General features: G+C 34.9%; 1 protein-coding gene across 5 annotated transcripts; it reads right to left on the reverse strand.

Annotated features, from left to right (window-relative positions):
• Positions 1-13,391: 13,391 nt before the first annotated feature.
• On the reverse strand, positions 13,392-53,864 carry CAV1 (caveolin 1). 5 transcript variants are annotated; one of them, XM_052000149.1, is made up of 4 exons: positions 53,696-53,864; positions 53,319-53,408; positions 51,422-51,586; positions 13,392-15,721 (listed from the first exon to the last, which is right to left on the reverse strand). In XM_052000149.1, the coding sequence occupies exons 2-4, from the start codon at positions 53,346-53,348 to the stop codon at positions 15,380-15,382; spliced, it is 537 nt and encodes a 178-aa protein (XP_051856109.1). In that variant the 5' UTR covers positions 53,349-53,408; positions 53,696-53,864; the 3' UTR covers positions 13,392-15,379. The 5 variants fall into 5 exon arrangements, with proteins under 5 accessions (XP_051856109.1, XP_051856107.1, XP_051856112.1 ...); XM_052000147.1 differs by having other exon boundaries at positions 53,319-53,424; XM_052000152.1 differs by lacking the exon at positions 53,319-53,408 and having other exon boundaries at positions 53,696-53,861.
• Positions 53,865-72,089: the final 18,225 nt, after the last annotated feature.

A 72,089-nucleotide genomic window follows, 5' to 3' on the forward strand; every position in this document is an offset into this window, starting at 1 on the left:
CATCTTGTTTCCTCCATTAGATTGTGAGCTTCTTGAGAACTGGGACTGTCTTTTCCCTCTTTTTGTATTGATGCATATCAACTATATGGACACATAGTTGATGTTTAATTCATGTTTATTGAATGACTGACTGATGCTCAAAATCTAGAAGAAGTTATATTCTGCAAACTATCCATTGGTGAACTTGATTTCAAACTTTGGCAAACCTCTAGAATAAATTATTAAATTAATAGTTTTTGAATACTTATGAAAGGAAGTAATAATAATTTAGATTAAAGAATTTAAGAGCATGAGAATATGATGGAGGATATGGATAGGTAGCAGTCAATATGAAGGACTTTGGGGTTTCCGTTAACTGCAAGCACAATATGCAGATTTATATGACTGTCAATAAGGGTGAGTCCTAATCTGATGTCTTTTTTTTTTTTTTAGCAGGAACATAACCCTGGCTTCTTAAAGGTTATATTAGCAGAGTGTAAACAATGATAAGTCCTATCAAATGAGAAAAGCTTTGAGGAGAGGCTCATGAATAGATTACATGTATATTATCTGAAAACCAACCAGCCTGAACATAGATGGAATCATCACCAAGCAATATCTTCATTTATTTTTTGTTAGCCATAGCAAAGTCATCTCAAGCTACATCAGAAAGGTAGGTGGTACTGTGGATATAGTGCTGGAGTTAGATATAAAGCTGGGAAAACCTGAGTTCAAATTTGTCCTCAGACACTTATTATATGTAGCTCAATACTAGACAAATGACTCAACCACTGTCTGAGTCCGTTTCCTCATTTGTAAAATAGGGAAAATAATAGCACCTACATCTTAGGGTTTTTGTGAAGAAAAAATGAGATATTTACAAAGCACTTTGCAAATCCTAAAACATTATAGAAATGCTAATTATGATGATGATGATGATGATGATGGCAGATATCAGAATGGATAGAGCCTTGGGCTTGGACAAATCTGGGCTCAGACACTTAATAGCTGTGTGATCTTGGGCAAGTCACTTAACTCTCTTTACCTCAGTTTGTCATCTGTTAAGATGAGCTGGAAAAGGAAATAGCTAACTATTGTTGTATCTTTGCCAAGAAAACCCCAAAATGGGGGGGGGTCACAAAGAGTAAGACATGACAGAAACAATTCAACAACCACAATAAGAGCAGCAGTAACAGCATGTATATCTGTGTGCAAGGTACCATGCTTCATGCTGGGAAGAAAAGAACAAGCACTTGACCTCTTGGAGTTTACATCCTATTGGGAAGAAAGAATATGCATATAAAAAATGAAAGTAATTTTTGAAATAATTTTCAGTTATCACACTAACAGAAATGAGGTGAAAATCAAGATAGATTTCTGGTAAGAGTGGAAGCTGGCATGGGTCTCAAATGAGAAAAGGGTCTTTTTTTCTTTTCTTTAGCCTTTTTGCTTTCTGTATTTCAAAATCAAATTTTCTGTTCACCTCTGACCTTTTCATCATAAATAAATGAAATTAACCTGTTTCATTGAATATCTTTTTCCTTGAAAGATAATGCTTAATTTTGCTGGACAGTTGATTCTTGGCTGCAACCCAAGTTCCTTTGTCCCGCAGAAAATTGTATTCCAGACCCTTGAATCCTTTAAAGTGGAAGCTGCTAGGTTCTGGGTAGTCCTGATTGAAAATATTTAGCTCCTCAATATTTGAATTGTCTCTTTCTAATTGCCTGAAATATTTTCTCCTTGATCTGATAATTCTGAAATTTAGCTATGATATTCCTTAGAGTTTTCATTTTGGGGTTTCTTTCAGCAGGTAATCAATGAATTCTTTCAATGGCTATTTTACCCTCTTCTTCTAGGACATTAGGGCAGTTTTCTTTGATGATTTTCTGAAAGATATTGTCTAGGCTCTTTTTTCATCATGGTTTTCAGGTAGTCTAATAATTCTTAGATTGCCTCTCCAGGATCTATTTTCTAGATCACTTGTTTTTCCAATGAGATATTTTACATTTTTCTTTATTTTTTTTTCATTTTGGGGTTTCATTTGATTCTTGATATTTCATTGAGTTACTCACTTCCATTTGTTTAATTCTAATTTTTAATGAATTATTTTCTTCAGTTAGTTTTTTTAATCTCCTTTTGCATTTGGCCAATTGAACTTTTAAATGGGTTGTTTTATTCATTGTTTTTTTTTTCCATTTCACAAATTCTGTTTTTCAACAAGTTGGTTCCTTTTCCCATTTCATCAAATCTATTTTGTAAAAAGTTATATGCTTTTCCCATTTTGCTAATTCTATTTTTTAAAGAGTTTTCTTCAGATAATTTTTGTTTCCTTTTCAAACTTTCCTGAAAAGTTCTCATTTCCTTTCCCCATTTGTCTTCTAACTCTTCTTTAAGATCTTTTTTGAATTATTCCCAGAGAGCCTTGTAAGATGGAGACCAACTCATATCACTCTTTGGAATTTCATTTGGAGAAGTTTTGCCTTTAGTGTCCTCAGGATTTGAGGTCTATTTTCTGTCTTCATAAAAGCTATCTCTGGTCAGAGCTCTTTTTGCCTTTTTTTTTTTTTTTTTTTTTTTTTTTTTTTTTTTTTGCTTATTTTAAAGGTTGAGGTCTGCTCTTAGGGTAAAAGGGAGATTTTTCCCAAGTTGTCTCTACAGGTGATAACAACTTTCCACTACCTTGAGCAGTGCTGCTGACTTCCTTCCCAAGCAGGGTGGGCATGGCCAAGTCCCTCATTACTCTGGGGTTCAGGGACTCACTATTTTCCTTTTGTAGTTGCATTGGATGTCTCACAGCTAGTCTGCTGATCCATTGGCTTCTGAACTAAGAGTAGCCAATGCTGCTGTACTTTGGTTAAGAGCCTCCCAGTAGATTTCTCAACATGCAGACAGCACATCACCCTGGCTTCCTGCACTGCCCCTGTACTTGGTCATCTGCCCCTGTGCCTGATTGACCTTTTCAGCAGTTCTTCCAAAATATCTTCTGCTGGAAATTTGTTACACTTTGAATATTTGTGAATTCTGCCACTCAAAACCAGTTCAGAGGCTTGATCTGGTGTTGATCTGAGGGAAGTCAGGGAGAGCTCAGAGAAAGACCTCTCTACTCTCCACCATCTTGGCTTTGCCTCCCAGAAAATGTTCTTAATTTCTGAGCTTTAAAAATTTATATTTTGATAACTGACTTAATTTGTAACCCTATATATTTTATTTTATACATTTAAAAACATTATTCTGAGAAGAGTCCATAAGACTTTATCAGACTGCCAGAAGGGCCCATGACCTAGAAAAAAATTAAGAGAAAAGTTGCCAGGATAACAAGAGGATTCAAAATGTCATTCTATGGAGAAGAATTTAAGCAATTAGAGGATTTGAAGGGGATATAACAAAGCTTTCCAAATATCTGAAGAGTTTTCTCTTTAATACAAATTTAGAAATTAGAAAAAACTGATACAGTCTGAATATAGACTAAAACATACTATTTTCACTTTCTTTTATTCTTTTTTGTTTTATAATTTGAATCCTCTTGAACAAAATGACTAATATGAAAATGTTTCACATGATGGCATATGTATAACATGTATCTCATTGTTCATGATTTTAGGGAAGGGAGAGGGGAGGGAGGAAAATAAGGATAGAATTTGGATCTCAGAACTTCAAAAAAATTTGAAATTTTGTTTTACCATATAATTTGGGAACATAAAATTGTGTGTGTGTGTGTGTGTGTGTGTGTGTGTGAGAGAGAGAGAGAGAGAGAGAGAGAGAGAGAGAGAGAGAGAGAGAGAGAAAGAGAGAGAGAAATAAAAGAAAATAGGGATAGAATTTGGATCTCAGAACTTCAAAAAAATTTGAAATTTTGTTTTACCATATAATTGGGGAACATAAAATTGTGTGTGTGTGTGTGTGTGTGTGTGTGTGTGTGTGTGTGTGAAAGAGAGAGAGAGAGAGAGAGAGAGAGAGAGAGAGAGAGAGAGAAGTATTAGCCTTACAGATTCTAAGAGAAAAGCTAGGATCAATAGATTTAAATTATAGAAAGATTCTGTGTTACCATAAATAAGATCTTTCTAGCCATTAGACTTATCTAAAAATAAAACAAGTTGTCCCAAGAGTACAAAGTTCCCTATCGCAAAAAGTATTCAAACAGTGAGGATTATTTGTCAGGGTGATTCATGCATTGGTCAGGGGGTCAGACAATGACCTCTAAGGTCCTTTATAAAGCCAAGATTCTTTCCTCCTATGTTAATAAAACTTCTGCCTGGCATTCCAGTTATTGTAGTTGCAATTTGAAATGTTGAGTGAACTGAGTGAACAGTTCAGTGAACTATCCAATAAAGAGTTCAGGGGTGGGAGCTTAAATCAAGAGAAGTACGATATCTCTAAAATATGTTTGTTCTTTTGTGACCCAGAAAGCTTAGGCACAAAACTCACATATATAGCTACTGGGGACTTGATGTAATCAATAAAACCCAAGATCTCCCATTGCTCAGGACCATCTCCAGCCATTCTATCTTGCCATTGGACCTAGATAGCTCTGGAGGGGAAAGTGAGGCAGATGAGTTTGTATAGCCCTTTTTCACTTAAATCCAATTCACTTGTATGTCATGGTATCCCTTCCCTGAAATCATGGTTCTCTTCAATAAAGAAGGACAAACAACAAGAACCCTAACAAGGCGTGGAGATCTTTAAAAAATCAACTGTAAGAATGGGAGGGGAAAGGAAGATCTTGGTTAGGGTGGCATTGGGTTCATAGTGTGTTTCCAAAAAAAATTTTCTTTGAAATGTGAAATCACAGAATATAAACCACTTTTAATTTCAAATATATTTCACTCTCTTGCCTCTGAGTCTTTGTCCATAGTGCCTAGAATGTTTTCTCTCCTCATTGAAATCATTTGCTTCCTTCAAGGCTCAGTTCAGTGACTACTTCTTAGAGGAAGACTTTTTTTTAATACCTAAGATATTTATTTATTGATATTATTATTTTTTAAAATAACTTTTTATTGACAGAACCCATGCCAAGGTAATTTTTTTTACAACATTATCCCTTTCACTCACTTCTGTTCTGATTTTTCCCCTCCCTCCCTCCACCCCCTCTCCCAGATGGCAAGCAGTTCTATACATCTTAAATATAGCACAATATATCCTAGATACAATATATGTGTGCAGAACTGAATAATTTTCTTGTTGCACAGGGAGAATTGGATTCAGAAGGTAGAAATAACCCAGGAAGAAAAACAAAAATGCAAACAGTTTACATTCATTTCCCAGTGTTCTTTCTTTGGATGTAACTGCTTCTGTCCATCATTGATCAATTGAAACTGAGTTAGATCTCTTTGTCAAAGAAATCCACTTCCATCAGAGTACCTCCTCATACAGTATCATTGTTGAAGTATATAATGATCTCCTGGTTCTGCTCATTTCACTTAGCATCAGTTCATGTAAGTCTCTCCAAGCCTCTCTGTATTCATTCTGCTGCACATTTCTTGCAGAACAATAATATTCCATAACATTCATATACCACAATTTACTCAACCATTCTCCAATTGATGGGCATCCATTCATTTTCCAGCTTCTAGCCACTACAAACAGAGCTGCCACAAACATTTTGGCACATATAGGTCCCTTTCCCTTCTTTAGTATCTCTTTGGGATATAAGCCCAGTAGAAACACTGCTGGATCAAGGGTATGCACAGTTTGATAACTTTTTGAGCATAGTTCCAAATTGCTCTCCAGAATAGCTGGACGTGTTCACAATTCCACCAACAATGTAGTGTCCCTGTTTTCCCACATCCCCTCCAACATTCTGCATTGTCTTTCCCTGTCATTCTAGTCAATCTGAAAGGTATGTAGTGGTATCTCAGAGTTTTCTTAATTTGCATTTCTCTGATCGATAGTGATTTGGAACACTCTTTCATATGAGTGGAAATAGTTTCAATTTCATCAACTGAAAATTGTCTGTTCATATCCTTTGACCATTTATCAATTAGAGAATGGCTTGATTTCTTATAAATTAGAGTAAATTCTCTATATATTTTGGAGATGAGGCCTTTATCAGAACCTTTAACTGTGAAGATGTTTTCCCAGTTTGTTGGAGGAAGACTTTATTGACCATGTAATTGTTAAACATTTCTGCTCACATATTTTTGGTATTTGTTTGATATATATTTTGTATTTGCTTATTTGTCTAAATGTTGTATCTGCAGGATGATGCCAACTTCTTGAGTGAAAGAACTATTTAGTTAATAACAATAGCTAGAATTTAAAAGTGCATTAAGCTTTAGAGAATACTTTACATGTGTTATCTAGTTTGATACTCAATAATATTGTGATGTAGGTGCTATTATTATCCATATTTTACAGATAAATGATTTGTGCAGAATAGAGCAGCTAGTGTTCAAGGCAAGATGTGAACTCGAGTCTTCCTGTCTCTAAGTTTTGTACTTTATGTTTTTCCCGAAAATCTGAAAAACATTTATGAAGTGCTTATTTATGTATCTTTCTTATTCTAGGTTTTGATGATGCAAAGGCAAAATTGAAACTGCCCTTGTCCTCAAGGTGCACATATTATTGCCATAAAAAAATAGAAGTTATTTTGAAACAAAGAGAGCACTGTCAACTATGAGGATCAAGGAAGGTTTCCTGTAGGCAATGACATTTGAATTGTGCTTTGAAGGAAACTAGTGATTCTTGGAGCTGGAAGAGGTAAAGAAAGAGTGTTTTAGAGACTTGTTTATGAGATGAAATGGTCATGTATGGAGAACAACTAGCAAATCACTTTGTGTGGTACAGAGAATGCATGAAATGGAGTAATAGGAAATGTAGAAATATATGTTGAAGTCCTTTCTGGACAGTTTTGCATGCTCAGTCAAGGATTATTCTCTATTTTGTCACAGAAATACATGGAAGTTTTTTAGTAGGAAAGTGCTATGACACAAGATCTGTGTTTTAGAAGTTTCAACTTGACCAATTTTTGGAAGATAGATTGGGAAGGGAGTAGAATTTAGAAAGAATCTATAATTCAAGTGAGAGACTCAGATTTCCTTAATGAGGGTAGAGATGATACAGTTCAGTGAATAGAAAGAATGGGACAAAAGTGAGAGGCAGAATGAGACAAAGAATGGGATAAAGTTGTGGAAGTGGAATTGAACATAGGGATCCCTATTTGAATATAGGGATGAGGGACAGAGAAGAGTTGGAGTTGGCCCTGAGGTTCTGAAGCTCACAGACTGGATAATACTCATTTACATGTGTTATCTAGTTTGATACTCACAATAATATTGTGATGTAGGTGCTAGTATTATCTCATTTGATGATACTCAGTTATAAAGATTTTTTAATAGTATTTTATTTTCCAAATACATGCAAAGATAGTTTTCAATGTTCAGTTTTGCAAAACATTGAGAAAGAAAAGAAAATGAGCAAGCAAACAACAATAAAGGTGAAAACACTATGTTATGCTTTGATCCAATTCAGTCTCCATAGTTCTCTCTCTGGATGGAGATGGCACTTTCCTTCACAAGTCTATTGGATTACTACATTGTTGAAAAGAGCCAAGCCCATCACAGTTGATCTCCATGATAGTACACTGGGCAAGAAGAATGGTGGAAGGGTGAGGTTTTAGGGAGGAGGAATAGAAAGTGTTTTGTTTTGGGCATGTTGAATTTCAAATCCTGAGGGATATTTAGTTGGGGATAGACAGCAAGTAATTGGTAGGAAATATATAAGCATCAGACATATAGATTTGTGAAACCTACACAAATAGATAATAGAACCCATGGGAGCTGATGATATTACCAGAGAGAATGTAAAAAGAGAAAGAAGCCCATGTTGGAATCTTAGAAGACACTCACAGTTAGCATGATTTGCAGAGATGGAAATCCAGTAAATGAGGCTGAAAAGGAGCACTCAGAGAGGTAAGAAGAGACTTAGAAGAAAATTATTATTATGAAAACCTAAAGAAGATCAATAATCAATAGTGTCAAATGCTTTGGAGATATCAAAAAGGATGCAGATTGATAAAAAGTCATTGGATTTATCAGATAAAATGACAAACACTAGAGAAATCCATTCTTTGAAAACTTCCTCTTTATTTTTCATCACAATGTGAAGATGCATTTTCACATAGAAATAAAGAATTATAGAGGTAAGGGAAATATAGTGAGTAGAGATGGTATCATCATTGAATATGTTACTGCAAAGTGTGTTGATTTTATGATGTTTCTAGTTATTAAAAGAAGAATATAGTGCAAGCAGACAGAAAGAAACAATTAAAATATCAAGGAACTACAATCAGTATTAACCCAGTACCTCACAGCTTTCACCTTAAAGGATCAAAGGTCCTGGAAAATGACATTCTAGAAGGCAAAAGAGCTTAAAGTGCAGCCAAGAATCAACTACCCAGCAAAACTAAGTATTATTTTTCAGGGGAAAAGATGGACATTCAATATATATTCCTACATGGGAAGATGACATATACAACTCTTGAGAACTGTATCTTTGTTAGGGGTATACTTAGAGGATGTAGATATAATTTGATTTTATTGTGATAATATAAAAAAGAAACTAGGGGTGAAAAAGAAATTGTACTGGAAGAAGAGGAGAGGATAGGTAAAATGGAGTGAATGATATCACATAAAGAGACACAAAAAAAAACCTATTATAGCTGAAGGAAAGATAGGAGGGTATGAGCATTGTTTGAACCTTAATCTCATCAGATTTGGCTCAAAGAGGGAATATAATACATGTTTAGTTTGATAAAGAAACTTGTCTTATCCTAGAGGGAAGTAAGAGGGGAAAAGGGAAAGGAAAGTGTGAGGTTAATAGAAGGGAGAACAAAAGTAGAAGGGGAAAGGAATGAGAAAGGGGAAGGAGCTGAAAATAAAGAGCAGATTGAGGGAAGTAGTGGTCAAAAGCTAAACACTGGTGAGAAGGGAAAGGGTAAAGGAGAGAGATAAGTATAACTTGGGAAAAATAGGTTGGTGGGAAAGAGTAATTTTAACTGTGAATGTAAGTGGGATGAATTCTCCCATAAAACAGAAGCAGATAAAAGACTGGATTAAAAGCCAGAATCCTACAATGTGTTGTTTACAAGAAACACATTTGAAGCAGAGAGATACATACACACTAAAGGTAAAAGGCTGGAGCAGAATCTGTTATATTTCAACTGAAGATTAAAAAAATAGATATAATTAAAAGAGATAAGGAAGGAAACTAAAAGATACTATAGATAGTGAAGTTATATCAATACTAAACATATATGCACCAAAAGGTATAGCATCCAAATTCCTAGAGAAGTTAAGAGAGCTGCAAGAAGAAATAAAAAGCAAAACTATATAGTGGGGGATTTCAATCTTGCTTTATTAGAACTAGATAAATCAAACCACAAAATAAACAAGAATGAAGTTAAGGAGGTAAATAGAATTTTAGAAAAGTTATATATGATAGATCTTTGGAGAAAATTGAATGGGAACTGAAAGGAATAAACATTTTTTCCTCAGTGGTTCATGGAATCTACACAAAAATTGACCAAAAAAGCTTCAAAAGAAGAATGTCATCATTATTAAATTTGCAATAGTAACTATATGGAAGCAACTATGATCTTGTTTTGCTACTGTCATTTCCTTACTTGGAAATAAATTGCTCTTTCAAGAAACAAAATTATTTTTTATACTTTACTTGAATAGAGAAATAAGTACAATCTTCAAGCCTTACATATGGAAGACAAAGACATGGTTTGAATCTCAATTTAGTGCATCTCTTACCATTCTAGCCACTTTTCTGTACCTTCCTTTCTTACTCTGTTCTAATCATTTTCTCCTTTCCTGGATTAATGGGGACTATAAATTCAGCTGATGCAATATTCACATGGACTTTGGAGCAAGTGCACAACATTTCTGTAACTGGTTCTGGGTCCTATCCACATGGCAAAGAGGGGAGTGAGAGATACAGTAATGTTTAAGTGAGAGGCATAATAATGTAAAGAGGTAAAGGGCAAGTGAATATGAGCCTCTGGATTACTTTTTGCCTTTTTGTATTTTTTTAGTTTTAGGTGAAGGAGTTTTGGAGACAATTAATATCTTTTGTACTGAAATAGGTCAGAATGATGAGCCACCAGGAGTTCAGGAGCTGTGTGTGATTCTTGTTGGGTTTTGTGGCCAGTCAACCCTAGTCCTGTAGGAATGATCTTCAGCACTTTGTCAAAAGTCAAATCCCTGAATAATGGCTTCAAGATCTAGCTCAAAGGTAGTTGAGAAGAAAACCCATTTAGTGTCTATGCTACATTGGAGTAAACTTTGTGAGAGCAACAATATTTACAACTACTTTAAGTGTGAGCCCATTTTCTCCAGGGACTGAATTAGCATAGAAGAGATTGTGCTCCCCAGGAATTGGGGAAAATGTTCATAATTATGTGCTTCCTATATTTCTGAAATAAATGGTTCTTCATAAAAGTTCACTGATGTTATTGGTTAAATGGAACTGCAGTGCTAACCTCTAGTAGCTAACAATGGGAAAAGCACATTACAATGGAGGTTACAGTTCATGGAATTCGAAAAAAGATACCTAAGCCTTTGAGGTAGTCTCTAGATCCCTAATCGGAAGATTCAACTAACCCAGTTTCAGGAAACTGACATGTTAACTGTTCATATGGGTTAGAAAAGCAAGTCCAGAGATTGGACATTTTGAAGGGATGGGAATATATAAAGAATGTTAGACTAGTTGAATCCTGTGATTTCTCCTAACTTTAAACATCTATGGTCCTATGTAGATTTTTTTAAAACATTAACAAGTTATGCATATCTAAATGGTCATTTTACTGCAATTTTCACAAATCTTTTCAAATAAGGATATCTTATAATTAGGTTTAATGATAATAAAGTAGCAGTATTAACATCTTTTCATGGAGTCTTATGAAATTGTTCATGAATCTAGTATTTTCATTTAGAAACTTTCATAACATTTTATTTTAGGACATTTTTCAAAACCTGATTACAATTCCATGTCTAACATTGGAATGCAAACTATGGAAGATAATATTCTTTTCTGAGATCCCAGATTCAGAATTTAAAAAAAAGTCTGCATAATAGATTTGTGACTAGAAAAGTCACAACCTTATTCATATTTATCATGGAATCTGGACCAGAGTTCAAATAATAAACCCCAAGGAGAAAACATTACTCTTTAAGAACATTTTATTTCTTCTAACAAAGTATGTCATGTCATTTCTATAAGATTCTCTCACACTCTGCACTGTTCTTAGTTCTATCTTAATGAGATATGCTAGTAATGACAAAAAAATAACCTAAACATAACACAATCATAGACCTATCCACTGCCCAAGCATGTGAATTTTTATAGGGGTTATTCTGGTGAGAATTCCAGAGTGAACAATAAAAGTGTTTCTAGGAGAGATAGGAAGGAATAAAATATAAAGGAATAAAAAGGAATAATATTAAAAAGGGGAAAAGGAATAAAAAATAAAATAAAATATCACAAAGACCAAATTTTGACTTACATTCAAATATAAGTTACAATGGGGGGAAATGCTCTGGATTAAAAGGATATGGGTTCAAATTCTATCTCTCACAATTACTATCTTCATGTTTTGGGGGAGTCACTTAATCTTAGTGAACTTCAAGTTCCTAGATGCTTTCTAAAGTTCCTACCCACTCTAACACCTGATCTTGTCAATGTGAAAAGTTTCTTCACTGAATTCCTATTTCAACAGATGCCCTAGATCTTTGAGAGTAAAGTCAGAAGTGAGATTCAACCAAGTTGTAAAGATTTGAATATGGGTCAAGAATTGGACCCAGATCTGTAGTCATCTTCAGACCTCTGGCAAACATCACAGACTGTGGCTAAAGCAAGTAATACAAAAGGAACCCTCATTTCATATACGCAAGGAGGGATAGTGACCCCAGAAAACCAAGAGGAAACCTATGGGGAAACTCTCCATCTCCACCCCCAGTGGGCCATGTGATAGCTTCCTATTTTAATCAGTCATACTGGAGAACTAGATGTTAAGGCCAAATGGGAAGAAACTGCTATCAAACCCTGATTGAAGGTGGGATAGGGTAGGGATAAGAGCTTTGTCCTCACTGTGCTTTTCATTCCTTCTACCTTTTTGGGTGGGTTTTTCCCTAGTCCATCACTTTTGAAATGCCTACAATTTTCTTCATTACTTATCTTCAGTTCTTGGTGAGTCAAATCAATTTTACACTTTCTGTTACCCTCACGTTTCTTGCTTTGTTTTTTCACGGATCACACTTTGCCAAATCTTAACCCCAAAGTATGACTATTCATCTAGGGTTTACTCTTATTCATATGCTGCTGAACGGAATTAGAGAAAATCACGAAAATGAAATTCTGAAGTTCATTAGGAATTTATTTTATCTAGTCTCAACTGGCCTCTCTCTGTAGCAAGGCAATCATTCTATTCTTTCCTGATCAATTCACAGCCGCACCCTATAGTGGAAATTTTAAGTTATCTCATTTCTCTTCCAAACCCCCCCAGTATACTCTCTTCTAAAATTTTCTGCTGAAGGCCACACTTCATAATTTTCTGAAAAAAACTGAGACTATTACCTGAGGCCATTTTTCCTTTCTTTATTTCATATTACTCAGACATTTTCCCCCATTATCTCTGTCCTCATTCTGACCTTCATGAAGAAATGATGCTTCTTTTTGTCAAAGTAAGGTCAGATAGGTGTTGTAGTGGTTTGAGAATTAAGTCTAGATTCAAGAAAACCTGTACAATAATATAAGGCACTTGATCATGACCAAAAAATTTAAAGGAATTAATGATATTAATATTAATTATATTTCTACTGTACTAAGTCAAAAATTGTTCAAAATTTTTATTAATATGATATATAATAATTGATACATATGTACACATATATGTGTATATGTGTGTGTGTGTTTATAAACACCCACTGTCTTTTCTACTCAGCCTACCACTTCTCCACTAGTAATCTCTTTCTCTTGGGTATTTTGGCTCTGATATAAGGGCTTTACTTTTATCTTGCCAGGACCAGGTTGCCATGACGAGCTCCAAGTGATGGTAACCAGTGAATATCTTTACCCTTTCTCCCCATCCACTTCTAGCTCTCTTTTATATGTCTTCTTTGCCTATTAGAAGGCAAGGTCCTTAAGGGCAGACCAGGGACAGTCTTATTTGCTTATATTTCTATTCCCAGAATAGAGCACAGTGCCTGTTCAAAAGTAAACACTTTACAAATACTCCTCTCTCTCATGAATTACTTTTTGCACACAGTAAATTAATAAACTCTCATAGTACAATCAAAAAAATTTAGAGCTAAGAGACTTAAGAAATACCTAAAGAACATGACTATTTTTTCTTAAAGAAATGGGAAAATTTTGGGAGGAAGGAGAAAATAATGTAGAGTATTGTCCTGGAATCACTGTTAAATATTTTTTATTGTGCAGAATTGTAGCCTTTTACAGTACATGCAGGATAAAAAAGTGTAAAATATATCAGTAAGCATCTAGTATTGTAAATGTCTTGGATCAGCAGTCCATTTTTATTAGGTACTACAGATCTATGTGAAACAGACATCTCTTAGGATAAACAGTTTATACATAAAATCAACAAAGCTAATTCCAAAGTGATTTTCATCATATGAAGATAAAATATTTTATGTTTACATTCTTGACATGTGTTCTTATACTGCAAAATATCTAAAATAGTACACTTTCAATTATGTACATAGTAAAAAAAAAAAAAGTAAAACTCTATCCATGCCAGTGTCTGTTTTTAAATGTTAAAAAAAAAAAAAAGTTAATAGGTTTGTAATTTATGTGCCAGGGGAAAAAAAAGGAAGCTGCAATTGGTCAAGCAGTTTTCCAAAGTATATATGGGAGGTGGGGAGAAGAAAAAACACCACTATAAGCACAAATAACTCAAAAGGCAAAAGCATGCTATCAGCACTAGGAACAAAGCTTTCTACGGTACCAGGCAGCTTTCCGTACAATTCAGGTTAATGGTGAGATTCCTCAGTTTGGGTTCAGAAGGAGCTGAACTTATTCCAGCAAAATTACCTTGATACCTTTTCCCCCTTTTCCTCCTCCCCACCCTCTGCCAAAGCTTTTTGTCAGCCTTTAAGAGGCTTGTCTCTAAACACAGTAATGTTTGGATATGGGCAAAAGCTCCTGGGGCAGGGGTGAGTTGGGGTATCACAGCATAACAACGTGTTGCACATGCTTTATTTTGAAGGGGTCACATTTTGCAACACTTGACAGTCTCACATAATAGATTCCATTAAGACATCACTTCCTGATGCCTATGGATCAGCTAAAAGAGCAGGACAATGTCGACCTGCTAAATCACCCTTGTGATGAATTAGTTTGGACTCAGCAAAGCGTGAATATTCCTGAAAATAAACTGTGAGCTAAACAGCATGCTGACCTTGCTTAGCTGGTAAAAGACTCTGAAAGCTGGCTTCAGCCACTGACAGCTCAGAGTGGACCTGGTCCCAGTTATCCACCTTGATTCTCTTCCTAGGACTGACCCTGACTTAACTTGATAGGAACAACTGGAGAGAAACTGCAGGATAACAGCACAGACGTTCCCTTAGGCAGGCACTGTAGCTCAGACTCAGAAACAGGCTAGGAGAACAAGGTAATGTGATTTTCTCACTTTGATCTTCACTAAAGCTGCTGACCTTCTAATAAAAGCTGACAAATAGGCAGCATTCAAGAGGGAGATTATGAAGGGGAAAAAACAGGAAGGCACTTCATATGTCTCTTTCATGAGGATAATAAACATTAAGGCACAGAAAATACATAGGTCAAAATTTCAAAATCAGTATGGCATTAGTTGGGTAGCATGAACGTAGGAGATTAGTTAATTCTTGTCAACTCCATCTCTTGTCTGTTGGTAGACAAAATCAGACCATTTAAGTGAACAGCTGCAGTCCACTGATAGGCAGTGGACGATGGAAAAAAAGAACATTTATTAAAGACCTGCCAACATACCCTGTATATTCTGCAGTAGTAGCTTAAAACTCTGCCCACAATACAATGATCAACATTCTAGTGTGGGAAAGCACTTTATTTTTTATTTTGTAGTTCTTCATTATATTAACGTCAATTTCTCTTACAAGAATGAACACTCCTATCTGTTTGTCTCTTAGTGGAATGATAATGCATGCATATGGAATTGGAAATTAGAAGTTAGGGGTGGTTTAAAAAAATGCAGATTGCCAAGAAGTACAGAAGACTTTCCAAGATGGATAAATGGTAAGAATGAAAACCGAGCAAGTGATTTTCTTTGTTCTGGGTCAAGATACTAAGAGCTTGCTGTTGTACAAGCAACTGGAAACTTGAAATTGGCACCAAGAAAATAAAACAAAAAGAATCAGGTGGATTTTTCTCCTTGGAATGTCATTTAAATTTCCTTTTGTACGCTGATCCGGATCTTGCTGAATATTTTGCCCATAGCCTCAAAGAGTGGGTCACAGAAGGTGTGGATGCAGATGGAATAGATCCGGCCGATACACTGGATCTCAATCAGGTAGCTCTTGATACATGGCACAACTGCCCAGATGTGCAAGAAGGAAAGGATGGCAAAGTAAATACCCCAGATGAGTGCCATTGGTATGCCGAAGAGTGTAGTGAGCAAGCGGTAAAACCAGTATTTTGTCACAGTGAAGGTGGTAAAGCTCGCCTTCCAGATCCCATCAAAGCTGTGTGTTCCTTCTGGTTCTGCTATTACATCTTCAAAATCAATCTAGAAGGAAGGAAGAAAACAGTAAGCTAATTAAAAAGCCAAAAGGAAAAGGCCCATAGCATTTATAATGTGTTGTTCCATCATCTTTGCCTTCAAAGACCTTTCAATCCCACTTCCCACATGTTAAATAGAAGATAATAATACAAAACATAGTTTAAAGCAGTCCTTTGTTAATTGATAAATAAACAGGTGATCTTTCAATCTGGGCCATAAGTACAAAAGACGGAAAGATCATGGAAAATGGGAATGTCTGGGGCAACTTTATTGGAGTGGTGGAACTCAAGCCAGACCTTGATGGTTAAGTAGAATTTGTATAAGCAGAGATGAAAGGAAAGGTCACTTCTAGAGTAACAGGAACAGAAACAAAGAGGCAGGACCAGGACACTTGGGTTTAGAGGCAGGTTGAGGAGTGGTAACAAAGAGCAATATGGCTAGAGAGAAAAGAGAATAATAGGAATCTAGGCTAGAATGGCAAATTGAAGACAGGCTATGGATAGCTTTGAATGATATAGAAGTCAATGACAATGACACATACAAGTTAAGTAGTTTGAAGCAGGAGGAAATGTAAGTATGTAAGTATGATCACCATAAGAATAGTTAAAAGAGATTGGGATTGCAAAGGAAGACATGACAAAAAGAGAAAAAAGAGAGTGAAAAGTCATAAATGACACAAATTTCAAGCCAAGGTGATGGAAAAACATGAAGAAAAATCCATGTTAAAATTTTTTTATTGGTAAAGTTATCACATGAATTTATTTGTTAAATAAATATTTATTAAGTTCTTATTATATGAAGATCACATATCACTAGAGAGAGATATTATTGATAGATATTTAATAAGAACTTACTATATGACAGAAAATGATAAATTAGAATTTCTTCTCTGTAGAATCTTACAATCAAATAATCTGAGACTCATAAGAAGGTCCACAAGTTTATATAGAACAATAATCCAATATCTGAGTAATTCTCTTGAAAGACAGACTATCTTCAGTAGTCTCATGTATAAGGCTTGACGCTTAATAAATGTTATTCATTTGTCATCTAGAAGCTTAAAGTTTTAACTATTTTTTTGAAAATCACACACTTTGACATTATAATCCCTGAGAAAAAGATAAGTCACAGGAAGCCTAAGTAGCTGGCAAATGAAATTATATTTAGGATGTCTAACATTCTGCCAGGAGCAGTTCTTAACTTCAAGTCTGGAGATAGATTTCAAGGAGTACATGGTCTTGAAATGGAAAAAGTGCATCTTTATTTCAACACTCTTGGTTTCCTTTATAATATTATGCATATTTTATTCATTTAAAAACTTTTGAGGTCAAATAAAAGGATCTCTTTCAATTTGATTCCTCTATACTTTAAATATTCTTTCTATCTTGATCTCTTTTCCTTTCTTTAATGTCTCGGATAAAAATATGGACTTCTTTCTTGCTAAGATTAATTCCATCACATCTTTCTTTGATTTCATCTTTTCCCCCAAAATCATCCCTCCTTTCTACTAAATTTCCATCTCTCTGTCTCCTTAGAAGTGGTCTTCACTAGACTGCCATAGGGGTCCATGGCACAAAAATGTTTAAAAATGTTTGGTCTCTTAAGTTGATGTCTCCTCAGTCTCTAATTCATCTCAGTCCCAGAATGGAGAGGCTGGAGGCCTACAATGACCTCCCCCCGCCTTTTTTTTAAAATGAAAACAGGTTTATTTGTCAGTGAAAAACTAGGACATTGAGACCTCAGAGAGGATAGTGATTTTGGAGAAAGAACCAAGCAGTCATTACAAAGCCATCTTTAAAAGAAGTATTATTTAAATTTGAAAAAGATATGTCACTTCTCAAATTTCTATGTTTCTATCATATGCTATTATTTTTTCCCTAGATATTGAAAACCCAATACATAGAAGTGTTTATTACATAAATCAACGGAAACATATTAATTGGATTCATATGGATTTGGCAGCAAATCCATAACAATTTGCTACTTTTTGTCTTTTCCATAATGGATAACTAACTTAATCTTTCTGATTTTAGTTTCCTTACCTGAGATTGTTTGACTTCTAAGCTTATTTTTAGATCCAAATTCTCACGGACCAGTGAATAGGCTAAATTAAATTTAATAAACATTTGTTAAGCACATTTTATAAGGAAGCTTAATAACCTTCAAAGAGCTTACAATCTAATGCATTGAGAAGAATGTGGGCAGAAAAAGATAGTGGTGGGGAAGTGGGGTTCTTGGCAGGGGTGGGATGTAAACCAGCGACTGGTTTAGTTTGCAGTGTAAAGTATGTGAAAAATAAATCAGGAGCTAGAATAAGAAAGTATAGATAGTAGAGGGCTTTGAATGCCAGAATATGAAATTTATACTTTATTTGGTAAATAGTAGAGAGCCACCAAGATTTTTTTTAAACAGAGAAATAATATGTTAAGGGCAATGAATTAGGACTTTTGTGCAGTGGAGGAAGCCTTTAAGCAAAGTCTCTAAAGAGAAATTATGCTTCAGGCAAGGGTTAGAGTAGATGACTTCTCACCCCAACTCAAAGATGTTACTATTTTAGATACTGGGAAAGATTAACAAAGCAAAGTCCCCACACTCAGAGAAAAATGAATTAACCTATTTTAAGAAGTTTTTTTCTTTTTTTAGAATAATGGAAAGAATGCTGAATTTTTGTTCAGAGAATTAAGGGGATCTTAGCCCTGCCACTTATTACCCATGAGATCAAACTTTCATGAATCCATGTCACTTTACTTCACATTTTGGGAGTGAGTTTTCTTCTCTGTAAAGTTGATCTGTGAAGTCCCTTTCAGCTCTATTATCCTATGAACTATATTGTGAGTTTTGATAGTCAAATAATTCATCCCTTGTAAGCAAGCTTTAAGTGATATGTCTCTTTGTACTTAATGAGGTTGATTCTTGGGTGGGAGACATTGGAACTATATTCAAAATCTTCCAAGTTTAACCTAACCTGTTAGAGATTTCATGCCCTTAGGGTAGGATTTTTCTAGAACAGTCACAATTTCATTAAGTCACTTAAGGTCTTCTTATATTTCAGGTATTCAAAAAGAAAATCTAAATATTTTCATAATCAATGAACAAGCATTTACTAAGATCTTACTAGGTATCAGGTATACAGAAAAAAAGACAAAATTACTATCCTTGATCTGAAAGTATTAAAATGCTAATGAAGGAGCCTGTATGTTAATAACTGTGCATGGAATGTCATGGGTCAAGTCTCTGGAGCAGTAAATGTCAATAGGGATAAGAGAAGTGAAAATAAAGCAATGTAACTGGTCTCTTTAAATACACACATACACAGAATTTATGCAACCCAATTAGTACTATCCTTCTATTATAAAAGACTATATACTTTCCCCAGCAATAGTTCTATTAGTTTAAGGACTTTGCTGACTTGCTGATTTTTGAAAATGCCCAACGTCAATCAAAAAAAAATCAATTTGACTTCTTTTCCAGAGCTCACATTTGTCCAAAAAGTATGACCTAGTTTGGATCTAAATGATGACTGAATTTTACATAAAAACCTACTTCATCCATCAAAGATAAATATTTGTCACCCTTGAGAATATTACTAATAATATACTTTAGTCTTTGAAAGAAACAGATCCCTCCTCCCCAAAAAAGATCAAACAGTATCTTGACTGATGGCAACATCTTTGGGAATAAATGTTTAGTTTCCCAAGGGGATTATGAAGTATAACATTCATGTAGATGTTTAAATTCTTCTTTAAGGTCAGCTAAAAAGATTTCTCTCAAATCTATTCTCTGAATTTCAAATCTCTTATTTCCTTCTTTCATCTTTTTTTCCTTTTCCTAATGTCTCAGAGGAAATTATATCTTTCCTCCTTGTTGAGGGTAATTCTATCACTTCTATTTTTGATTTTATGGGACTTTTCCTCCCTTAACAATTCTCTCTTTCTCCTGAATGTCAGTTTCTCTCTCTTCCTAAACATATGTTCAGATATCTCATCCTATGGGGAAAAATAAATCTATGAAAACTTCTAAACCTTGCCTTCCATAACATATCCTTCTTCATGCAGATCTCCTACATACTACAGAGATAATTCTGCATGAGGCTGTTAAAAATGATCTTTCCATCTTATGAACATGCTTCCTATATACAGCTAGAATTATGAAAACCTAAAAAAAGTTTTAAAAAACCATTTGTGCAAGGTACATGCTGAAAGATATTCAGGAAACCTATTTCTTATCTTTTACACTTCCATTAGCAGCAATTCTCATGAGCATAGCTGTCTAATTTAGCAGCAATCTAGATAGAGAATTCATACTTAGCACTATGATAAAAGAGACAGGGAAGCCAATCTTGAATCTCTGTGTATTGGCTACACACCTGGATTTGGAGTTAACATTAAGCAAAATTGTGAAGGCTTTGTTTCCCTTCATTCTCTTTAAGAAACCCAATATTTCATCAATTCTATATTTTTATATTATCCCTTGATCTCCAAGCTCCCATCTCCTATGGTATCTTATTCAGGTTTGTTCTTGTTAGTTAATACCACCTCAACTTATATTTACTTTCATACAATTTGTCCTCTGTCCCTTGGAATTCCCATTGCTTATTATATGGAATATGGCTAGTTAATTTAACTAACTGAATTCCGATGGTGTACTCGATATAGGAAAATTACAAACACAACCAAGCACATGTTTATGGACATAGCTAAAGGCCAGTTGGGCCCTAGGATTTCCTATGTATAGGAAACTCCTAGTGTGGAAACTCACCCTTTGATGCAAATGGGCAAATTATTTGTATCTTATTCTCAGACTTGCTTGTAGTACTCAATAATCACATGATTTATTTATGGTTACACGATTGGCATGTGTGAGAAATGAAAGTTGAATCCAAGTGTTCTTTCTCAAAACCTTGCCCTCTATCTACCATCCTTAAAAGTCCTCTGTCTCATTAAGATATTATACTTATTTAACAGGGAACTTTCTAATACCTCAACTCAAAGGAGTTACCAAAATGGCAGTAATTTTAAAGATACTTGGGGCAGGCAGGGAGGATTTTAGCACCCCCTTTTGAGTATAGATGGCTTTACCAGAAACAATTTCTCTGCTCATCTGTATCAGAAATAGGGCATCTCTTTATCGTTTGCTAAGAGATTGACCATTACACATACCACTTGGTAACTTGGCTTAGGAACAGCTATGTAGGAGGTTACAGTGCCCTTTAGTGGAATGCCTTCATTTTCAGTACTATAATTTATAAAACACAGTGCTCCACTGGCAAGAATCAGTCTACATACAATTCTATGAGATTAAAGGAATGAATGTGTTCTGATGACATTTCTTTGTTTTTAGAGATGTTTTAAAAGAAATCAACAATTTATACTTCTGGTCTTTATAAATGCCATCAAATACTTTTGTGCAACATACTGACTCATGATAGTATAATTCAGTACATGTTACCAAAATCTAGCAGTGGACGTCAAGGAAAATAATCTATCTTGGTATGTTTTGATTGATATTTGGCCAATATGATAAATCTTAGAAGATTACATCCTGTTAAATCCATTTGAAGGCAATATTTCTTTAAATGGTTTATATGTGAAGAAGAATGAAAAAAAAAGAATCAGCCCGTTTTTCATTGTTTTAGAATCTGGATATTCATTTCTGAATAAGGAATGTTCAGGAAGGAAACAAAGTACAGTTGGGATTTTCACTGATGACTTAGACCTGCATATTCCATCTCTATGGGAAATATTTTTTTTCCAAATGATGTTAAATTACAACTGTAAGAGAGTTATAGATTATATACCAAAACCCTTTAATTTTTTTTAGGTAGAGAATATCACTGCCAGCTGCTACAGTAGGTGTGCCTCTTGCGATCTGAAAATTTCAAGTGGATTACCTCTGTTAAATTTATAATTTCTTGCTGTTTCTCCCTCTATGTAGAATGCTTTTGGGTTACCTCCTGCCATCCCCCCTCCAACTGCTGTTTAGTCAATACATTCAGGGAATATAAATTCTATTCAACATATCTTACTAGGATACTAAACCTGCTACAAAATAAATCTTTTACTGTGTTGATATCAATGTGCGACTCTCCTAAATAAATGAAAACTATTATGATTGTTGCTATCAATATGCTGCTGTCCTATAGAAATGAGGACAATTATTATTGCTATTCATGTGTTGCTCTCGTAAATAAATGAGAATTACTATTGTTATTATTATTGCAATGAATGTATTGGTCTCCTATATAAATGAGAACTAATATTATTATCATTGCCATTTATGTGCTATGGACCTATGTAAATGAGAATGATTATTGTTATTTCTACTACCAATATGCTGCTTTCCTATATAAATGAGAATTGTATTATTATTATTATTATTATTATTATTATTATTGCTATCAATGTATTGCTCTCCTAAACTATTTCTCCTTCTAAATCTACACATTTACATATAGATATGTATGCATCTCTATATACACATAAATATGGATTTATATACATGTACATATGTACTTACATGCTTATATATATAGATATAGATACATATCCTCCCATTTTAAAAAGTTTTCTGTACCTATGTTTTAACTCATAGGAATGGGCAATAAGAATTTCTGGCTGTTTGACAGGGAGACTTTTTGGTACCCTTCAAACTACACTAATGTGTATGACTGCCCACTCTGTTTATTAACAAGTCTGAGTGCGGATTCTGGCAAGTATAATTAGTTCATTGCTGGCAAGTAGAACAGCATTAGATCTCATCACCATTGTGAACACAATGGTCAAATATACAAGAACTACCGAAGCCCCGATGGCTATATGTGTCATTATTGGATGTTGTATTATAACAATGACTCCCAACTATAATTCTTGCTGATTGTATTCTAGGTTTTAAAGATAATTACCAGTTCTCCTTACTACAAAATGAGTGAAAAAATGAATTATTATAGGATACTAATACTTTTAAGATTTAAATCATATTTATCTTATAATAGCCATGAACATCATTCTCAGGTTTCAGGCCTTTTTCAAATTTTTAAAAACTATTCTCAGTGAAACGGTTATTCTGGTTTCTGACCATTTTTATTTCTCATGATTTGCGGCAAATAATACTCTTTTTGTTTTTCTTTTTTTTAAAGGTAGTCAAGGACCATAAAACCCAGAATTGATTAGTTTTAGGCCACAAGATAGCAAGCCTCTTTATAAACTTAAAGAAAGGAGTTTAGCCATTGTAATTATCATAAAAAGCATTTATGGGGTAGCTCTTTGGGTTTGGGTCTATACAAAGTCTGCTACTTGTCTTTTGTCACCGCCCTCACTCCCTTCTCCTAAGCATCTGGTATCAATATGGTGACACTTTCTGTTGGTGAGTGTCATCAAATTGATAAAAAGAAACATAGAGTGACCAATGGTATAAAAATAGGATAGGTGGGGGTCAGATTTTCTATAATGGGCCAGTGGAGAAAAAAATAACAGGAGGATTGAGAGTGAAAAAGTCAGCCTGGAAATTGAATTGGGTAAACAGGGTACAAATTAGTCTAATTATCCAGGTCCACAAATATATGTATGTATGTGTGTGTATGTGTGTATGTATGTGAATGCAGTTGTGCACATGAACATATGTAATAATTATCTTATGCATATGCACAGAATGACTTTAGACCTTCAAAAACTGAAAACTACTCAGGGATGAATTTCATTTACATCATCAGTCTAAACCTTGTTTTCTCCAAAGCATCAGCAATCAAGTAAGGTCTGGCTGAAGCCAGAGACCTCTTTGACTATAGTCTGTGTTTACACTAGGGAATTTGTTATTCCACAACCTGCTGGGTGTGTCATGACAGATATGAGCGATTATAACGCTAATGCAAATAAAAGCTCTTTCATTTCTAACAAGGACACAAGAAAAGGAAATGTCTTCACTGTTTCAGGGTAGTCCTTGGTCAGGATGCTCATTTGTTTGGCCCAAAGCTTTTAAACACTCCCGACTTCTGTTTGCTCTCTACAATGTACTTCCTGACTGCAAAAGATCTTTTGTTTCCTATCATTCAGTTCAGTAAAGATAGAGTTACTAAAAGTTTTAGTCTTACTTCATTGCATGAATATGTTCCCCTCCTTTGCTTTAGGTCTGTTTATTAAACAAATATTAAATGAATGAAATGAATCTTGCAGGTTTGAACATAGCTTGGCATGTGGGGGAAATGATACTTAGCATTTACATTCTTGTGAGGTCTGTAGAAAGATAATTGCAGCTTCTGAAATATAACTAAAGCAGAAAGAGTAGGACAGTGTTTGATACTTTTAAAAATTACCAGAGCCTTAGATAGGATTTTTTTAACTGTAGAAAGCACTACAATGTGTGTCCTGCACAAAAAACAGTCTCTGTTGGGACATGAGTGTGTATATGAGACCTTGTCAGGTACACAGAGACTAGAGGACATGGTTTCAAGACCATTGGTTGAAGAGGAGCAGAGATTACACAGGGAACGAGATCATCCCAGTGAACTGAAAAATTTGTAAGTACTGCTAGCATCCTTTAAATTCAGTATCCTAGAGCAAAGCCTCAGTCAACCAACCTCACTTGCAACTGTGATAATTATTTAAAAGACATGATTTATATACTCTAGTTTGTTAGATTATCATAGAATAGCATATCCAACTCAAATGCAACAAACCTAGATTTTCAAATTATAAAATTACAAAATTTATATTTGTTAAAATATATATTATAAAGCTAGATTATACAACTAGAGGTTTAGTTTTTGCAAGTGGGAATAAAATTTACTAATTATATTATCTGGGTAGCAGGTTTCTTTTGCATTCAGATAGTAATAAAAATGGAAAGGTAAAGTCAGGGATTTGATAGAGGGTTAGTGAAAGGATGATTGTTGCTAAGAGATGGGAGGATTATTTCTGAGAGTGGGCAAGGGATACACTGAAAGAGAAGAAGCAAATCAACAATTGTACTTTAGAATCATTATTAGAAAAGGTTAAATACTTCTTTAAACTTCTTTGCTTAAGTGAGAAAAGGAGGGAATAATTTGAATGATTTATTGCAGCTGTTAGAATTTGGATCATATAATTACTGGCTTAATCCTATTATCTTAAACAACTTCTTACTGGGGAATCCTCATTTTGGTATTAGTTGAATTATGTTTTTCCACATCCTCTTGTTTTTATATATATACACACACATATATATATATTTATATATGTATATATCTATATCTATATATCACTAAAACTCAACTTTTGGTCCTTGTATTAGTTGGGGGATAGTTGACTATCATGACACTTTTCTCAAAGACAGGTTCAAAACTTGCCAATATCATATTTCTATATTTATAATTTACACCCCTTATCCCAATAATATCCACTTTGGGGCAGAGATAGTTGGGACAACTCTAGAATAACAGGAATTCCTAGGATCACAGATATTGTTTCATAGAATTCATTTCATGAATTTCATATTCATTTTTTAATGTATTTGATTAATCAAGGAAGGTAATCAATTTGTTGGTTTTTTTTTTACTTTATTTCTTCACTAAAATGATGATGTTCCTAAGAACAGTGACATGGTAGGAGAAACAAAATGCTATTTCATTTACTTCCGGAATTCTGTATAGGAATTTAGTGGTAAGACATAAAAAACTTAAGAGTCCTCAATGCCAGATTTTGTAAAGACCAGAAAGAAACAGACTCTTGAGGAGAGGAAAAGAAGGAAAATCTGACTCAAAGTAACCCTGATGAAAAAGTAGGGGATGCATCAGCACTGCTTACTGCCTGTAACTCTGAGTCATCTGATCCTATTGCTTACAGATGGGCTGTAAAATGAAGAAAGGCCACACTGGTTGGATGTCTTTGACAAATGTCAGTTTTCAGAGGATTCTGAGCATGTAATCTTTAGCTATATTTTTAAAGAAGATCATTACTTTAAGTAAAGCCCTAAGAGAATGGTCACTTCAGCTTTGAAGGAGCAAAGTTTTTTCATTTTGCTTATAAAGAAATGGAAGAGAAATGTTGGGACCAGATTTGGAACAGAAACTCTTGCTCCATCTTTAAGAGCAAACAGCCAGTTTGGAGGCAAGAGCAATAAAAAGGAAAACCACATAACTTTGAACTCAGATTTGGGCAAAAGATCAAGAGGGGAAATGAACTTCAATTATTTACTCTTGTGCAGTACCAAGTGTTTATTCACAGTATATTTGCAGTTTTAAAGCAGCATATGATCTACTAATGATGAGATGTCTTGACTGATAATTTCACAAAATCTTACAATTTGAATATGAAAAGTCTCTCTCTACAGGCATTGTCACTTATTGGAAGGGTTCTAAGTCTGCATAATGATTGTGAGAATATCAACAACAATAAAATTGTTAAAGGTAATTCTCTATGCCCCTTCCCCTGATGATTTCATAGCTTTGAATATTTTCTAGAGTCCAATGTAAATAGAGTAATGGAATATTAAAACTGAAAGGAATTGTAGTGATAATCCATTCTAAGCTCCTAATTTTACAGATAAAGAAATTGAAGCCCAAATATGTTAAATGCTTTGTCCAAAGCCACAGAGCTATTAAGTGGCAGATCCAAGCTAAAACCCAAGAGACCTCCCAGTCCAATAATCTTTGCACTGTCATATATTACTCCTTGGTACATGATTTGCGTTACTGCCAACTTAAATTAAGTGTGACTAAAGCAAACCAGCTCATCCTCCTCTTTGATTCCTTCCTTACATCCAATTGTTCTGAAGGGAGGGAAACAAAATCGTATCACAGACCTCCCAAGCAAGAAACCTGGAAATCATTGTCAATTTTTCCCCAGTCTTTTACTCCAAAAAGATCATGTTTCCAAATCAACTTAATTCATCAAATAATCAAAAAGCACTTGAGAGCCTCCTATGTGCCAAGCATTGTTACAGCATCTTTGTTTTTGCCATTTTCCAAGTGTTCCTCTGTGCTCTTCATTAGCACAGCAATGGTGTTACCTAAATCATTGCAGCCAATTAATAGTTCTCCATTTCTAGTATTACTTGTGCTACTCGGAAGTTACCAACAACAAGCTTTGTAAAGCGTATCTTTTCTTTTTTGTTCTAAGTCTTCTCCATTTCTTTTAAGTAAACTCATTTCGACAACATCTTCATCCAATCATCACTTTTCCTACTTCTGACTTCACTGTTTGAAGTTGTACCTTAAAACTGGAATACTATCCTGGAATTCAAGGCTTTTACAGCTCACGTTGATTCAGGAAATTTGCTCCATTTGTAGCTGCTACACAATGAAAAGACAACCCAGTTATGTATGTATATTGCTCATTTCCTCCAGGCCAAGCTCCTTATAATGGGCTTTAATTTCAGGCAGAGAGAGTAAGAAAAGTGATTCTAAACAACAACAACAACAAAAACCCTAATTTAAAACAAAACTTTGCAGAGGAATTTATTCTTGGGCTTCTAACAGCTTATTCATTTCCTTATTAGGGAACAGGGGAGAAAAGATGCACAAAAGGGACAGAATCAGGTTGAATGGATATTATAGGATATTTGAGGACATTATTTTTTAAGAGCCCTGGCCTCAAAGTTTAACTAAGACTTTTATTGTTACCACAGCAAAATTCCTAGGAACATTTTTATTAACATTTGTATTTAGAATACAAATAACAAATGTCATTCTCCAGTGAGTGGTCTTCCTCGTACTCTTGGCAAATGAAATTTTGAATCAGATCATACCCTTCTCCCCAACCAAATCATAACTATGTAGTTTAAATCTTATTTGGGGTCTAAAAAAAATCACAAACCAAACACTATTTCTAGGCCTTGTGTGATATTACAATGGGGGTTTATGAAAGCTGCAAAGCTGAGTGAATTTGCAATGTGTAGGAGGGAGTAGATGTTAAGAGTTGCCATAAAAACATTTCATGCTGACCTTTTGGGTACTTACAATGTGTGCATTTTGAACAGAATTCAATTTCTCCACGTTACACTCTCAAGCCCTGTTCAGTAGAGACTTTTTTTTTTCATCAAAGTCTTCTCTCAAGAAAGAGCCAATCCAAAGAATGAATCTGACCAGCTATTCCACAACAGACAAGTACCATTTTGCTTTATAAGGATGTTTCTTAAAATAGAATTCAATCAATGTTTTGTTGTGAGGTGCTGAAGAAGTTGTAAAGAGATAGAGGCTTACCTATAGAGATTTCAATTGGCATTTCCCTTGGCAAATTGTGAATGAGTTTAATCATACCTAATTCTAATTCATACCTAATCCTTACAGGGAAGGCACTAGCTCTGCAGTGCAAAAGACCTGGGTTGAAATCTTGCCTTAGACACTTAATTGTAATATGTCTCTCATTTTCTTCATCAATGAGAGAGTTAGATTAGAAAGTCTCTAATGTCCAATCCAATTTTAAGTTTACAATATGATTATCCTTTATCTTTTATGTGGAAATGGGTTATACTTGGGCAGTTCCATATTCCTAATTCTTATAATAACCCTTTAGTAATAATAGAAATTATAGAATCATAGGATTATAATTTTGGAGCTGGGTGCGACCTTAGAAGTCATCCAGACTGTTTGCTTTATAAATGAGGACACTGAGAGCCCAAGGGGTCAAATGGCTCCATTTGGGAGTCAAAAGGTTCCAAAGTCACGCAAATAACAAGTAGCAGTTTAGCATCAACAAAGTGCTTCCATGGCTTCAATCTTTATTGGAAACCCCTTGGTATTTTCCACATTCTTGTCACGTGAACTATTAAGCATAACCAGTGCACACTTTTAAAATGAATATCACCTTATAATTATTGACAAGTGCAACATGAGTATAAATAAGATTTTAATATATCCATGTATAGACACACACACACACACACATATATATAAAATGTGTATATATACACAGTTATTATTTAACAATCTAAAACCAAATCAATTTTTATACTAAATATTCTCTCTTCACTTACCATTATCTTTCTGTCTTTGGAGAGGCAGCTTAACAGTTGATAGATAATTGCTATGGGAACCAGAAAGTGGCTTAGGTTCAAATGACACTTACTGTCTGTATACCCCTTAGTGAGTCACTTGAGTTTTCAAAGTCCTTAGAAACCTTCCATGATTATTACAGTGAAGGTAAAGATCAACAATGATGGGGGAAATTTCTCCCCTTAGGTGTTTTTCATTTCTCTAATTTGGAATGTTTGTAATATATTTACATTTATCATAAAATGCAGAAAGCCAGAATAATAAATAGTGCTCCAATGGGACTTGATCAATATTAAGTAAAGCAAATCTTGAACAGACCTCCTTTAAAACATTTGAGCCACATTTTGACTTTAAATGTAGAAGCTTTGGTTTTTGAAGGAATAATTCTTAAGCTACTCTTAGTGATATCTGAAAGATAGAAAATATCAAAGGAAATGCAGGACTAGAGAAGAGCAAAGTGATCCTAAAGAGAATAGAGTATGTAAATGATAAGTCAGTGACCTTTACTTCAATTCTTGGAGGGGAAAACATCATTAATAATAGCTAATTTTTATATAGCACTTTCTATGTATCAGGAACTATGCTAAGCATTTTATAATTCTTTCATTTGATCCTCACAACTCTGGGAGAGAAGTGCTAATATTATCGACTCCGTTTTACAGATGAGGAAACTGAAGCAAATATAAGTTAAATTACTTGCCCACAGTCACATAACTAGTAAGTGTCAGAAGTTGGATTAGAATTCAGGTCTTCCTGGCTGGAGGCCAGGCTCTCTATATACTGTATCACCATCTATTCCATTAAAGAAGTTGTCACTGAGTGACTAGAAAAGGAAATGGAAAATACAGCATGGTAACATTAAGAATAGGTAATGTTATACAAGTTAACTTTGTTTCATTTTTTGATAGAGTTAATGAACTATAAGGGAAATATTAGGTATTAATAAATGATAAATTGTACAAAATTATTCTTGTGGAAAAGATTATTGTTGCTCAGTCATTCAATCATGTCTGACTCTTCATGATCCCAGAGACAGATCTTTCTATCCTCCACTCTCTCTTTAAGTCTGTCCAAGTTCATATTCATTGTTTTCATGACACTATCCATGTCATCCTCTATCATCCCCTTTTCCTTTTGCTTTTGGACTTTCCCATCATCAAGAATTTTCCAATGAGTTCCATTTTCTCATAATATTGCTAAAGTATTTAAGCTTCAATTTCAGTATTTGACTTTCCTCTGAGTTAATTTAAGTATTGACTATTTGATCTCTGTTGGACGAGGTGCTCTCTAAAGTTCTCTCCAGGATCACAATTCAAACACATTGATTTTTGTGATACTCAATTTTTCTTATAGTCAATATGCTGCTACTAGAAAAACTATGGGAGAAACTAATAACACAGTCGCATGAATCTGAACTTGGTTGAATGACTAGACAGAGTACTTGTTAATGTTTCAATGTCAACATGGCTTTATTCACAATATAGTAATCAAATATCCAAATGGAAATTTCTCCACAACCAAGTAGGCTAAATCTCATGAACTGAAAGCTATATGAGACCAAAGTAAGCATAGAGGATCCTGAGAAGACCTATCATTCAGGGTAAGTGAAACCAGGGACAAATCTTATTGATCTATTCTTTGTCGAGTGTCTTTCATCTTTGTAATTAGTAACTTGGATAAAGACACAGATTTCATGCTCATCAAATTGTACAGAAGACACAAAGGTGAAATGAGATTCCTAATACATTATAGTGGGGTTAGAATCTAAAAAGATCTCCATGAGCTTAAAAATTGGACTGAATCTGATAAAATGAAATCCAACAGGAATTTAAAGTCTTAAATCTGGGCTCAAGAAATCAACTTCACACATAGAGAATTTGGAGGTGGTGGTGGTAGAAAATAGACAGTAGTTAGTCCAAAGAGGATTTAGGAATTTTAAGAAGTTATAAGCTCAGTATGAACCAGCTGGGTGATATAGCAGCCAAAAAAAGCTAATGTAATCTTGAGTTGCATTAAGAGGCATCGTTCCCAGTAATAAGGATAATCCTTCTGTATTCTGCCCTGGTGAGACCTTCTCTAAAGTATACTGAAGTTGAGAGACGATATTGATAAACAAGAACATCAAAGGTACCCAGAATAGTAAATAGTCCACATTTTTATATAAAGATCAGCTGCTAGGATTAGGAATGCTTAGACTAGAGAAGAAAAAGAGTGTGATTAGTACCTTCAAGTTTGAAGGGTTATAGTGTAAAAGAAGATAATTGAAGCATAAACTTACAAGTGAAAATGACATGGGTGATATTGAATCCAACCTCAGCATTTTGTGATTCAGGGAAACCAAGGCACAGAAATTTTAAGCATTTGAGGTAAGAATATAAATTCAGATTTTTCTAACGCCAAGGCCAATGCTCTCTCCTTATTGTGTCATGTTAGACTTGTTCAATCAAGAACAATTGGTAGAAGTTGCAAAGAAGTAAATTTTGACTTGATTTCTGGGAAAGAACTTAATAATTAGAGCTGTTTAAAAGTGGAATGGGTGCCTCAACAGCTGGTGGGTTAATATGGGGTGGATCAAATTGATGCTGAGCTCCTATGTAATTTTCAATTCTCTAAACTGTGCATTACTTATTATCAGCCACTAACAAATAAAATATTAGCTTTATTTTCAATGCTTAGAGGTGGTAAAATTGATGAAGGGAAGAGAAGCATATATTGTGATGTAACAAAAGGTTCTTATGAACTTTCAGGGAGAAACTGTATGACTCATGATAATCTGCGGCGATCACAGATTTTAGTAGCAATATAGTGATCACATTTCCAAATGAAAGGAGTACAGATGATTCTAAATTACCCAGTCGTCTAAATTTAGTGAACTGACACCTGGATAAGGCCAAAGTGAGAATGAAGCCTCCTGAAGAGACCTATCATTCAGGGTTTATGGATTAGGAATTTGGGGTCTGTAATCCAAACCTATTTTACTCCAAATATGTATAAATTAACTTTTCTTTATTTTAAGCAAACAATCCCTATACTCATTTTGATTTAAATATAAGAAAATACAGCTAGGAAAAATAAAAGGAGAGTGAATGTGAGAATAGGCACGTCTTGAATAATGGTAACAGAGTTTGAAGATAAAGAATGAAGGAGTAGAATACAGTGCAGGACACTGAAATGACTACTAGTTACTATATTGCTAATTAAAAATAATGGACATCCATTCAGGCCAATATCATGCTCTTGTGATGAAGAAAGCCATCTGCACCCAGAAAAAAGACTGTGGATCCATACTATGTGGATCACAGCATCGAATTTTCATCTTTTATTGTTGACTGCTTGCACTTTGTTTTTCTCATTTTTTTTTCTTTTTGATCTGATTTTTCTTGTGCCACATGATAATTGTGGAAATATGTATAGAAGGATTGCACATATTTAACATATGTTAGATTACCTGCCTTCTAGGGGAAGGAATGGAGGGAAAAGAGGGGAAAATTTGGAACACAAGGTTTTTCACGAGTGAATATTGAAAATTATCCATGCATATGTTTTGAAAATAAAAAGCTTTAACAACCAAAAAAAATTAATGAACATCCAAGAGAATTCAAACTGTATTGAAACTAGACCATTATCATAGTCTGAATTGTTGAACACAATCACCATAGATAACACTGATCCAGAAAATTTTAACAGCAATATTTAGATAATGTTTTGAGACCCAAGTGTTCACAATCTCCAAAGTAACAAAAGTCTTTGAATATACAGAGATCTAGCAGAGGATATCAAAATCATGTGAGAACAGGAGTAGGGCATAAAATCCTTGTTGTTCTATCTGCCACTGGTGTTGTGGTATCACTGAGCCTAGAAAAAAATGAACTTATATCCTAATATTTTTATTCAACCATTAAAAATAGTTGTTTATACTTTTCTCTAAGAACATTAAATATAAAGAAGACTCGTCTTAGGATTATTTTCCTCTGAATCCACTTGAAAAAGACAAAAAGTAATAATTGACATTACATAGTGATTTAGGGTGTTCAAAATTCTGTCTATACAGTTTCACATTGCTAACACACACATGGTTGGTGCAATTGTTAACTCCATTTTCAGATAAGGGAAGAGACTCAGAGATTTAAGTGATTTGCCAAGAGTCACACATCCTCTACATCATATTCTGAGGACATAATAATGTTTTCTCTTCAGGATAGATGTAGGAATAATTTGTATCTCCTAAAGAAGCAATATCCTTCAAAAGTCCATCAGAGACTGCACAACCAGAATAAGACCATGTTTTAATATCATTCCAAAGAATGATCTTTGCTACAATTTTCATAAACACCAAAATACTAGAAGTAAAATACTTATTAACTTGAATGTAGGGAGAGGGGATGAGAGGTTTTGTCCATCTTATCATTCTTGGCTATTCATTTGCTTCCTATTACATGTTTATTAGTTGTTTCAGTCATGTCTGACTCTTTGGGATCCCATTTGAGATTTTCTTGGCAAAAAATATTAGTGTCTTACCATTTCTTTCTCCATCTTATAGATGAAGAACTGAGACAAGCTGGGTTAAGTGTCTTGCCCTGAGTCACATAGCCAAAAGGGTCTGAAGCCAAATTTCAACTTAGAAAGATGAGTTTTTCTGACTTCAAGTTGGGCACTCTATCCACTGTACTACCTTGCTGTCCTCTGCTTGCTCACCTGTAAAATAATTACTATAACTTTTATACATTTAAAGCAATAAGCAGAGAGCAGACTGCTTGTGACAATATGGCATCATCAGAATTCCCCCTGCTTGGTGGTTAAACTTTGTTGTCCATATTTTCTGGAAATTTTCTGGAATATCACCATATTCTAAGTCACTTAGATTGGGCTTTTAAGGGGTCTCCCTGTACTATCTTGAACCTGAAAAAAATGGATTCATTAGGAATAAAAACTTTTCTGTACATAAGTATGAAAGTATTTTTATTTTTATTTTGTTTAAAAGGCTGTATTTGTTTTTTCCCCTCTCTCTCTTATTACTTAGAATTTAAAAAAAAAAAGTTGCCATCAAGAAACAACCCAATAATAAATACCACCTTAGTTAGACCATTAAAAAGTAAACTCCTCCTCACAAAAAAATCTTCAATTATTGATCATTCTTGGTATGATTCTTCTTTGCTCATTATAGTATCTGAGAAACAAAGTCTAGTACAATTAGTCATCAGGTGTCCTTGCTTTTTTAGCTAAATAAATTTGTTCCTTATTTATAAGTTGCTCTTTCATACACAGTAATGAAGGAGAGATCTAATATCCAAAACACGAGTGAAATTCACCAAAAGTAATTCATTTCCATGACATTTTGGTATGTACACTTCCTGTTGCAAACTATTACTAGTCATGTGGAAAAAGAAAACAATGACCTATGACTTATAGAACATTGTAGTTGTTCTTTTGAAAGATTAATGATGATTTTTAAATTGTATTGTTGGGTTTATTGGTTACTTCTGGCATTTGTGCTTGAGAAGACGCACAATTAATTATGGGACATTAAACGCCAGAGAAATGATTCTTAGAATTAACATGGAATTTCTCCCCATTATTAAAACAAGGTTTTCTTTGGTCAATTTCCTGTGTAGGGGAAGAAAATGGAAATATTATGAGTACAACTGGCCAGTTGTCTCTAGATAGGAAATGTGTATATATTCAGGACCTCAAGAGATTAATGATTCACAATGCATAGTGAATATGGTAGGTTGGCAAAGTATGGGTGGAGAGAAACCAGGAACTCTCCCTCAGAAAGAGAACTGGATGAATAGTGTTGATAGAATGAGGGGGCCCTGGGATCTAAGTCCCGTAATCCCTGTATGTGGCAAAAATAGCAGATCTTTGCTAGCTTAGAAGAGTAAGAAGAAAGGCAATATACTAATCTAAATACACTCACTTTTTCTACTTCAAGTAAGATTAGTCAGGATATGAAACAACATTTTTGCCAGTATTTATCTTCCATGAGAAAAATTGGCTAATTTCCCCCCTTTCTAATTAGTTTAAACACTGTGAATACTCAGTTTTTCATACTTAATGGTATATGATTTGCAACTGTCTTGTGAAATATCTAGAGGTTTCTTGATCTTTTGTACATGGACTTTCACGGAGATAGTTTAGATTTCAACATTTTAACTCAGTTTCTTTAAAATAAAAAGTTGTTTGATGAACACCAATACATTTCTGTCAAATTTCACCTTCAATTTCTAATTTGATATATATTATCACAATAAAAGACATTTTAGTTGCTCTCAATAAAAATAATGCCCTTCTTTTAGGTAATATACAACTAGAGTGATTAGAGGGAAGCTGAGACTGCCCCTTTAGGAACATATATTTCCTTTCTTGTTAAGTAATTAGCAATGGGGGACAATTTTTTCTGGGTACAATAGCAAAGCAAGAGGCATGTCACGTCCTAAACATTCATATAGTTCCTGTGGGAGACAGGAAATGTTCTATGCAGGTGCAAATTTGTTCTACCAGCTAATTCCCTCGGTATTTTCATAGAACACAAATCAAGCAGATTTCCTTTAAGACAAAATTAAAAACATTTCCCCCACCCTAAACAATGGTTTGTGTAAAACCAGGCCATTTTATGTTTCCTGAAGTAGCTGAATAATAGTTAAAATTGTTTTCATACCTTTGAATCTTTTACCAATTGAAAGGCAAAATATCTTAAAGAAATGCCATATTAATTTGAATATGGACTGCCCATTGAAATGACAACTTTTCAGAAGAAAAAAAATGTACTGAAAGATAAAAAATGTAAAAAAATTATCATGTAAGCTAATTTGCTGAGAATTTTTTGGACATTTATTTCAAATGCAAATTTTTATTGTTTGTTTTAAAATTACTACTGCTTTCTTCCTCTTTCTCACTTTTTTTGTTTCCCTATAAAAATTGTAATGAAAGGCCACACCCCTGATTCAGGTTTATGAAAAGTAAGGCCTATATTCCAAACAATATGGTATACATCTATATATCTTACCAAAAAAATAGGAATTGAGACCACAGAGTAGGTGAAAGTTAAAAAATAATCACTCCCACATTGAGTTTTATGGGTTTTCATAACTCCTAAAAAGAGAAGAGAAAAAACTGAGAGATAATATGAGGAATGATGGGGGTGGAGCTAAGCAATTAATCTATCCTGACCTGAGCAGAACCAATCCAAAGAGATTTAATTATTGGTAGCTCTTCAAGCTTAGATCAAGGTAGATTTTGGGGTATATATCTTATTTTAGTGTAAACCCTCCCATTTGTAATCTGTTTATGGAATATTCCTGCTACTTGGTTCTGAACAAATTAAAAAGATAACCATTTTACTAAATTTCTGAATTAGTTTCCATGACCAATAAGAAGTAATATTTGGTATTAGGTTTCATCTTTTTTTTTGTATTATAGTTATTCATTTAGCAATGTAGCTAGTAGATCAAGAGCTGACCTTGGAAAGCCAAGAAGTCCTGGGTTTAAGTGTCACTTTAGACTCATAAGGCTGTTGGGTAAATGACCATTGAAATAAGATCTATCGTTGTTACTTGTTTTTTTAAAATGAAAAGCATCCTATAATTGAAGTCAAAATATCCACATACATATCCAGGACTCTGAAAGTTTTAACAACTGAACTCTTGGCAAGTTTTTCCCATTTTTTCTGGGTTCTTGTGTTTTTGCAAGTGTGAAATACAGTTTAAAATGTTTGTTCTGATACTCTCATAAAATGATGGTGAAAAATATACTTTGTAAACCTTAAAATAACCATATAAATGTGAATTATTACTATTAGAAAGGGGAAATACTGCTCTTCCTATCTAGACAGAATAGTCCATCTCCTGTCTTTGCATAAGTGTCCCTTGTTCCTGCTAACAATAATTGTTCCCATGGCTATGAAAGTGGCTGAAGCAGCTGCTGTGGAATATAGATCTTGGTCAAGTATCAAAAATGCCAGATGTCAGCCACTTTAGCCATAGCCGTTACCAGTTATCTTGATTTTTAAAAATTTTTTGTTTTGCCCTTGGACTTTGATGATTCAGGACGATAGAGTAAAACTGACAATTGTGTGCGACTCTGCCTCACTTAAATCCAATTTACATACAGGTCAAGATGAAACATTTGATGTCACTGTTCCTTTTAAAAAACAAAGATTGATCAATAACTTCTTTTAAGATTCATCTCAAACCCTAATTCTAATATAAGATCTGTTTCCTAGTATCTTTCTTTCCCAATCAAATTACTTTGTGCTAATTCTAAGTACATTTTATATTCCCTTTCATTCATAGAATCATAGATTTAGAGCTGAAAAGGACTTTAGAGGCCATCTTTTAAAACCATAATTCAACTACTTCATTTTACATGATAAAATTGATAATCTGAGGCCCAAAGTCATAAAGGCAATAAGTTACAAGGTTTGGCTTGAACTATGGTCATCCAGTTCCAGATCTAGCTTTCATTCCACTGTACCATTCTCATTCTCTCTCTCTCTCTCTCTTTATATACATACATACATATATATATATATGTTATTTCCTTCACATAGAATCTAACTCATGGTAGGTACTTAAAAATTATTGAATGAATTAAATATTTGCATTGGAGAAAATTCTATAAAATGGGAACATAGGAAGTTTATTACTTTGTAATTAATCAAGAAGCATTTATTCAGCACTTACTATGTGCCAGATACTATGGAATTGTTTGTTGGATAAGTGAAATTGTTTGAAAGTGCTATCTTAAATTTATTATATGAAATATTCTCAAAACTGAATATAAGGAAGTCTGCATAAAAGAAAATGAAATTATCATCAATTTTTAGACCAGTTGGGAACAGAATATGGAGTTCTGCCTCCCTAATATGCTAATCATCAATGAACATTTTCTTATCTTTCAAATGTCATGCTGCAGAAGAAAATAATTAACAAAAATGCATTAGCAGCACAGTTAGATTATCCAGAAAGATTTGGTAGATTCCCAGCATAATAAAAACAGCAGGGATTAAATTACAACTATGAGTCAACACATATTTTAAAAAATATTTTTAGTATTTCTGATGTTTATTTAGGGTTAAAAGCCATCTGTATACTTTATAATAATCATAATCATAGTTAGCATTTATATAGTGCTTCAAGTTTCTTAAAATACTCTGCAAGTATCATTTCATTTTATCCTCACAACAACCCTCAGAGGTGGGTATTCAAAATCTTGAATTTTACAGATGAATAAACTGAAGCAGAGGTTAAATGGCTTGACCAGGGTCACCTAGCTAGCAAGTATCTGAGGCTATATGGGAATTCAATTCTTCCTGACTCCAGAGTTATCAGTTTATCTACTGTGCCACTTAAACACCAGTCATTTTATACTAGTAAAATGTACCAGTGCAAGAGCTCCTATGGTGTGAAGGAGGGTTTGAAGTCAGAAAGACTAGTTTTTTAATCTCACCTGTGATCTTTCCTGATACAGGGATACTAAGCAAGTTCTCTAAGGCTATAACTAGATAACTAATCTATACTGACACAGAGAGTTTCCTTACTAGGAATTCTCTATAGGAGGAGGATGAATGCATTTATATAGGACCTACTGTGTGCTCAATGTTTTTAAAAATACGAACTCATTTGACCCTCCAGAACAACCTTTTGAAGTAGAAGAAACTGTGACTTGTGAGGTAGGTAACTCAGGGTCACAGAACCAATGAGAGTATGAGGTTGGATTTGAATTACAGGCTCAACAATCTACTCACTGAACCATCAAGCCACCTACAGCAAAGAAATTGCAGGTCTGAACAAAGATAGAGAACATCCAGAACTGTTGAACTTAAGAATGATTTACTTTATTTGAATAAGGTGGGAAGTGCTTAAATATTTCTTTCCTTTAACATTTTTTTACATAATCTGTGTTATACCTATGTAATAGAAACATTAAAAACTTTAATGAAAAAAAAGATTTTTTTTACATACATCTCCACGGTCTAGTTAAGAAAGTTTTTTTGGGGGGTTAATTTTCAGTCATGTCCAAATCTTTTAGACCTCATATGGGATTTTCTCGGCAGAAGTACTACAAGGTTTGCAATCTCCTTCTCTAAATCATTTTATAGACAAGGAAACTGAAGCAAACATGATTAAATGGCTTGCCAGGATCATACAGGTAGGAATTATCTGAAGCCAGATTGGTACTCATCAGGATGAATCTTCCTGATTTTAAGATGGACATTCTAGGGGAAGGTAGGTGGTGCAGTGGATAGAGCCCCAGCCCTGAAGTCAGGAGAAGCTGAGTTCAAATCTGGTCTCAGACACTTAACACTTCCTAGCTGTGTGACTCTGGGCAAATCACTTAGCCCCAATTGCCTCAGCAAAAACAAAAACAAACAAACTAGATGGGGTTCTATCCATTGCACCACTTAGCTGCCTCCTAATTACTATAAGTATGTGTGTATACACATATATGTGTGTATATTTTCACATATATGGAGATACAGATATGTGTGTATACATACACATATATATAATACTAGGTACTATAAAATAAAACTAATATTGTAGCCAATCTTATAGAACATTTTTCATATCTAACCCAAGTCCCATCGTTCCCCTCTCACAGTCTTCTTAATTTAGGAGCAACAGAACGTGCTGATTCTTCTATGTACCATCCCTTCAGGAAAGCTTCACACAAAGAAGTGATAAGTCACCATGAGATCATATCCAAATATGTAAAAAACTTAGATAAAGTCTCTGCAAGTATCAAGCTACAGAGGAGGTCTGCTCAGGGTCAGTTTAAAAAAAGTAATCTCTGATAATGAATAATGTCTATCAACCAGGCAGAACCAGGAGTAGACATTTCAGGCAAGATTTGGAGTTTACCCCCACATCTTCACCTCTCCCTGCTGTTCTCCTTTAGCTCCCCCACTTTTTCTGCCCTTGCTTCTCCCTTTCCTCCACAGTGTTGAAAGTTTTGAATCTTTGCTATAATAGTTATCATTTGACATGTCATAAAAGAAATGGCTATGTATCATGGAGAATGGATTTTTTTTATATTAAAGCTTTTTATTTATAAAATGTAATATTAAAAATGGCCTCTTTTAACCTACTTTGTAAAGTAACACCTTAAATGACAGCCCACCATGGTGATACCTAGTTATAACCCTCAAACTCAAGGAGGACCCCATAGATAATTCAAGCATTTTGCAGCCTCTAACTTTGAAAGAAGTAAAAAAAAAAAAAAGAGAGATTTTAAAATATATATATGTATGTGTATATATATATGTATAAAATATATATATACACATACATATAAATACGTATATACACACCACACACACACACACACACACACACACACACACATACATATAATATAATAGCCTCTTAAATGTCAGGTTTAGGAGGAGGAACTAGACAGGACCTTAAAAAAAAATTACCAAGTCATTCATTCATTTTATATGTAAAGAAACTCAGAGAAACTAACTAACTTGTCCAAGCTCATGAAAGTAAGAAGCTAAAGAAATAGAATTCAAGCTTATTCTCTTATTCCAAATCCAAAGTTAGTTTTTTCTACCACCTAATATACTTATATGGCTTTGAAAAGAGAATATTTTACCTCATTCTTTGCTTAGAAAATTGTCTTGAAAAGAGAACCTAATGTAGTAGAAAACTAGAAGCTAATGAATAAGAAATACAAGAGCCCCTTTCTATTTTGTGTGGCACCAAAAGTGGCTAATAAAAAATTGGTGGATCTTGTGCATATTTTTTATAAAAATCTAACATTCCATCATTGAGTACTGTTGATTCCTCTTCTATGGTAATATTTTCCCCTTCCAATTCTTCCTTTTAAAAATGAATGTGTATGTTATATCTATCAATTAGTCGACAAATATTTATTGAATTTTAGAGTTGGAAAAGACTTAAGGAAAGCAGCTGGTCCAGTTCCCAGCTTTCAGGTAGGTAAGGTTATTATCTGCTCTCATTTTTACCACATCATAAAGTGGATGATGAAGTAGATTATCTTTTCTTGTAGGACTGATGTTTTGTTTGAGAGTATTTCCTGACCAAGAACTTTGAATCAAATCTTAGATATAATCAAAGATAGATAATAGCTAGATTATATTCATACATACTACATATATATGCATATATGTATTTATAACTTTAAAGTTTGGAAAACTTTTTGCAGATATTATTTCATTTTATCCTCACAATAATCGTTGAAAGCAAATACTATAATTATCCCTATTTTACAGATGAAGAAACTGAGGCAGACAGAAGTGAAATGACTCACATACAGCTAATAAGCTTCTGAGACTATTTGAACTTATATCTCCCTGACAACAGGTCTAGTGCTATTCATAGTGCCATTAACTAATGATATCACCAAAGTTACATGTATGCAGATATACATATAACACACATAAACATATATTCATAAATATGTGATATACATGCATGTGCATATGTAGGTTCATATGAACAACTATTACCAACTATAATAATTTAAAATAGTAAATTTGCATCCCAAGTTCTATTAAATAAGCAACAAATATACTAGATACAAGGAATTATAATATAGTATCATATAAATTTTTATTTCTTGCTTAAACCTGTGAATTTTTTGGACTAGACCTGATCATTGTGAGGAGGTCCCGATGAGGACCTTCTTCTATCAATCAGAGAAGTACCTTATTTGCAATTTATAGTGTTAGAGAGTTGTCTATGTATTTTGAGTTCCATTTCACTGATAAGGCCCAGAATTAGCCAATATGTGGCCACACACATCCTGGAGACATGATCAAAGTTACAGAGTCAATATAGTGCCAAGGGAGGATTTGAACTCAGGTTTGACTTGAAAACCAGTGCTCTATATCCATTAATCCAATGTACATCCAAGAAATAGATCAGAATTGTCTATTTTTATAAAGATTTTATAAAATGAAGAGGCTATTTCTAAAGATCCTTTGAACTCTACCAATCTATAATTTATTACATCTATTATATAACCTAAAATTTTAGGTAAATAATGAATACAACAAATGACTCATCAAAAAACAAGTAAATGAATACTAGTGACTCACCCAAACATCTCCCTGATAATATTTCATTTACTTTCTTATAATGTGGACCTTGAACCTCCTCTTGAGGAAGTTTACTCTTTCTAGTAGACCAGAAGCCCTTAGGCTCAGGTATGTGAATTTTTAATATGTATACATATATGTAGTTTATGTGTGTGTGTTTATATACATATATATGTGTGTACATATGTGTATACACACACACACACACATATATATATATATATACACATATATATGGAAAGAATTCATATGGAATTTTGAAGTATATATTATCTAAATATATAGAGATAATCTGTATGTTTCTAGACAGCTATATATTTATTTCTAGTTATATATAATCTATATCTAAATATTTATTGATTTATTTTTGCCAAGGCAATTGGGGTTAAGTGACTTGCTCAGGATCACACAGCTGGGAAGTGTTAAGTTTCTGAGATCAAATTTAAATTCAGATCCTCCTGACTTCAGGACTGGTGCTCCATCTACTGCGCCACCTAGCTGCCCCAATCTATATGTAATTGAAAACTATATGGACCATAAATAATATATAGAACTATATATAATACATGTACAGATATACATAAATAAATCATATATACTTGAGAACTCTACATATTATTTGAGGACTATAAATATACAAGTTATATATAATTGAGAACTATATTCTAATACAACTGGTTTGTTTATGAACCTATATATTTTATTTTATGAATTTAAAAACATTATTCTGAGAGAATTTTCATAGGCTTTAACAGACTATCAAAAAGGTATCACAACACAAAAATGATTAAGAACCCTTGGAATGGGTTACACTGTACTATAAGGAAGACACTGTATTAGGTATTGTGGAAGACAGGACATTATCTCTCTTTAGGAAGATTACTCTTTAGTTGTGAAATCAAGGACAAGTTTAAAAGATATTCATGTGTTAATTGTGGAACAAATTTTTCTGTTCCTAGCTACAAATAAAAAGATAACCAGTAACAAAAGGCAGGATATGTTAAGTCTTCTTGTCATTTCAAATCTCTATTCAAATAAAATCCCCTCGCCCCCCAAATGTACAAGGCTTGCATTCCTATTTTGACAGCAACAAAATCCAACATAATCTCTCAAAGCAACAACCAATTTCCTTTTTTTGGGGAGGAATAGCATCCTTAAAAATACCCTGAAATTCAGACCAAACAACCTGATTCTGAGAAGTAATATATTAGCCTAATAAGCTTAATAATTAATGCATTAACTTAATAAGTATTAGGGCATTCTTATTCCACACTTTTGGGGAGCATCCCTTCTTTGGCATTTTCTCACAAAAGTCATGTACAAAAAAAAAAAAGTTGGACTAAACTGAAAAAGAACACTTCTCACTAGAATACATTTTTTATTGAAAGCGTTTGAGTGGGAGTATAAAAGCAGGTAGTTTGTGATTCAACAGCTTGGATTTCTGTTGCTTCTGAGAAACATTGCAGCTGTTCATACTCCAGATTCCTTTTTTCAGAATGTTAACTTTTTCCCCTTGTCTTTCTAGGGCTATGTGTTTAAAAGAACAAATGTCTAACCTTAGAATGACACTAGCGATAGCATGTAAAACAATTCTTTAGCAAAGGACCCACTGTCATGAAACTGGAAGCCATGGCTAGGCTATTAATTTTTTTAAAGCACTTATTATGGAGTGCTTAATAAAAAATAATTTCTGTATTCCAGGAATTTACCTTTACTTTTGCAAACAGTTGCTAGTACTGACAAACCTTGCAAGTGGATGTTTCTGAAAATCCATAGAATCCAGGAAAAATGGAGAAAAAATAGATCTATATGATGCAAAAAGTTATAGGAAACATGGCTGGCTTACAGAGTAAGGTGGTCAAGAAATGGATGATAAAAGTACAAAAACAAATATTTTCATGAAAGAATAACCACTTCAAAAGTAAGAAAAGACTACTGCCCAAAGCTAAAATGGGAGGATTATAATTAAGATTAAGATGAAATATTTTCAAAATACAACAAAATTATTTTGGAATGAGTGGTTTTAAATTTTAATGAAGACACTAAAAGATTAAACTTTTGTTTGGCCATAATAAGTTTGATCAATCATGCTAATTCAGAACTAATTCCATATTAATTGTTTAATAATTTCAGACTACATGAGTTGGAAGCAAAGCATGGCTTTCTTAACAGCTAGCCTGTATATAGGGTTTTAAGGTATGCAAAGTGCTTTCCTAATATTATCACATTTTAACAATGAGCTAGATTTATTATTTCAGACCAGAAGCATTCAAATGCTATTTTAAAAGAGGTGAAGAATATATGTTTCTAAAGATACAGGCAGAAAAAAAAATCTAGTCCAGCCTACTCTTTGCATAGATGAAAAGAGTGAAACATGATAGATGAAATAATTTGTTCAAGATCACAGAACTAAGATGGAGCTTAAATACAGGTTGGCAATCTATTAAATCCAGGGATAATTTCATTATATTGTGACACCTTCACTAACTATCTTTGTATAAATTCTGCAAGGTAATTTTATGCCACTACCAAATAGTATTATTTTGAAATCTAGGGACTACTGTTCTTTTTATGCACAGTACTATATTGGCAATCAGTACCATCCTCAATCACTTGTAACTAGCCTTAAAAATCAAACTCAAGTCCAACCTAAGAACAAAAGAAAACCCAGAAAAAATATATGATGTTAATCCTTGATCCTGACTGCCTTCTAGTTTCAACAAAGTCCATATATACAAAATGGGCTTAATCTTTTAAAAAAGAAAAACATTGTAATGAATTAGCTGATACCATCAACCTAAGATGAAAAAAGCTATAAAGATATTACCCCATTAAGTTACAATAATAATAATGAAGTTTTATCTCTATATTTATTTTTCCCTTGACCATTGAAAGTAAATATAATGTTTATATACATAAAAGTAACCTTTCTATTACCAAAGAAGAAAATTATATGTAACTCATTTTTAAAGGTATTATACAGATAGGGAACCTCAAAATCTTTTATTTCTTTTCTTTATTTTTCCCACAGCAAATCCATCACTAAATCTTTTTGCTTCTCACTTCCATACATATCTCAAATCTGTCCCTTTCTGCCATTCATTAGCTCCATGGCCGTAGGGAAGACAGGAAACCTCTCTAGGTCTCAAATTTCATCACTTGCAAAAATGAGTGGTTTGGACCAAATCCCAAGTATACAACTTAAAACTCTTGAAACAAATGTCTGGGGATCCAGAATGGTTGAGATTGTTAGTGGGAAAAAAAAGTATTTTCTATTTTATTGACCATACAGTAAATAGTAGGCCTAATCACTCTATTAGTAGGGTGATTAGTGAGGTCTAATCATCAACCTGCCAGTATTATTACATAATTGATTGCTAGCCAAAAGACCTGGATCAATGAATAAATGTTTATTCAAGCTATTATAATAAATCATATTAAATTTATTCCACCCACACAGTTCTGATCATGTAGATTTCTCATCACATGGCCTGCTAATGAAAAAGTTAGATGCCTCTGTACCAGATGATTTTATCCCTAATTTAAAATTCCATGATTCTCTGATTCCATTCCCATTGCAATTATTCTAATTCACTGTCCCATCAGCTCATGCCTCAATTATTACTGTAGTCTTCTAACTCATGTATATGATTTAGGCCTCATGACATGCAGTCCATTTTTGCAGTGTTAGCAAATTAATCTTCTAAAAACACCACTTTTGTTATGTCCCTTTTATAGTAAAAAACCTTCAATAGCTAACTATTACCTATAGAAAAAGTACAAACTTCTCAACTTAGCATTCAAAAATCTCTGAAATATGGTTCCAACATGTAAGAAGAGTAGGAACTATCCCATATATGGAACAGTTGAAGAAACTGTGGGTGTTTAATCTGGAGAAAATCAGACTCAGGGAGGATGTAATAACTCTCTTCAACTATACGAAGGGCTGTCATGTAAAAGGCTTAGCTGTGTATGGCTCAGGAATTCTGAGCTACCATGAATTATGTGACAATTCATTGTTGTTACTAAGTTTGGCTTCAATATTAATGAATCAGGTACCATGTTACCTAAGAAGGGGGAAGATGGCTTGGGTCAGAAATAGTGGGAAGTGGGACTGGACCCTGAATAGTCTCTGTACTAAACCTGGATAAATGGGGAGACATAAAGAAAAAAGAAAAAGAAAAAAAAATCTCTAACATCTTTTCAAACTCAAATTCTGCAACACATTTACAATCTTACCCTTTTTAAACCCACTATTGGAATAGCAAGTAGCTGTGATATAAGGGAAAGAAAACTAGATGTTACAAGAAGGCCTCCAAGGTCCCTCCCAATTATAACAATATGTGAAATAAGCTTGAATCCCTCCTCACCTGTGTCCAATATTGACAACGCATTCACCTAGTACGTTTTTTAAAAACTATTACATGAATATATATATGGAAGTATGTGCCTATTATATATAATCTATATAAAGCAAGTCATAGAACTTAAAATGATGTATTAACTATCCTGCCTATTAAATACATGAATAGTCTGTCCAAGCTTTTTGCTGTACCTTTATTAAGTTAAAATATATAGAAAATAAAAATATAAGTGGTGACTTTTTTTGATACAAGCATGACTTGCATCTTCTCATATGGTTAACTCATAACATATCTGAATATAAAGTAGCCTTACCTATTTATTTCAGAAAAATTTGGAATAATTTTCCATACTTGGATATGAATTACTATAAAAAGAGGTAATGCAGGTTTTCCAAAGACTGAAATGAGTTTTGAGAAAAGCAGCAATTCCTGTTGCAGGGTAGCTTTAGGAAATTGACAGAATTCAGTTATTTTTGGACTACACAGCAAAGAAACATAAAAATTTATCTCAACCACATCATTGTAGTTCAACACTATCAAAAAATTTAAACTTGGTTCATTTTATTTGTTCGTTCAGAATCACTACTAGCTGAAGAAGATCATGTATAAGATAAAAAGCTGAGGTGTGCTGATAAATATTTGACACCTGTCTGGGCTGGGAAGTAGTACACATGGCTCACTTTTATGTATAATCTGCATTATTGAGCTTTTCTCCTTCACTTTCAAGTCTATAAACCAATAAAAGATTAAATCAAGTCTTGTTTTGTAGCATTTATATAGTTTCCAAGGTGTAAATGCTCATACTGAAAATATAAGCACAAGTTCTTATGAGCTGGTAGGAGCAGGATCTAAAAAATTCCTGCTGAATTCAAAAAGGGTCCAGCTTTTCCAATAAGTTTAACTTAAAGTTATTTAGTAGATTGGCTGCTGATATCTGAGATACAACTGTCCTGTGTGCCTTAGCTCTGTTCATGGCAATTTTATTAATCCTTTTGTAGCCTAACCATAACAAATCACCTGCTAGGGTAGTAAGCCATCCTCAATCAATATTGCATGCTTAACTATTAATTCTTTTGAATATTATGTATGCGGGTAAATTTCTCTTCTATTGGAGTCATCGTATCCTATCAAATTAATAGAAACCTGGAAGTAGACACATATTCAAAAGAATGTAGAGAAATAACGTTAATAGATGAATAACTCCTGGCATATGCTTATCCGTGTTTTAAGTTCGGAGATGAGTACTTCTACACACTCCACCGCTATTCCAGATAGCAAATTTGAAACATACTTTACCACATATGCGATTGACTCAGAAGTCAAAAATGGTTTTTTAAAAATCCATGGAAAAACCCACAGTCTAAAAGACTTCTCTGAATCTTGATCTTTAGTGATGGGTTGGACCTCTAACATCTCTGTGGTACAGCTGTGGAATGATCTCACTTTTCATTTATTGGCATGAGTATGGGCTGCTTTTCTGCCTACTGAAGGATAAATGTATTACACAGAACTACCATGAGCTATAGCAAGGGGGTCAGTTCACAAGCATTCCAGGATAGATATGCCATGGTCATTCCTTGTGCTAAATTGGAGGGAGGGTTTCTTGGTTATCAACTGCAGTTTCTATCTTTTAAAATCAATGAGTTTCTTGCATAGTTCTGTCATAACTGGCCCAGGTTTAATTTTATCAAAGCAAAACCATTATTGTTGATAAGACTTTTCTTTGGTTTACTATGTTTGCATTCACAGAAAACAACTATCCTAGCGATTACAAGCTTAACAATATTGGAAAACACATGTTGTTGAAATGCCTTACCTTTACTTAAATATTCCATATACTTCTAAAAAGTTCATTGTTCAAATTAAAGTGAACATGTGTATTCTTCTTTATTTTCAAGTTTGCTCCCACATTAGATAGTGAGCATCTTGGGATGACAGCTTTTGTTTGTTTCTTCAATGTTTAGGCCAGTGCCTGGGACATAGCAGGTACTGAATAAATGCTTTTTTATTATCTCTGGAAACAGTCCATTCTATTTGATTATAAGGACAACTAGTTTATAAATTCTAGGCAAACTTGTATAAATCGATGCCTTAAAAGAATATTCAAATAATACTTTTTGGAACAGTGGACAGAATGCTTGAAGTGAAGCAGGAAGACCTGGGATTCAAATCTTGTCTCTGACACATATTAGGTAGGATATATTGATTAAGTACTATATGCTGCCCCCAGGCCTTACTACAGAATTCCAGAAAAAGCATTGTTGCTAAGATAATTAAGAATAAGAAGTCTCCTGACCACTGGAAAATCACAGATCCATTCCATTTTCTAGCACATGTCAAAAATTTGGGGCCAATTTGGGTGATTTAATGGAAGGAGGTTCCAGGTACCCAGAATATCACAGATACTTTCCATCTTTGAGTGCATATAAAATATTTGAACCAGTCCTGTGAAGACTAGAAAAGTATCACCTACCAAAATTTCATATAGATTTACATCTCTTTAATTAGCAGAAACTTGACATAGCAGTTTGATTTTCCTTTAGTTTTTTTTTCTTCTTTTTTTTTTGGATAATCCTGTCTGAAATTTCACAATTATCTGAGGAACACAGTTGCTCAATTATTGAAGGAAGCCAAGAACCCAGTTTCTATGATAATGAATGTTTATGCTCACACATCTACGTAACTGGCCCCTTGGACCGTGAACTTAGAAAAAGATTAGAAAACTAAAAAAAAAATAAAATAAAATAAATGACATGTGGACTTCTGATTTTTCTTGTGCTTTCTATACAGCTTAGCTTTGACTCTGAAATAATATTTGTTACATATTCTGTAACTGTAACTTTTCACATTTTATACCAGTGCCGCTTCCTCTGTTTCTCATCAATTATTTTAAACATGTGATATGAGAATCTTGTGTTCCCTGTTCCCTGTTAAATCATTTACTTTTCACAATAGATTTATTCAACCTGTGTCCATCTGTTTTCATTATTTGAATTTTCCATCCCACCTGTTTCCTTTTTTAACATGAGATTTAATAGTGCAATGATAACATGAACTTCTCAGATGTTCTAAGATTGGAAGGTGGGGTGCCTATTCTGACATAAGATTCAAGTTGTAGTGTTAAGTAACAGGAAAGAGATTATTCCAGCCTTCATGATCAAGTTTAATAAGCTCCCAAAATTCTTAAATGACTTACTCTTTCTCCACTCTAAGACTCTATAACTGAAGGCTTAACTACTTGTCAGAAGTGCCAAAGAAGAAATTTGTGCTGCAGGCAATTAAGTGACCTTAAGTCTCTTCTATAAACTCTGAAAAAAAGGACAGATCCTGGACCAACGGTGTCAGGAGTTACTTGAGAAGTATTTAAATTTCTAGATGCACACATTGAAGTTTCTATTTATCTCCCTGAAGTCATGGTGATTTGACAAATGAATGTCATAGTGGATTATCTGTTTATTCTGTTTTGCTCAGTTCTAGCAATAGATGGGTACGATTTAGGTTCTTGAGATTGACAGGGCCACGCATAAACACTTGCTTTTAATTTATTTGGTCTGAAGATTCCTAATAATTGCTCTTTGGAGTTCTGTTTTGTAAATTTCAATTTCCTCTAAGACGGTTATGTTTTTTTTCCATCTATGTTAAGTCTCTTTTCCCAGTGGGATCTTTCTTTCTCTATTTAGTCATGCTGTGTGTGGAGACCCAAATTCCATACAGCCTGGGAGCTCTGACTCATCCTCAGAAAGTTTGGTTGCTCCAGGGACTTCTACTAACACTGAAAATGAGCAGAAAAAATAACCAATGAAGTACCTCCTTCCTGAATTCTACCGTGCTAGTGCTCTACCTAGCAACTAATCTTATCAAAAGCCAAATAAGGGAGGAAAGCATTTTATCCTCTTCTGCAAAATAACTTTGAGATAAATGGCTTTACCTTCTCTTTAATTTATACAGAACTTAATAGTTTTAATTTTGATCACTGTGAATTGCTTTTGAAAAAATATTCCATATTTTGCCCTACCAGGAAAATCTTTAAAAGCTTCCAAACAATATTTTTCTTTTTCTTGCATGCCAAGGGAGTTAAATCTAATATGTTCATTTTCCTCACATGTACAGAAGAAAATGTTCCTCTTTTAAAATGTTATTCATAAACATGAAGAGTTGCTGAAATCTCACTCCTTCTACTTTGTATTATGTGTAACAAATCCTGGATGACTTGAAGTGGTTTTATTTTAATCAAGTTTGCAGTCATAGGATTTTGTGGGGCAGTGTCTTTAAATTCTAATATCTTGAACCTAGAGGTCTTTTTGGCCTTTTTGGATCCAGAAAAGTGAGCTCTTTGGCAAAGATGAGTAATGTCAATGACTTCTCAATCCAAAGGATCCCCACAATGCATTCCTCTGACCAGATTTTCTTAAAATGATTAATGGTTGCAATAATAGTAATTTTAAAATGCTGACCATCAAGTCAGATAAAACTTTTGACAGCTCACACTGGTTTTAAACTAATATTCTATATGTACTTGCAGAAGGATTCGTTTTGGTTCATGTGATCCTAGAGCAAATTGACCTACGGAATCACAAATGAAAGTACTGATAGCAGCAAACTAGCTGGTTCCCCAGTACAGCCAAGACTCCAGGCTAATTAGAGTTTTGCACATTAAGTTTTTTGTACATAGAAACCTCATTCTGCTTAATTAAAAACTCATTCAAGTTTGGCATTTCACTTGCATGCTAACTCCTCCTTCTTGGTGCAAAGCATTTTCACCTACTCTAATATTTTCAAGAGAAACATTTTAAGATATTTATTTTAATTCGTGGTGCTGTCAATTTTGTGTTTGTATTCCACAAACCTATAAGTGCTCCAAGAGTGTTTCATGGTTAGATCAATATCATTCAGCAGAGCTCTCCAAGGCATCAGAGTGAGTGCAGACAGCATTGCCTTAGCTAGAAGGAGGCTACCTATCAGAATCTCGCTAGTTAGGAAGACTGGGAAGAAGTAGACTTAAATGGAAGTCACAGGGTTAGGGTTACGCTGAAATTGCTTGGCAAAGAAACTTTATTTCCCCACTGGAGAGAAAATTTCATTATTTTGCCTTTTCCTTGAGCTTTCAGCAGACTATTCCTATCAGTCCCTAAACCGAGCGAGAAGGTGTGGACATGATACCTGGGTTAGTGCCCTCATCCGTCAGTTCGATGCTGAAGGAGGGTCCTGACAGCAACTCACACACAGAGATCCTGCCCTCTTCAGGTCCCCTTCCCCCTCCTCCACTCTTTCCCCAAAGACTTTATCCTTGTCTGGTCCAATCCAGCGCTTACCTTGACCACATCGTCATTGAGATGCTTGGGGTCTCGGTTGACCAGGTCGATCTCCTTGACGTGCGTATCGTACATTTGTTTCTCGTTCATTTCGTCGGCCATAGTCTTATTGTTGGGCTTGTAGATGTTTCCCTGTTCCCGGACTGGAGCCGAGTAGAGAAGCCCCTAGGGAAGGGTGATAGTAGGGACAGGGAGGGGGGTGGGAAGGAAATTTAAAAAAACACACACAGAGAGAACAGAACAAGCCAAAAGTCAATTTGAGGTTGGGAAAGATCTCAAACTCAAGGAAGAGAGAATTATTCTTTTTAAAGGCGGCAGCAGCAGCGGCTGCAGCAAGAGCTGCGACTTGCTCAGGGGAAAGTAAACTTCACCGGGAGCCTGGCTTTTTAAAAGGATAGAAAAGACTTCACCACACCCCTCGGTACCAGGCAGAGAAGTCAGACTCCCACTCTCGCCGCCAGGGGTCATCTGCAAACACGGGCCAGAAGTCCAGCTCCCTAATCTCTCCAACTGCCCCCCTCCCCCATTTTCCTCCCCCGCTTTCACTGAATTCAGCACTCTGGGTTCGGCTCCAAGGACTCCAGCAGCCTTGGGCTCAGCCCTAGCTCTCGGATTTGGTCCCAGCTCCACTTTAGGGTTCCTCACCTTACTTGAATTTCCTTACCTGCTTCTATCATCTCCCCCTCTTCCCCAGTCAATCACACCTGTAGCTTACTAGCCTAAAGTTGGCTTTCTCCGAGAGAGTAGCGAGTTACTTATCTACCTATCTTTCCCAACCCTAGATTCCCATCAGACAATATACCTGCGGCCCTTCCTCTCGGATCTCATCTTAGTGCTTCCTCTACTTCTCTCTGAAGTAGTTGTCAAGCTAAGAGTTATCTATCACCGCCTCCCCCGCCTACTCTGTGGACCCTAATGAGTTCTTCTCATCCTCACCTCAGAGAATTCACCGAGTTTGTAGATAGAGCCCCATCTCAGGCTCTCCCGCCCCACGTCTCACCTGTCTCGCCTAAATTTCAATCGCTGCGCCCCCAGTTAGCAACATTGTCCACCCCCGCCCCCCTTCTGCTTGCTCTTGGAGGCGCTGCAGCCACAGACTGTGGGGAAAATTGTTATGCATAAATACAAGTGGGTATTCTGGCGTGGGTGACTAGGGAGGGTGACCTGGGGGGGATCTCCGCTTTGGAAACTCCATACTAAAGAAGTTTTTGAGAGGGATCAAGGACTTGGGGAAGAGCAAACATTGCGTGCGCCGACGCCCCAGTTAAGCTTTTCCAGACGCCTAGGCTTGGGTATGTGCTTGCCCAGGGCTGTGGGGTAAGGGAGTTACAGCCACCGCTACCCCTCCCTGCCCACCACGTTCTACCAACATCTCCAGCCACTTAAGCCTCCCGCCCCAGAGCGATCAGCTGGGCAGCTGGTTCGTTGTTTGCGGAGTAAAGAGAGAGGGGCGTGAGAGGAAAAAAAAAAATCTTCCCAGGAGGTGGATCTCTGTTTTAGCAGACGCAAAGTCGGGGAACCCCCAAAACTATCCCGTCCACGTCTCCCCCTCCCTATCCCTTCCAAACGCTCGGTGGCTCTACGGGTAATTTCCCTAAGAGGGTTGCTCTCCCGGCAAACAACAAGCATACCAAACACCCAGTTTCCGTGCTACCCTCTCCCTGCCCCCGATTTCTCCCCAACGCTCCCCGGGCGCCAGCTCCTTAGCTGGCTAAGTGAGAAGAGCAGTCAGAGGTCAAGGGGTAAATGGGTAAAAGAAAAGAGGTTGGAGTGCTCCCAGGAGCTGGTGGAGATTGCCGAAGCAGTCGTAGCGAGGGAAGGAGATAGGGCAGGAGAGCACCTCGTGCCCAGAGGGTGGGGGCTTTAAGAAACTGCCCGAAAGTGAAGCAAATCCTACCTCAGAGTCTATGTATTTGCCACTAGACATTCTGCCTTGGGTTTGTCGGAGATTCTGGTGGAGGTTTCCCTGGGTTATAATTTAAGGGAGCTGAGGAAGGAAGATCCTGTATTGTGGGAAGGGAAAAAAAAAAAAAAAGGAAAGAAAAAAAATCCCGGTGGGGGTGGGGGGTGGGGTAGGGTAGGGTAGGGTAGGGTAGGGAGGGGAGGTAGCTGTGAGTGATCGAGCTGGCGGAACGCCAGGGGTTTGTTCTGCTTGCTTTTGGCCAGGATGACAGCAGCGCTGGGTCTAGGCACATCCCCAAAGACTGGGAGCAGCGGGGAGGGCCCGAAGAGGGCGGGGGGAGAAGGAGCGAGCGAGAGAGCTTTTTTACCCACGTTCTACTGAGGCAGATATTTTAAACCTGGGGCAACATTTTCCCAGCCGTGCAGCCGTCAGGGCAATCCAAGAGAGCCTGCTCGAAAAACAAGAATATTTTCCTGGTGCATCACACCAGCGGGAGGGTGTGAAGTGGAACAGTTTAGTGTAGGGATTCCCAAGCGTGAAAAGCACCTCCAGCCAGTCAGAACGCTTTAGTGTGTCCTTGACCGTTTCTCAGGGTCAAGATGCGAATTCCCCCCTCCCCCACCCCAGCCCCTCCTCCCCCAGGAAAAGGCGTTGTTCAACATCTTCGCAGGGGAAAGGTGGTGAAGAATGGGTGGAAAATTTTAGTTACATCTCTTTAAACTGAAGCGAAAGATCGGGGTGTTAGAGAGAGTGTGTGTGCTTTCGGTGACACTCGTTTACATATATTTAGCCTAGTTTGGAAACTGGGATCGCTGTACTTCGTAGAATGAACCTATCCGCACTGGCTCATTTCAAAGTAATGCAAATGTTTAGCTGTTCTTTGCTTTCATTGCTGATTTTCTCTAAAAGAAGCGAGAAACGTGCCATTGGGGCATGCTATGTTTGCACAAAATATTGCAGTATTAGTCATCACTAAAATAGTATTAAAATAAAATCTGTGACTTTATTGCTAGCTAGGATTTGGGAGGAGGAATGCTTACAATTTAAGATGGGGACTGGACCTATGATTTTACTAGTTTATGGAATTTTCTTTTGAGAAAAAGCAGTTTTACACCTTTTCTACAATTTATAATCCAAGACAGTGGGTGACCTACAGCACCGGGAGGATAAGTGACTTGTCTATGGTCAAGCAATCAGGAAGTCAGAAGCTGTTCTCTACTTATCAAATAAAATATATTTTCTATCTATCTATCTCTCTATATTTCTCTTCCTTCCTTCCTTCCTTCCTTCCTTCCTTCCTTCCTTCCTTCCTTCCTTCCTTCCTTCCTTCCTTCCTTCCTTCCTTCCTTCCTTCCTTCCTTCCTTCCTTCCTTCCTCCTTCCTCCCTCCCTCCCTCCCTCCCTCCTTCCTTCCTTCCTTCCTTCCTTCCTTCCTTCCTTCCTTCCTTCCTTCCTTCCTTCCTTCCTTCCTTCCTTCCTTCCTTCCTTCCTTCCTTCCTTTCTTCCTTCTCCCTAATTTATTAAGAGAAAGAAAATAATTTTTATATTTTATAAGAAATTAAATAGTATACCCCAAATTTGGGCTGTTTTTTTTCCTTAAAACCTTTAAGCTGCAGAGAACCAAGTAACCAAATGAGCAGCTAAGAACTAAATTGAATAAACTAGAAATACATGTATGTTGAAGCATTTAAATTCACCTTAGAGAAAGTAAGAGTGATATATTTTAAGGAAAGAAAAAATTCCAGTAGATATTACCTAGAGAGAAAATTCAGTTCAGTTCAGTATTATTAAATGATTAAAACTTATCCAGAATGACTTTAAGTACATAAAGATGGATTTGGATTCAAAAGACCTAAGTTCATATTATGCTCAAGTTATTTAATCTTACATTGACCAAGACAATTGTTTTGGACTTTACTAAGTTTTAAATACGTTTTTCCTGGGGATTGTGATTTTTGATGAAATAAAAATCATAGAGAATGTATGCTCAATACCCAAACTAAGTGCTGTGAGAATTTAAAAGTATCACTTATACCATATATAACATATAGTATATATGTTACCCTTGGGTAGCTTACAATAGATTTGGAAAAATGAGGATGCTACTATACATGAAATAATGAAAGATTAATATAAGATGATATGGAATGCAAATAGTAAATCCTATGATAAAGCAATGTAAGAAATAGGGTGATCAAAGAAAACCTCATCTATCACTAATCCCCCTACGGGAGGAAAACAAGAAGTCATTTAGGTTTAGGATGTTAGGAAAGGTTTCATGGAGAATGTCATTAGGAGGAGGTGTTACTTGAAGTAGACTGCATAATCTCTTACATGATTCTAACTTTTCTAAATTCTGGGCTTTATTGATTTTATCCTTGTACTTTGTATCTTTTCCTGAAAGGACAAATTGTGTGTTTCTCACAAACATGTATAAGCTGCTATAAAATAATAATATATTGTTTCATATAACATTCAGCATAAACAATATAGATATATAATGTTCTCTATTATAGTATTTTCTAAATCATTATCAGTACTACTCATTCCCTCAAACACATTTTCTGTAAAATAGTGTTATAAGTTCAATGGAAAAATGTTGAAACCATTTTCCATCTATTGTTCCCCAAACTTCAGCTGTGATGAGTAATCTTGGTTATAAAAAGTCAACAGGAACATGAAATGAGCCTGTTCCTGCATTCCAACAAAGGAACTCTACTTTCTGGGAGGGCCCCTTAGTGAATGCTTAACTAGTACAAAATTGAAGAATAATAATCTGTCTGGGGAAGCCCATGCAAAAGATTCATAAATAGCCAACTTCTGAAATCATAATAATGATCAGTGAAATGCTGCCAATGCCAAATGAATTACAAATGAGCAGAGGAAAAAATGAAGTCTGATTAACGTGCCCCAACAAGAAGTTGAAGATGAGTATAAATTGCAGAAGACAAACCCAACTTTCCTTATAACCAAAAAATTTTGCTAAATAATTCTGACCATTTAGGGGAAAAGAGACTGTGACAAAGAATGCTTATGACTGTAGAGCATGACCGTGTTTGATGAATTATTAAAGTTACAGATTCATAATAATTCTTCTTTCTTGAAAACCCACAAAGATAACTGTAGGCATCTTTTGATTATTGAATAATGAATTGATGGCAACTAATTCATAAAAGAAATCCAACTTTATTTTTAAAAAGCAGTAGTGATCTAGATCATAGATCATAGATCATAGATCACAGGATTTTAGAGTCGGAAGTACTTCACAAATCATCTAATCCTATCCTCTCTTTGTATAGTTGAGGAAATTGAAGACAATATTCCATCTTCTATTACTACAAATGGGCACTTCCTCAGCAATTTGTAATCTTGAGAGAATTGTCTGAGACTCCAGGATCTTTAACCAGATCCTGTACCAGATTACAACCAGTAAGAGTCAGAGATAGAATCTAAACTCAGATCTTTCTGAGTTCAAAGTCAACTCATTATTCATTATGCCACGATACCTCTACTATATAATTTTTTTTAAATTAACATCTCTATGTGGCTATAAACAATTTTGAGTACATATAGTAAATGTATTATGGAGATTATTTTTAAATAAAGGACCCTATCTGATTTAGGTAAAGGTGTTCTGTAGTTCTATTTTTGGTACCTTCTCAGTTCATCCAGCACATTTTTATCCCACTACCTTTCTTAACTCCTTCCATATTTGGTATTACCTTACATATTTGGTATTACTTTCTTGTCCCTAATTTGGATCAATTAAAGCTTACCAAAGCAATAATCAAAAATGAAAGTATTAACTGAGAGCTTAAAACATGACTACACCCAGAAATATTTGCATTTTAAAGGAGATAATAAATTGGGTAAGGGTTGCAATGAATTCTGACTTGGGTTTGCCACTTTACTAACCAAAATTCAGAGGCTCAGAAACTATTTCCTCTAGGAATCCCTTTCTGTGGTATTGACAGGGCTACTTAATACCATAGTAGCTTCTTTGGGATGGGGTTGGCTCCCACTGTTCATATTCTTGGTTCACAAAGGAGAAGTGCCAAACCTATCTTCCTCTCCTAATCTTGCCTCACACATTCTCAGCCAACTCTCTAAAGGAGTGTATACAAATTTGGAAATGAAAGTCTTGGCACACCACCTCTGAAAGTTTGTTTGATTAGAAAATAATAGCACATTTACATAATGATTTAAAGTCTTCACAACACTTTCTTCACAGCAGTAAATACTGACAGTATCATTAATCTCATTTCATAGATGAAGAAATTGTGGTTCTGAAAAGTTAGATGACTTGAGAAAGAACTTTAGTATAAAAAGAGAGAATATTGATTCTGGAGTCAAAAAGGTGGGTTCAAATCTTGCCTTTTATACAAGTTTTATGGGTAAGACCAAGTCATTTAAATTCTGTGAGTCTCACCAATAAAATAAGGGGGTAGGAATAATGGCCTCTTAAAGTTCTTCTGGACCTGATTCTATGATCTTGTCTATGATTTACCTATAGGCCAATACTTAGAGAATGAACATTTGAAATGGCATACAAAAAATGGCATAGATTCCAGTCTTCTGTGCTGTCTCTTTGAAGACAAGTAAATGAGTTACATTCCAGTTCATCAGAATTAAAATGTCATCTGAACTTCTTTATGTGAAGACCATTCAAAATTTCAATATAAGCAAAAGAACAAATAGGCCTGATGAGGGTAAGTGCTCACAATAATTAAGATGCAAAATTCACAAAGTGAATAGACTAGTTAGAGTTGTCAGACTGGCTCTTCTGTCTCTTCTATCTTCAATAAATCATCTTTAGTTAACATGTTCACATTGTTAAAATTCAAGTCTCTGAAGTTTCTTATCTATTTCTATGTTTGCAGTTTTCTTACCTAGTTCCTGCTCTTCCCATTCTGGTTTTCATTCCCATCACTTCACTAAAACTCTTACTGATCTCTGCCTTTGAGCTTTGCTTTTAGAGTTTCTTTTGGCATATTTCAGAATGCTATTAAACTGTTTGTCCTTTTCCAACAGTTTGCTCTTTTCTCTTACTTTACCTGTCACATGTGTAAGAATGAGTCATGTATCAACCATCTTCCACACATTCTTCTAAACTGTTCTACCAGAATATCTGCTTGACTATTTTACCTTGATCTCAATCTCAGGGCAACAAAGACTAATTAATCCCTAGGAAGAGTCATCACAATCTATCCAACATGCAATTTCAGAACCATCTCTTACAATTCACTAAACTACCCTTGTCATTTTAAAATTGGAGTTAAATCCTTCCAAGTCTTCTCCATAACATCGTTAAAATCTTTCCCTTTCTCATGTGACAACGAAGTCCTATTTTTAAAATTCTGAACTTCGATCCACATTATCTCTTCAGTGACTTCCTTTCCTTTAATCTTTCATTCTTTTAATTAATTCAAAATGTCATCAATGGAATGATCTTTCTGACATACATTGGTAAGTACTAGTTTCTTTAAAATTTTCTACTACTTACCAATATATGTCAGAAAGATCATTCTTAGTGATCAAAACAATGTTTGTTAGATAAGGAGAGGAGGAGAGATAGAAAGTATTCATTTTTCTGGTCCTCAGTTACCTTTTCTGTAATTTTTTGGGGGGAGAAATTGTCCACTTTTCTAATCCTTTCTAGCTTTAAATCCTATAATGTTATGAATCAAGGTATGTATATCTAGTTATTTCATTTTTATGTCAGTAGAGGACAGATCTTAATTATTAGGTCTCAGGAAAGATATGCTTTTGAAATAATATTTGAAACATGTCATAACAGCTATTTAAAAAACTAAAAAATCAGTAAAACAATAGGCCATTTAAGTAACAGCACAGTTCTAACAACATAGTTGGGCAATTTTCCTTTCTTTATTGAATTTACATGATTAAAAAAAAAAGAACTGATGACTGGTCTTAATTCTGCATAGGAAAAAAGCACAATCTGTATATAACAGCACAGCACACAGTGCATAGCATATAATAGGCACTTAATAGATGTGTATTGATTGATCAGCTGATAAATCAGAAAGCATTACTGGATGTTAGTGACTCTAGGATATCAGAACTTTTCAATTTTCCAAATTTTAAGCCAGTTTCTAATAAACTACAGTTTACTTTCATCTTTACTCCATTTGTAGTAATTTACTCACTGGGCTTTTTCTCAACTGATTAAAAAAAAAAAAACTCTTTTGATAGGTGTGTTGGTACAAAAGCAAAACAAAATTTTATTGTATTGAAAACCTTCTCTATGTGAAAGACCATTATACAAATCTTTGAGACTACCTACAGATCTTAGAATCCAAAGATTCTTGAAAGGTCATTCCCTTTCCTTAATGCAAACTAAATTATTTAAGACAGATAATCACCTAATATGTTTTTAAAAGCTTCCAAAGAGAAGAGTTACCATCTTCTCTTAGCCATGCAGAACTCTCAATGTATGTCAATTTACAGAGTGGTAAGGGTTAATTCCTTTAAGTGTTATAACTTTAAATTTAAATGGCTCCTGATAGAATTCTCTTTAAAACCTCCTTGAATGTGATATGGCACATTGCTGAACATGATATACACTTACTGCCTCATCTAGACTATATAAAACATAATTTAGCTTTCTCTTGATCCTCAGTCATCATTATATATAAATTATGGTGATATCTATGTAGCCCAGCTTCTTAAACTGGTTGTTGACGTGACCCATATGGGTCTGATAACTAAATATGAGGGTTTTTAAATCAGTAAATTTGTATATCTATTTTATATACCTAAATATCTGGGGTCATGCAAAAATGTCTCTGGTGAAAAGAAGTTGCCAGTGGAAAAAGTTTAAGAGGTCCTACTATATAGCATATAGGCCAGCTAGGTAGCAGAGTGGATAAAATGCTGGGGCTAAAGTTAGCAAATTTTTCTTCCTAAATTCAAATCTGGTCTCAGTAGTAACTGTGTGATTCTGGGTAAATAATTGAATCCTGTTTGTCTCAGTTTCCTTATCTGTAAAATGAGCTGGAGAAGGAAATGGTCAACTATTCTAATATCTTTGCCAAGAAAACTCCAAATGGAGTCACAAAGAGTGGGACATGATTGGGACAATTGAACAACAAATATAGCTACAATGATGCTCTTAATATTATGTAGCAGTTTTTGCAGATGTTATCAGACACAGGGTTCAATGAGCAAGGACCTGAGTAGTGACCCTAATCCTGGGACCTTGCTTATTTAAAAACTTCCAGATATCAACTAACTTTTTTTAAAATAACTTTTTATTGACAGAACCCATGCCTGGGTAAATTTTTTTACATTATCCCTTGCACTCACTTCTGTTCTGACTTTTCCCCTCCTTCCCTCCCTCTCTCCCCCAGATGGCAAGCAGTCCTATCCATGTTAAATATATCACAGTATATCCTAGAAAAATACTGGTAGAAGGTTTCAGTTACCCACTCAATCAGCATTCATGAAGTGCCAAATGGCAACCTATCAACTCTATTCAAAATTTGATTCACTTGTATCTGTAAATCCAAAGGTGTTTGTATGTCACTAGTTTCATCACTATTGCAAAACTGTTCAAAGAATAGATGGTTATCTGATCTGAAAAAGACAAAGCAATTATCAAACATCTTCAACTATGGAATCTTTTCTTCCATTTATATCTAGTCTTCTAATTCTCTGTCTCTTGAAATTCCAAAGCTACTCTTCTGAAAATACACAATTCACCCAACTGCATTGCTCATAAAAGCATTTCATTTTTGCATGAGCATAACATAAGAGGAATAAGAGCACCTTCATATCTTGTGTCTGAGAACTACTCATATGGAACAGTCTAGCAGCTCTAATTTCCACAAGTGCTTTATATAGTAATGCTTCATAGCTAGAGATGACAGATTTTCAGAAGATTATGGCTAGCTTTTGCTGAATCTGCCACATACGGACCAGCTAGGAACTTCTAAAAGCATCTGAAGGCACCTCTGTGACTTCTACCAATATCTTTGTTCTCTTTCTCTGCACTCCTTGTTTTACTTATCTCCTCTCTATTTTTATATTTGTCTTCTGCTGCTATATGGAAAGCCTAGTCCTTCATAGATAGCCTAGCCAATCCAACCATTTCTTTCCTCTTACAGGGTGAATCAATTTCTCATAGCATAACAGGGGCTTGTCCTTTGCTTCCAAAAAGTATTTATTATTATCTTTGGCTATTCTATATCTGGAGGCAGTAATAACAGATTCAAAGTTAAAGTATATAAACATCCTCAAATCAGAGTGCATTTGACATGACTTCACAGAATGATTTGGATAATAGCAAAAATAGAAATTATGTTCTTCTTCAATCATTTCAAGGATGGAATTATATAAGATATATCAGAGGATGAAGAAAAATTTAGGTCAAGAAGTAAAGCAGGATATTACTTGGCTTCAAGCTACAAGAGGGAAAATGTTTTGGTAGGCTGGCAATAACTACATTTCCTGATTACGCCAAATCAGAAGCATAGCACTTCTTCAAACATGTAACCTAGGCTTTTCACAACTTGGGTAAATCTTACCCAAATTAAACCTTTCAAAACTTTTAGTGGGGCATCAAAATGCAATGCCACATTCTTGTCTGACATGCTTATCATATTGCATATATGTAATGTAGACTCAGTATGGCATAGTGGGGCAGAGTGTTGGGTTTTGGGTAAAAAAAAAAAAAAAGATGTGCTCAAACCCTATCTCAAACTCATAGGTTTGTAATACTAAGCATATTATTTAAACATGGTGGACCTCAGGACACTTTTGGGACTCATTTGCTTAGATTTTTAAACTAATTGCAACCTGCAACAATGGAAAGGAGTTACCATTCTAGAAGGTCCTCATAGTGATAATAATAATTTTATTATGTGTAATGTACATTATATGAGATTTTTAATATATGCAATAGTATGTGCAAAGTGATATTAAAATATAATTTTATTTTGTTTAGAGACATAATTTTACCTGCACTCCCTCAGATAATAGGAGAACAGAACCCTTTTATTCTTTCTCAAGCTGTACAATTTCTGTCCATGTCTTTCTAGAAATCTTCCCTATTTTGTTTGATCTTTTCAAAAACCCTTTGAGGTTGGTAGTATAAGAATTGTTGTCCCTACATTACAAATGAGAAGACTGAGTCTGTGAGCACAGAGATAAATTGCCAAAAGTCACAGAAAATAAAGAGAAAAGCCTAGGGGATGTACTCCAAACACACTGCTATTTCCACTATAACATGCTTTAACAGTCAAGTAAACTAGCCAAAAATGTTTTATTTTAAAGTTGTCTTTAAAAAACTTAATAAAAAGTGATAGAGAATCAACATTTCATTTGCAAAGAAGAGCCAAAGTAAAATCGTTAAGAACATTTTCAACTTCCAGATTTTCCTCATATTAATACAGATGTTTGGGAGGAGTACTCCAGGAAAGGTGACCTTGTATTATAAACAACCCATCTTCCTTTAAGTCAGAGCTCAAATATTTAACAAAGAGAACGCTCTTTCCTCTGGTTCTTCCCCCTAAATGATAAACTGATTACCAGCTGACTTTAGCTGAAGGGAAATGGATTTCCACACAGTTCCCTTTAAGGCAATAAAACTCATCTATTTTACTTAGTTATAAAATACCTTGTTTTTTCTCAACTTATATATCAATTAAAATTTTTTATTATATATCTTTTATAAAGCATGTTGTCTTTTTATTATCACCATTTTCTTTGCCAATCTTTTTCCTTTAAAGTTAGAGTGGTCCGTTACTTTCTATAAAAAGTGATAACATACTTTCACCACTGTATAACTAGAAGTTTTTGTACATTAAACAGCACAAAGCCTTACTTGAGACACTGAATATATTTTGTTGCAATTTATTATTTATTAATTTAAACTTTTTTTTTTCTTTTTAAATTTTGAGTTCCAGATTTTTTTCCCTCTGTTTCATCCCTCGCCCACCCACTGAGAAGGCAAGCGATGTTATATAAATTATACAGGTAAAATCATGCAAAATAGATTTCCATATTTATATATATGTGCAAAACAATGAAGAAAGAAAGCAAATTATACTTCAATTTATATTCAGAGTTCACCAATTCTTTCTTTGTGGTGGATACTTTTTTTCATCATGAGTCCTCTGGAACTGTCTTGGATCATTGCATTTATCAGAATAGCCAAGTCTTTTATAGTTGATCACCATTCTAACATTGCTGTTACTTAAGTACAATGATCTCCTGGTTCTTCACTTCACTCTGAGTCAATTCATATAGGTCTTGCCATGTTTCTCTGAAACCAACCCTCTTGTCATTTCTTATAACACAATAGTAATTTGTCACAATCATATGCCACAACTTGTTCAGCCATTCCCTGGTTGATAAACATTCCCCTTAGCTTGCAGTTCTTTGCCATCACAAAAAGAGCTGTTACGGATATTTTTGTATTTGCATGTCCTTTTTCCTTTTACTGATAGTGGTATTACTGTATTAAATGATATGCATGGTTTTTGGCGTTGTTCCAAATGGTTCTCCAGAATGGTTATATCAATTCAAATTTTTCCTTAAAACTTTCAGTTCATATCCTTTAACTATTAATTGGGGAATGGCTCAAATTTTTATAAATTTGACTAATTTCCCCTTTATATTTAAGAAATGAGGCTTTTATCAGAGAAACTTCCAACATTTTTGGTATTGCAATGTAATTTTTCTTTTACCTCTTTCTGTTTGTTGTTTTTGCTTGTGATTGTGATTGCTACCCCTGCCTTCTTTACTTCAGCTAAAGTATAATGGACTCTGCTCTAGTCCCTTATTTTAATTGTTTTTCCTAAAATTCTGTGTTTGTTTCCCTATTTCAATAGTGTCTCTTGTGTACAACATATTGTTGGATTCTGTTCTGTAATTCATCCTGCTATCTGTTTTCATTTTTTTGGTGGGCTCATGCAATTCACATTCACAGGTATGATTATAAACTGTGTATTTACTTCCGTTCTGTTGTGTTGTTTATCCTTCTTTCTTTTGTCTTTTGTCCCTCTTCAAAAGTCTATTTTTGCTTTTGATAAATGCCTTCTTTAATCTGCCTCCCTTTTATCATTCTCTTCTTTTATATTTCCTATCCTTCTGCCCTCCTATTTCCTTATTTGGCAAGATAGATTTCTATACCCAAATAAATGAGTATAAATACTCTTTCCTCTGAGCCAATTCTGATGAGAGTTAGGGATCCAGTATTGCCCTCACTGCCATTTGTCCTTTTCACTATAAAAGTTCTTCCTTATGCATCTCTTTTCTCTGAGAAGAAAATTTCTTCCATTGTACTTTTCCCTTCCCCAGTTTTATTGTGCATCCCTCATTCTTACCCTTTCACTTTTTTTAGGGATTATCCCAATGTAATAACTCCCACCCATGCCATCTGTCTATGTAGACTCTATTTGACTGTTCTAATGATGATAAAGTTCTTAGAAGTTATAAGTGTCATCTTCCCATAAATATGTCCTTTATTAATTCCTTTATAATTACTCTTTCATTTTTACTTCTTTATGCTTCTCTTGAGTCTTATGTTTGATTGCCAAATTTTCTGTTCAACTCTGGTCTTTTCTTTTCTTGTACCTCATCTTCTATTTGGGGTAATTTGATTTTTAAGAAATTCTTTAGTGAATTTTTGTGCTTCTTTTACCATTAGGAAAGTTTTATTTTTTGAAGTATTATTTCCTTCAGCATTTTTGTGCCTCTTTTACCAAGCTGTTAATTCTCTTTGCACAATTTTTTTTTGCAGCACTCTAATCTCTTTTCCCAATTTTTTCTCTACTAGTCATCTCTTTTTAAAATTCTTTTAGGAGTTTTTGCTTATCTTGGGTCAAATAAGTATTTTTATTTGAACCTTTAAGCTTATTTCTTCATGCTGAACTTTTTGTTAAAGTTATACTCAGTTCGGAGTGGGGAGGTACTGTGGCAATGTTCAGGGTTTTTTATGCTGTTGTTTTCAGAATTAGTTGTGGGCTTCTCTAAGTTTTTTGTGCTTTCAAGATGGGTGTTATACTGGAAGGAGTGTGGTCACTGTTTCTTGCTCTGGGCTCTGATCTTTATATAGGAAGGGACTTTCCCTCAAGTACTAGTTCTCCTCTATTAATATCTTTCTGACCAATCATCTAATCAATGCCCTTACTATTTTGGGGCTGAGGTCCTGAACCTGCTGCTGTTGCAGCCATCTCCAAGTACCACCATTAATACTCCTACTAAGCTCCAGACTTGCACTTACCCTGGTATTACAGATCTCTCTGTGGATCTCATAAGTTGTCTTGGACTGAGAAAATGTCTCTCTCTGACTTTTATCAAAATTTGATTTGAGGCACTATCTTAAAGGAATTTTTTGGGGGAAATTTTTAGGAAAATTTATCTGGGTACCATCTCCCTGAATGAATGATATATGGTGGTATCAACCAGTGATGAGCATATTTCCTTTTATTTTTATCATTCACTTATTCCAACCCCTCTGCTAACATCTAGTAAGGGTAAGATCATCATGTGCAAAGTTATTCCTTTTAATTTCTGGAGGTGGGTAAGAAAGGTGGGCATATTTCAGTTGCAGAGTGTAATCTGACTGTCTTGAGTTAGTTCCACTCTCATAAATCACTTGATTGAAACACCATTACACTTAAGCAGAGGGGTCCAGTTCTTTGTTATTATTTGCCAGGGCTCACTAATCATCAGTACAAAGAGAAATAAATGAACAAATGAATGAAAAAAAAATCAAGTCTTTATTAAGTACTTAGCAAAACACTAATGATATGAGTTGAAAAGAAAAAGTCCCCTGCTCACAAGGAGTTCACATTCCAATTGGGTATATGGCATATATGGAAGATTTAAATTTCAAGTCATATAGAAAGATTCTATGGCCTGTTGGGTATAATGGCAAATAAAACCTTTTCTTTGTCACCATTGCCACTGATAAATCACATCAATTTCTGGTCTTGAACCATTTACCAGTGCTTTAATCAAATACATTGGTGATGAATATTTTGCTTTCTTGGTTTTCAGTATCTGTAGCTATAGCACCTGCAGGAATAGTTGCTGGTTTTCATATCCATAGAAACTACTTCCTAAGATAATGTGGATACTGGGCTGGAAACATTACTATTTCCTAGTATTGGGTTCTATTTTGGGGTTCAGCAACCTGGGTTGTCTCCATTGAGATCTGAGAAGAGATGGTGATCAAATTGTAATTGTCATAGATGAATTCCCAAGATTACAAATATTCCACTCTGGTGAAATGAAAGGGAACTATGGATGAAAGGGAGTGGTAAGGAAGAACCTATACCTACCATACTCTGACTCCCCAAACTGACTTCCAAAACACTATAGCCTCACTAAGTAAAGTCTCAGTATACAGTTTTAGCAAATTCCTGTTTGCTCTTTCACTCATTCATTCATTCTCTGTATACCATGAGGACAATTCCATATGAACATATAGATATATCTTTGTCCCTCATCTCCTTGTTTTTCCAATAAAGACCCTTAGACAATGATAGGAGGTAGGGCCAACGTGTGTGACAGTGGAGGTATAGGGCATGTTCTACACCTTTTATTTTATGCTGCTGATGCACTTCAAATTCTTACAATGGACTTTGAATTCAGTACTCTGAAGCAAAGCCCCAGTTGCCATTTCCTAAATAAGCTTCTACCTTTCCTTACATTCTTAATTGGCCGTCAACTATTTTTGTAGTCCCATCAGTCAAAAGTTACAGCACATAGCCATGGTTTTTAGAACAGAGTCTCTAATCCTTAGAAGAAATGTAGTCTCTCTTTATGAGGCAAGTCCAACTCATTTCAATGACTTTCCTCCCCACTGACTGTCTTCCTTTGTGTCCATCTGCACCTCTCTTTATGTATCCCTCTTAAAATAAATATCAAGGGAAAACTAAAAAAATGGAAGCTTTTCCAAAGCATCTGGAAAAGTCAGTAGTGATGCCAACAAATAGCATTCTCTTACATCAGAATCACAGAGGAAAAGAAATTAAACAAATGAAATATGAAAGAGACTTTGCATCATTGAGAGAACAGTAGCTCTTCAGTGGTGATGACCTAAAGGGAAATCCCTACTCAAGAAGGGGAAGCAACATACTATTAAAGAAATATTTGCAAGCATACCAAGAAATGGAAGGAAGCTTCCTAAAGAGGGAATCCTGCATGTAAAGCTGGCCAACGAGCTTAAAGAGAACTGGCAGTTCTTTCCATTTCTAAAGTCTGAAGGTTTCTTGGAACATGGGCTGCAGAATTATAAAATGGCCAACTGCCAGTATGAGTCTTGCTAAAGAGGGGCCAATGCTATATTAAACTCTCTTAATGGCCACACCCAGAAGCCAGTTTATGTGTTTTTGGGTATGTACCAGAAAGTCACTAAAATTAGTGACGAGTTGAAAAATCTTGAGCTGGATGTTTTGGATTGATCAAATTTCACTTATGAGTTTAATCATCTTCTACAGTTGGGTAAAAGAGGCCATGGATATAGAATATTAAAAATAGGGTCTTTGGGAAAGGATCTTAGAGATTAGCTAGTCTGACTTTTTCATTTCATAGGTGAGGAACCCAAATTGAGAGGTTAAATTTCTTTCTTTAGGTCTTAATATTTGGTTGATGAGGCCTCTTCTATTTACAAAAGCAATGTAGGAAGAGACCAATCTCTGTCGTTAGAAGAATTGACAAAAAAACCCACCTCTGATGTGTGATAAACAATTAATTCAGCCTCTATTTTATGGTTGTGAGTCTAAGTTTTATATACTAGGCCCAAGAGCTCTGAATTGCAAATTTTAAGTTCACTTACTTAATCAAAATTTAAATGCTAACTGGAGACTTTTACCCTTGGTTTTGCCTTGATATGATAACAAAGCCCAGTATGGCAGAGGTAACTCAAACACATGGAAACCCCCCCAGTCATTTTTGTTGCCTCCCAATCCATTGTTAACTCTCTATTGCTCAACATAGGGAGATAGCTATGAACATTTGACCAATAAGTGATCCTGTTGCTGCCTCCTTTTCTTCTGGCCCACTGACCTATATTTTGACATCTGTTTCTCAGCCTAGTCCTTGGGTCTGCTTGCCAGCTCAATAGGACCTCCTGAAAGATCAAAATGGGTCAGTCAAAGTCTGCTCATTGGCTCATTTGTCAACTAATGGGATTCTGTTTTTTTTTAATGTAATCCCTCATGGATGGTCAAGATCAATGCCTATCAACAATGAGAGTTTGTATTTCACTTTGCCTCAACTGTACCATCGGGGTATCAAGCACTAAAAAATTAAGGAGGGGGGAGGAAGGAGATATTTCAGATTGTGAGGAAGATCTGAGGTCCACTTTATTAGAGGGGACCATGGACTCTTACTAAAGTGCTATTGATTCACAATTCTGTTTCAGTTTCTTTTATTGTAGACTGGGTAATTTTGGATCCTATGATGCTTGTTAAAGCAATTGTTCAAAACATACAAAGCTAAAGAACTTAACTTTGGTCCTAAATAGGACCCAATGTCTTTATGAAATTTTCATTAAGGTTGACTAAAAAGAAACATTCTAATATTACATTTTTTTATACATGTGAATGCCATGATTTCTTTTTAAAATAACTGTGCTATAGGATTAGGTAGGTTTTTGAAATTAAAGTCAGTGGCTGAGTCAATGGCAAGATGATAGATTAGATCAGAAAATTCCAAGTTCTCCAGATTTCCTTAACAAATAAAATAAAATCATATCTCAGGGTAAATGTAGAGCAGTGAAAAACAAATAGATAGAGCAGAAGTCCTCCTGGGACAACCGAGATCAAAATAAAGACCCCAGAATGTAACTTTGAGTAATGTGAAGTAGAAATACCTCCAGGCTAGTTCCATTGAAACAACTAGCTGGAAGCCTGGGGCAAGCTGGGTTCAGCGATAGCCTAATCCCAATCATAGGAATTTTTACTCTTAGACAGTGTGTGGAGTTGGGAGTATGAATTCAGGAAAATTGAGGGAACTTCCACTAAGGAGCACCAGGTCCACCTGTGCTGTTGAGATGCCACTTGGTCAAGAAGTAATCATTGAGTGCAGAAGTAGTGGAGCAGGGTAGCTGCTGGCTGTGGGCATTACAAGGAGGTGGAGTCCTTGGTGTGGGGTCACAGGCTATAGGAGAGAACTGAAGAAAGACCTGAAGCCAGAAGCCCTATCGTTCCATACTTCAGTAGTAAAGGTGATTACACTAACAAACTTTTATTAAAAAAAAAAATTAGCAGGCAAAGAGGAAAGACCCCAACTATAGAAAATTACTATACGAATAGGGAATAGAAAAGACCCCTTCTTCAAAGGGGGATACTGAAATTTAAAAAAAGCTTTTCCTATATCCCAAAGAGTAGCTTTAAGTGGTCATATACCCCCAAGAATTCATAGAACTCAAACAAAGACTTAAAAATCTTGAGAAGTTGATGAAAAAAAACTTTTTTAAAAATAACAAAACAAGAAAAAGAAGAAGAATATGAAAAGAAGTCAACTAGAAATGGAGATCCACAGACTTAAGGAAGAAAATGACTCTTTGAAAATTAGAATTGGACAAGGAGAAGCCAAGTGAAGTTATGAGACCAAGAAATAATAAAACAAAATGGAAAGAATGAAAAAGGATATTATGGAACATCTCATAAGAAAAACAAATCTGGCAAATAGATCAAGAAGAAAAACATAAGAATAATTGAGCTACCTGAAAGTTATGACCAAAAAAAAAGAACTTTGATACAATAATACAGGAAATAATTAAGGAAAATTGTTCTGAAGTCATAGAACAAGAGAGGAAAATATAAAAAGAAAAAAATCCACTCATTACTACCTGAAAGAAATCCTACAAGGAAATATATAAGAAAATCATTGATTTTATATATATATATATATATATATATATATATATATAGAGAGAGAGAGAGAGAGAGAGAGAGAGAGAGAGAGAGAGAGAGAGAGGTATGTCACCTTCCAAAAGCTATTAAGAAATAAGAGGAGGAGGGAAGAGGATAAGATAAGATATAGAAAGGTCTGTAGATTAATGCCAGTGGGGAAAAGAGTATAAATTAATAGGAAAGAGATAAAAAGGGAGTGGAAGGGTGAGGGAAGAGGATATGGGAGGGATCCTTGAAGCTAGTATAAAGGGAGATTCATAGCAAGGGAAACTAGAAAGTAGAAGTAGAAGAGTTAACAGGGATAGGAAACAAGAGATAATACATATGTATGTATATGTATATGTGTGTATGTGTGTGTGTATAGATGTATAATTTTATATGTAATATATAGCCTACTTAGGAATGGGGTGGGGGGAGAAGAAAGGGGAAAAAGTAAAATGAAAAGTTCACAGCAGAGGGCAAAAGAAAACCTACAAGGAAGCAAAGCTGGACAGTTCTCAATATGATATGTTCTATTATTATATATACTTTTTTGAAATGGAAATTTATTGGCAAAATTTTTTAATACTCTTATATTCTGCTGTGCACATGACAATTTTTTTCTTTTTATGTTATTTCTTTTCCTATTTTGTATTTTTCCTATTTCCTATTAAATATTTAAATAAAAATTAAAACATAAAGAATAAAGTCATTTACATGGACATAATCTTTATTATTCATAGAATTTAAAATAGGTATAAAATTTGATATGGGGGTTCAGAGGTACAGTAGAGTTAAAGTCAATCAATTCTCTGAGCTAAATCTGTTGTCAGGGTGATAAACTCTGGCAGATGAATGGGGGCAGTAAGAGTACCCTCAACTAGCACTTTATAAACACCTCATTTGAGAATAAAGGAAGACAAATGAAAGTATTATGTTTTTGCATAGGCTAACTAAAAATAATATTCTGGATAGCAATTTAAGAGACTAAAGTTTTCTTCTTGGTATGGTATATTGGACACTCAAACCATCAAGGTATGGAGTTACCTTGGGTTCTTGAATGTTATGTCAGTGGAATGCAAGCATTTTCTAATTTTATTATTTGGGAAAGGGCTTGAGGATGGTCCTAGTGACAAACTGCATCTGCTTAATGAGGAATTGAATGAGCATGGAGTTGATCACTGGTAGACTGGTCACCTGATAATGAATTACTATGGGCTCGTGATAACCCATGAAACAACGAAGAATATCAAGTGGCCCACTTCTGAAAGCAATAAAGTGGCAGGAAGGATTATACCACTGTGATAACAACTATACTAGTGTGTGATTTTTAGATGATCTATAAAATTTAACTTAACTCTTGGTTAATGTGAAATCCTTATCCTTAAGAAATATTCTTTATTCTAAAGGCAAGGACAGTCATACTAAAGGAAGAATTGAATCACACCAATATTATTATTCATTCTCACTGTAAATTCCTCTTATATACTTAAATAACAATTCTGTTATTGGTTCTCTTCCTTTCCCATTTGACTGCATTCCTCTAGAGTGCCTTAGAAACCTTGTCATCTCATCAGCTCACTGAAACTCACACCTCATTAATATCTTCTGCCCCCGGGACCCCTCCCACTAATTGGAGAGAGTGGAAATAGAATTGTTCTCAGAATAACCATTTAAACAAAGTGTTCAGGTCAACCATCTTTTCAGTTTTCATGTAGCTCCATTACTCTAGACTTTTCTCAAACTTTTGTTCTCAGTACCCTCTTATACTATTAAAAATTATTGAGGATCTGTCCAAAGAGTTTTTGTTTATGTGGGCTACATTTGTTGATACTTACTATATTAGAAAGATGAACTAATTTGAATTTGTAGACCCTTTGAAGAGGCTTCAGAGA

This window comes from Antechinus flavipes, chromosome 5, assembly GCF_016432865.1.
Source record: "Antechinus flavipes isolate AdamAnt ecotype Samford, QLD, Australia chromosome 5, AdamAnt_v2, whole genome shotgun sequence".
Lineage (NCBI taxonomy): Eukaryota > Metazoa > Chordata > Mammalia > Dasyuromorphia > Dasyuridae > Antechinus > Antechinus flavipes.

Coding starts and splice junctions, on each gene's coding strand:
- CAV1 (XM_052000149.1), bottom strand. CDS start 53,348: ATGTCTAGTGGCAAATACATAGACTCTGAG. Junction 51,587..53,318: donor GCAAATACATAGACTCTGAG/GTAGGATTTGCT, acceptor ACCCTTCCCTAG/GGGCTTCTCTACTCGGCTCC. Junction 15,722..51,421: donor TCAATGACGATGTGGTCAAG/GTAAGCGCTGGA, acceptor CCTTCCTTCTAG/ATTGATTTTGAAGATGTAAT.